This window comes from Chionomys nivalis, chromosome 1 (genome assembly GCF_950005125.1).
Source record: "Chionomys nivalis chromosome 1, mChiNiv1.1, whole genome shotgun sequence".
Lineage (NCBI taxonomy): Eukaryota > Metazoa > Chordata > Mammalia > Rodentia > Cricetidae > Chionomys > Chionomys nivalis.
The window spans coordinates 48,653,580-48,725,668 of NC_080086.1; positions in this window are offsets into that span (position 1 = coordinate 48,653,580).

A 72,089-nucleotide genomic window follows, 5' to 3' on the forward strand; every position below is an offset into this window, starting at 1 on the left:
TAGGCCACGTGTTCTGGTGCATACCTCTAACCCTGGAAAAGACAGGTGGATCTCTGTGAGTCTGAGGCTAGTCTACACAGAGAGTTTTAGGACAGTCAAAACTTCATAGGAGAGAGACCCTGCCTCAAAATAAAAAAAAATAAATAAACAAACAAATAAGATTTCTTATCTACCTACTTAATTATTTTGTGTATGTGAATGTGTACATACATATGCAGGAATACCATGGTACTTGTGGACGTCAAAGAATACCTTTCAGAAATTATTTCTCTGCTTCCACCAGGTAGGCTCTTGAACTAGAACTCAGGTCATCAGGCGTGGTGATAAGTATCTTGATTCACTGAGGCATCTCACTAGGACTCATACTTTTTAAAATAAATGACTTATTTGATGATTTTTTAATACTTTAATTGATGCTATGTATTTCAGGCCTTTTGAGAGTTAGAGTTATGTAAACTACAAAAATCACTTATCAGTGTAAAGTGAGAAATGTCTCTACCCGTGGGAGAAACTGCCTAAGAGTTGAATAGCTGCAGTGCGGATTATTTATTTATAAGCAGACTATGAGCCGGGTGGTGGTGGCACACACCTTTAATCCCAGCACTGGGGAGGCAGAGGCAGGCAGATCTCTGTGAGTTCGAGGCCAGCCTGGTCTACAAGAGCTAGTTCCAGGAAAGGAACCAAAAGCTACAGAGAAACCCTGTCTCGAAAATCCAAAAATAAATAAATAAATAAATAAATAAATATGCAGACTATGATTTTCTGTATGCACTAGGATACCATTCTTAAACTGAAGGAAATAGTTGGGAAGTACGCCCCTCGGTATCCTGATATTATGGCACCATCAGAAATGTCTGATGAGGGTGGCATATTATAATTCAATAGCTTTTAATTTTGCTAGCCTAGACACTGTTGTTGAATGGGCATCTGCACACACTCTGAGTCCTCTGAAGAGCGTATACATGCCTCAGAACAGTGGGCTGATGGAACTGAAGACAACTGAACTAGCAGATTCAGTGTGCTTGTGGTTTATTTGCTCTGTGGCATTGAGTATTGATTAATGACATAATAAATCTTTTTGAGTCTTACTTTTCATTGCCAACATAGCATCCTGACATGAGAGCTGCAAGCATGAGTAGAGATGAAGAGATGCATGTCAAATAAGATAAGTTGGTTTGAGCTCATGACTGATGAAGAAATGCATTGGGGGGAGTTACCTGCTAGCTTTTCCTCATCCTTAACCTGTAAAATTGCTTTTCAAAGCCTTCCCCAGAAACTTTCATTAGTCTGGATTGCATTCATTTGGATTTAAATTTTTCCACTATGCCAATATGTTGTGAGGAAGAAATTCAGAAGGTTGAAACTGTAATAAATGGTTCTATTTATTCTAGGAATATTAATGTTAACTCCATGTTATTTATGGGTATGTATAGGGATGTTATTAAAAGCATGGAAAGAGCTTAGAGAAACACACTCAGATCCTGTCTCTGATTGTTGTATGCCTGCACTAAATCCCACTTTCCTCTTTTATAGAATGAGATTTTTGTCACCACTGAGCATTGTTGCAGAATATCTGGTACAGTATTTTGTATACAGTAAAGAGATTCAGTACATTGGGACACACACCATATTACCCTTTCTAATAAAGAATACAGTTTCTGCTTCCAGATTTAATTGATCTTTACTATTCCTGAAAGATCACTAACATGACAAGCTATAAGCTAGGGGATAGATTATTACTTAGCAAAACAAATTATAAAATATAGTATTTATACAAGGGCATAAAGAAATATAATTAGCACTTAACAATAAAGTGTTTGACAACATCCCCTAGCCCTAAAAGAACATAAATGCCAGAGCAGTGGATTTTACACAAAATTTGCTTAGAACAATCACAGTTAATATTATACTAGGATCCATTTCATCTCCCTGGCATATAGTCACTAGAGATCCTCTTACAGTTCAAAGAATTAAGACTCAAAAACCAAAACTTATACATCCAATGCCATTCATGCCTACACTGAGAATTCTTGAGCTGCATGAAGGCAGGAAATTTAATACAGGATCAGTACACAGTATGAATTTTATAGGAGATTCTGAAAAAGGGATCATTTTGAGTTGTTATCATCATGGCCATCAATGTAATTGAATCCAATTATATGCAAAAATCCTTAATCCTATGAATCCTCTTCAGAGCATCATGATATGGGGTGTGATTACAAATGTGTTCTATAAATGAGAAAGCTGGGTCCCAAGGTCGTTGTATTAAGTGCTGAGGCGACAACAATGCAAGGGTTTGAACCTGAGAAACTGTTGTCAAAATTTAGTATCTTTACTGTTATTCCAACTTTGCAAAGAATGCTAGGCACTCTACTAACAGGAAGGGAAAGTTTTGTGAGAAGAAGAATCTAAAGATCTGCAGTATGGTTTTACTATGGCTATAATGTCAAAGAGCTACTATTTCTAACAAGGTAAAATTTGGGGGTTACAATTGCACAGCAATTTGTATGTGACCATTTCTCTTTAAATTGACATTATTATTTTACTAAGCATATGTTATTATTCTTTTAAGAGGCTATCTTTCTAAAACCATTTGACTAACTCTTTGAGAATTTCCTAAAATGTGTGTCATGTTTTAACCATATTCAGCCCCTCCCCCAACTCTTCGCAGCCCCAGCCCTCTTTCTCCATCCACCTAACTTTGTGTCCTTTTATCCATCAAGACTTATTGGTACTACCTAAGAATTCTTGAATGTGTGTCTTCCACTGGAACATGGTCAATTTTCCAGGGGCTACATCCTCAGGAAAAACTGATCATCTATCTCCCAACAGCTAACAATTGCCAAAAGCTCCATGATATGATCTTGTTTTGAAAAGGAAAAAAAAAAAAAAAAGGAAAATGCTATGGGAAAATGCTCTTGTAAACTCTAAAGATTTGCCAATCAAGTTGGTTTGATAAAATGCTAATTGTTCAGTAAACAGGCAGAAAGTTTAGGTGGGGCAACCAGACTAGGAGAATTCTGGGAAGAATAAAAGGCAGAGATGCATTCACAAGCCGGATGCAGAGGAAGCAAGATGAGATTGCCTCACTAAGAAAAGGTACCAAGCCACATGGCTAAACGTAGACAAGAATTATGTTTTAATTTAAGTTGTAAGAGCTAGTTAATAAAAATTGTAATTAATATAGTTTCTGTGTGATAATTTGGGGCTAGGCAACTGGGCAAAGAAAGTGCAGTCTCCATCAAGAGATTGTGTGTCAAATTCCTTTCTCCATGTTTGGAATTTGTTTGGTGTAACCTTACACAGATATTAAGCACACTCTTACAATGTCTATAAGTTTATGTGTGCAACTGTCATCCTCTGTTCAGAAGATACTATTGACTTGTAGTCCACTACCATTGACTTTTACACTCCTTGTGCCTTCTTCCACAATGATTCTTGAGCCTCAGGAGTGGGAGTTGGTGAAGTATATGTTTCACTTAGGTCTGTGATTTCTGCAATTTCTCTCTTTCAAAGCTAAGAATTAAACTTATGATCCCATGCAAGTTAGATAAGCATTCTAATTCAGAGCTAAATTTCTAGTCCAACAGATATTATCTTTAATAAACTTTTATAGACTAAAATGATATAAGCAGTCCCTAAATGTTTGGGAAGCTTGGAAGAGATATATTTCTGTGTTAAAAAATTAGCCGGGCAGTGGTGGCGCACGCCTTTAATCCCAGCACTTGGGAGGCAGAGGCAGGCGGATCTCTGTGAGTTAGAGACCAGCCTGGTCTACAGAGCTAGTTCCAGGACAGGCTCCAAAACCACAGAGAAACCCTGTCTTGAAAAACCAAAAAAAAAAAAAAAAAAAAAAAAAACCTATAAAAAATTAATAGGGGCTCTCTTGGTGCAGACTCAGAGCCTAGGTTCCCTTTAGTTCTTCCCTGCTATTCTCCTAAACATTATTTTCACCCCATCTTCATTCCTACTAACCCACAGAACAGCACTTTACCAGGGATTCACAACTACATACTTGACTGCGAGTATTTTTTCTTATTGAAAATAGATCTTTCTCTCATACATAGATCCAGACCATAGTTTTCCCCAACCTCTATTTCTCCCAATTCCTTCTGACCTCCTCTTTCTCCCAAATTGACTTCCCCTTCCTCTCACTTTCCCTTCAGAAAAGATCAGTCCTCCAATAGACACGAGCCAAACACAACTAAATGAGATAAAATAAGACAAGGCAAAAGTCCTCATATTGATGCTGGAAAAGGCAACCCAGTAGGAGGAAAATAGACTCAAGAACAGGCAAGAGTAAGAGACACACCCACTCCCACTGCTAAGCACCAAGGAATACAACCACAGCATGATTGCAGAGAGCCTAGAGCAGTCCCATGAAGGCTCTGTGATGACAACTTCAGCCTCTGTGAGCCCCTATGATCCCTGCTAAGTTGACACAGTGCCAGTGTTCTCTAGGCATCCTCTGTCCTCTCTGACTCCTACAACCTTTCCTCCCCTCCTCTGCAAAGATCCACAGCCAGACATGGAAATAAAATCTAAATTGGGACTCTTTTTAGTGCATTGCTCAACCCTCATGAGGGAATTTTATTCTTGTGGTAGTTAGTAATTGACAGAGAGATCCACAGCTGGACAATGTACAGAGATTGAGAGACTTTGGAGTACTTAACACTAAATGAATGTCTTTAGCAAAACCAACTACATAAGGCTAAAAGATCTCCATGGAAGAGGAACCAAAATATTATAAGAGGCAGAAGAGATAGATGACTTCAAGAAAACAGCATGTTCCACACACAGCATGACTGATATATTCAGAGAATGCACAAGACATGTATAAAGTCAATCCAGACAAAAACTCAGAATAAAAAAGGGGAACCTCTCAAATTCCTGACTCTAACCAAGAAGCTATTAGCAAGTGATACTCAAGGAAAGGGAAAATCAGTTTTCTCCAATGCAGTGTTTTGGGTACATCAACCATACACACTCTAGGGCTCTAGGGCAAGCCCAGAAGAAGTTGGACAATGCAAATCATGTTTGTGTGTGTGTGTGTGTCCTTTTTGTTCTGTTTTGCTATTGTCTACCTTATTGGGTTTGTTTATTTTGATTTTTTGCATGGTTTTTTTTTTGGATTTGAGAGAGAAAAAGAGAAAGACATGAAGTTGACTGGCTATAGTAGTGGGGAAGATCACAGATAAATTGGGAGAGAATATGCTTTGTGAAAAATAGTAAATTGTTATTTCTTAAGTTTATTTTAAAATTGTTTTTATGGAGCTATGTTTTTTCCACTTTTCTCCCTTCCCCTCTACCCTACCTTCTCCCATGGTCCCCATGTTCCAAATTTACTCAGAAGATCTTATCTTTTTCTATTTCCCATGGACATTGATCCATGGATGTCTCTTTTAGGGTCCTCTTTGTTGTCTAGGTTCTCTGGGATTGTGAATTTTAGGCTGTTCATTTTTTTTTTTGCTTTATGTCTAAAAGCCACTTATGAGTGAGTGCATATGATATTTCTTTTTCTGGGTCTGGGTTACCTCACTCAAAATGTCAATATGTTGTTTTCTAGGTCCATCCATTTGCCTGCAAAATTCAAGATGTCATTATTTTTTTTTCTGCTGTGTAGTACTATATTGTGTAATTGTGCCACATTTTCCTTACCCATTTTTTCAGTTAAGGGGCATTTAGATTATTTCCAGGTTCTGGCTATGACAAATAATGCTCTATATGAACATAGTTGAGCACAGGTATACACCCAAAAGTGGTATTGCTGAGTCTTCCAGTAGCAATTTTCTGAGAAATTACCACACTGAGATCCAAAGCAACTGTATCAGTTTGCATTCCCACTAGCAATGGAAAAGTGTTCCCATTACCCCATATCCTCTTCAACATGAGTTGCCATCAGTGTTTTGACCTTGGCCATTCTTGTGGGTGTAAGATGAAATCTCGGAGTTGTTTTGATTTGTAATTCTCTGATGGCTAAGAACATTGAGCATTTCCTTAAGTGTCCTTTAGCCATTTTAGATTCCTCTATTGAGAGTTTTCTGTTTAGGTCTGTACCCTACTTTTTTATTGTATTATTTGTTCTTTTGATAACCACTTTCTTGAGTTTTTTATATGTTTTGGAGATCAGCCCTCTTCCCGATGTGGGATTGGTGAAGATCTTTTCCCATTTTGTAGGCTGCTGTTTTGTCTTACTGACTGTGTCCTTTGCTTTACAGAAGCTTCTCAGTTTCAGAATGTCCCATTTATTAATTTTTTCTCCCAGTGTCTGTGCTAATAGGGTTCTATTTCAGAAGTGGTCTCCTGTACCAATGCATTTAAGTGTACTTCCCACTTTCTCTTTTATGAGGTTCAGTGTGGTTGACTTTATGCTGAGGTCTTTGGTCCATTTGGACTTGAGTTTTGTGCAAGCTGATAGATATAAATCTATTTTCATTGTTCTCCATGTTGATATCCAGTTATACCAGCACCATTTGTTAAATATGCTTTCTTTTTTCCATTTTATATTTTTTTCTTCTTTGTCAAAAATCAGGTGTTCACAGGTGCATGGATTGATATCCGGGTCTTTGATTTAGTTCCATTGGTCCTCCTGTCCGTTTTTATGCCAATACCAGGCTGTTTTCAATACTATAGCTCTGTAGTAGAGTTTGAAGTCAAGGATTGTGATGCCTCCAAAAGTTCCTTTATTGTAAAGGATTGTTTTGGCTATCCTGGGTTTTGTTTTTCCATATGAAGTTAAGTATTACTCTTTTGAGATCTGTGGAGAATTTTAGTGGGATTTTGATTGGCATTGCATCAAATTGGTAGATTGCTTTTAGTAAGATTGCCATTTTTACTATGTTAATTTTGACTACCCAGGAGCATGAGAGATCTTTCCATTTTCTGATGTCTTATTTAATTTCATTGTACAAAGATGTAAAGATCTTGTCATACAGGTCTTCCACTTGTTTGGTTAGAATTATTCCAAGATATTTTATGTTATTTGTGGCTATTTTGAAGGGTGATATTTCTCTGATTTCTTTCTCAGCCCGTTTATTATCTGTGTAAAGGAGGGCTACTGATTTTTTTGAGTTAATCTTGTATCTTGCTACATTGCTGAAGGTGTTTATGAGTTGAAGAAGTTCCTTGATAGAATTTTTGAGGTCATTTAAGTAAACTATCATTTTATCAGCAAATAGTGAGTGTTTGACTTTTTATCTTCTGATTTGATTTGTATCTCCTTGAACTCTTGTTGTCTTATTGCTCTAGCTAGAACCTCAAGTACTAGACTGAATAGATATGGAGAGAGTGGACAAACTTTGTCTTGTTCCTGATTTCAGTGGAATCATTTTGAGTTTTTCTCCATTTAGTTTGATGTTGACTGTTGGCTTGCTGTATATTGCCTTTATTATGTTTAGTTATGTTCCTTGTATCTTTGCTCTCTCCAAGACCTTTATCATGAAGAGATGCTGTATTTCATTGAATGCTTTTTCAGCATCTAATGAGATGATCATGTGGCTTTTTTTTCTTCAGTTTGTTAGTATGATGGATTACATCGACAGATTTTCATATGTTGAACCATTACTGAATCTCTGGGATGAAGTTAATCTATTCATGGTTGATAATTTTTCTAATGTGTTCTTGGATTCAATTTGCCAGTATTTTATTGAGTATATCTGTATCAATATTCATGAGTGAGATTGGTCTACAATTCTCTTTTTTTAGTAGTATCTTTACGTGGTTTGTGTATCAGGGTAATTGTAGCCTCATAAAAAGAGTTTGGCAATGTTCCTTCTGTTTCTATTACATGGAACAATTTGAGGAGTATTGGTATTAGTTCTTCTTTGAAAATCTTGTAGCACTGAAACCATCTGACCTTGGGGTTTTTTTTTTTTTTTTGGTTGGAAGACTTTTGATTACTTTTTTTGATTACTTTAGCAGTTATAAGTCTATTTAATTTGTTTATTTGGTCTTAATTTAATTTTGGCAAGTGATATTCATCCAGAAAGTTATTTATTTACTTTATATCGTCCAATTTTGTGGAGTACAGGTTTTCAAAATATGACCTAATGATTCTGTGGATTTCCTCCGTGGCTGTTGTTATGTCCCCCCTTTCATTCCTAATCATGTTAAGTTGGATATTTTTGCTCTATCCTTTTTTAATTTGGATAAAAATTTGTCTAATTTGTTGATTTTCTTGAAGAAGCAACCTTTTGTTTCATTGATTCTTTGTATTGTTTTCTTTGTTTCTGTTATGTTGATTTCAGCTCTCAATTTGATTATTTCCTGCCATCTAGTCCTCCTCAGTGGGTTTACTTTTTTTTGTTGTTGTTGTTCTAGAGATTTCAGATGTTCAAAAATTAGAAAATATTTTATAAAAAAATTGAACATATGTCACATAATATACTATACTGAATTATAGTTGATATTTTGTATAAGATGAGTGGTGCTATGACATATATTATATATTATCAATTATAGAGTTTTGATGAAAATAATATAACACAGTCCATAAATCCAATAATATAAGAAGGTTCCATGGACAGATATTAACTTAATGATAAGAAACTGTAAAACTAAAATAAATTTACCATTTCAGAGTTAATGAATAAACAATTTACTAAAGTAAAAATTTTATTTATTCATCATAACCTTATGTTACAATTAAATAATAGCATTCTGATAAAAACAAAATGAGCCTAAGAATGGTAGGCTATTTTTATAATTCAAAATTTCAAAATTATTCTATATCTCATTGACCTAACCATCATATTTTATTTCTTAGTGGGCTTCATTTTACGATTCAATTACTAAGAATTATCTGAAATGAATCTATAGAGAAAGGAAGAAGATTGGTGATTGTTAATGGCTGTTCAGCTCTTTATTTAGACCAATGAAGTGTTTTAGACAGGCACAGTAAAAACTGCATCACAGAGTTAAACAAATGCAACATAAAAGAATGCAGCACATCTTTGCATCATTAAAACAAATGTAACACATCTTAAAATAATATTTCACAGCATTGACTAAGGTGAAAATACTGTGAAATTTTATGTACTCTAGTTTATCTCTGAAAATGCCTTTTATTTCCTACACAGGAAGGCATACTATACTAACATACTTACAATATATACTTTTATGCAATAAGGATGTTGCAACAAGATACTTCAAACTAGGCTTTGGCAGGATAACGCCTCCCCTGAAATCACTAGGAAATGACCGTGATTTGTTCCTAGTGTGTCCCCCATCTCTGTTCTTCTAAACTTTACTGTTGCCCAGGCCAATATTTACATTTGTGTTTACTTGTCCTTCCCTGTGTACCTCTGTTTTTCCTCACATCTTAAAGGAATTCCAGTTATTGAATTTGGGGCTTGTTCTACTCTATTCTGGCCTCATCTTAAATAATTATATCTCCAGTAACTGTATTCCCAAATATGGGCATACTATGAGATTCCTGGCAGACACTGTTTGGGGAACAATCACTAATATCAAATATGAAATGAGACTGTTACATGTGGGTTGTACACACCGAAAAGAATGGTTTTGCAAAACTGTATTTTGCAACATTGGCATCTTTAGACACTAGAATCAGAAATGGTATAATAAAAGACTAAACTATCTTCTGACAGACTTGAGCCTATTCACATTAAAATACCTGTCTCATACATGATAAGAAAAAAAGGGCGAAAAATGCCAGCATTATTTGCCCTCTCTTTTCTGCTCTCATAATTAATTCTCTTTAGCTAAAATGACATTTGACGCATTTCCAAAGGAAAAAATATGATGAATCATTATAATTATTCTACCTTTTTGTGAATTTTACCTGCGCATCTGAATGCTCCCATTAAGTGGAGTATTATAATTTTAGCTCGATTAGAATGTTTTAACCTTTGTTTTGCAAATTTTGAAGGTTTTTTCTCCTACTGTTTCTCATTATGAGGTTTCTTCTGCAAATTTAAGATTATCAGTGAAAACTACTACATTTAACAGATACTCTATCTGAGCCTTATAAAAATATCAAGATATTCACGCAAATAATTATTGTACACATTAACATTATGAACCTTGTGGGTATGAGGGGTTTAGAATAATCTGCATAGAAAAGCCATTGGCTAGACAATGAAGGAAGCCAACACACAAGCTGAAAGGTAAGCAAGGTGAGACATTTTTGAGGTGCATGGCAGTGATCTCCAAAATCTGCTTTTGTCCACAACAAGAATATTCACGAACAGGAAAATTTAACTTTCTCTGGCCTCGCAAAATCAATCAAAGTCAATACTAATAGATGACCCTAGATACTAAAAGCCAAAAGTTAATGGCTTTATTTTCTTGTTATTTGTGGTGCTGGTGCTCAAAACTACATGGCAGACATAGGATTTGCAACCAAATTACTTTCCCAACCCCCTTTGTGAATTTTGCACATGCCCTGTTATGTTGTCCTCCCACCTCTGGTAGCCTTTGAATCACCTGATTTGTGTTCACCATACATTGAAAAAAGCTCGGTACCATTTGCAGGAGCAGAATTAGTTTGGAGCACACTATTCTCCAAATTCACAAGACCAGAGAACTCAGTCCTTTATTTGCCTACGCTCATGGCAAAATCAAGACAAACTGTAAAATTTTGTACCTGCCTGAAACAGGGTTGATAGGTTACCACTAGATGCTGGTCAAAAAGTTTAAACACACAAGCAGACAAATAAAAGAACACTCAAATGAATACCATGTTCCATAAGGGTTTGAACGAACTCTGTCATATTTTAGGTGATTTAGTAAAACCTCTCACATATACAGAATTGAACAAATGTCTGGGAAAGATGCAAGAAGATGTTGTTTCATCACCAGGAGACCATGAAGAGCTGCATAAGAAGGAAGAGAAAGCAAGATAATATATTGAACATCCAAGCTTTAGAGGATGGGTGTGTCCCACCACTTTGTCCTTTGACAAAGATCAAGAGATTTGTTCATCCACAGCAGTCAACAAAATACTTAACCACTATTTAGCTGACTGTGAAAGTATCATAACTGATGCTTCAGTGCTATATAAAAAAGGCATGAAAAAGAAGACAAACTATATAATTAGTGCGGGCAAATCATTAAATAAAAAATATATCACATGACTGAAGAGATGGCATAGCAGTTAAACTCCAGCTCCAGGGGTATCCATTATCCTCTTCTGGCCCCTCCTACCACTATAGGAGAGTTCACATATTCAACACACACACACACACACACACACACACACTCAAGCATGCTTGCATGTACATACACACAAATATACATTTTTTAAAAAATACAAACTTACAATAAGAACCACAGCAAAAACAAACCTTGAAGATGAGGCATGGTTTCCACTATAAGTTACTTGAAATATCCTTAGTGTAAAAAAGTTGCAAACCACAAAAGGAAATAGGAAAGTACATACCAGAAAAAGTATATCAGGAAAAGAGCCACAAGAAGTCAGGCCATTCTCAGCTCTCTTAGCTGATAATTTATTGGAGTGTATCTTTAATATGAATGAAAAAGAGGAAATAGTCTCAGAGACAAAAGAATATTTTGAGTCCAAGAATGAAGAAACAATGCAAGCCATTAACTAAGGAGATGCTCCAGAGAACTGAAAATCTTCAGTGGATTAGTTTGACACACAAGAGAGAACAATAACCTTCAATTGATACATACATAGTCAGCCATAGTCTTACTTCTGAGGTTGTCTTATCAATGTGAAACCTTTCTAATCAGTCTAGATCTAGGTATCAAAATTTACCATTACTTAGGTTCTTAGGTTTCTCCTATAGATTCTTGTCAAGTTTAATTTTGTAATCTGATTCTATCGCATCTTGTTTTCCTTTTTTCCTCAGGTACACATTCCATTCCAATTAGTCAACCAATGTCCACTCATAAATTTGAAGGTAGACTCATCATTTCATCACTTGTAAAGCAGAATAAAAATCTCTTATCCCTTAAAGCTATTTAAAGGATTAAGTAATTTAGTGTCCAGAAGTGCCTGGAATATCAGTTCATTCTCAGACATGGAGGAAGGTCTCTCTTAGGGATGTATTAGTTAATAATGATCCTCATCCTGGGGAAGCTTACACTCTGATACTGGTCAGAACTATTGACATTAGCTTTGTATGTCAACTTTCCAGTAAATCAGATAAAACAAAAACCAGTCTTTTTAAAAGTTTGACTCACAAACACTTAGGAAAAGGTAGTGGCTTATGCTAAAAGTGCTTGTAGGTAGATGCAACTAAGAATTTCACATTGAACTTAGCTTACTGTTTTTGACACCAGTAAACACTAAAAATGACAATATAATAACTTCCCCTTGAGTCTAAATTGTCCAGCTGTGCAGTATTACAAGAATGGCACAGTGCCTTTTGTGCACCCTGTGTGGGAAGCCTGGATGAATTTAACTGACCACAAGATCAATACAAGGAAATAGCATGACATGGGCACATTAAAAACAGAAGCATTTGCTTTGCAGTTTTAAGTCAGGGGTGGGAATGTGTATTCCAGAACAAGTGCAGTGAGACTCTGGGTCCATATTGTGCCGGATAGAGCATGTCTGTCACCACACTGGCTGAAAAGCCTGTTAGTGAACCAGCGTGTTTCTAGAGAACAGCCACCAGAGAATCAACCTGTAAAAACAGAATGTTAGATGGTAAAAGAGGAATCCTTTTAAAAAAATAGTTCCAATTAAAAAAATTACAATTTTTATTTTTGAGATTATAATATAGTTACAACATCTCTCCCTTCCTTTTTCTTCCTCCAAACTCACTCACAAACCTCTCCCTACTCTCAAATTTACGGCATGAAAGAGGAATTCTAGAAAAAAGAGAGAGAGAGAGAGAAGACAAAGAGAAAGCCTAGAGGTAAATATAAGCTGAAAATGGAATAATGAAGAGCGATATTTATGCAACTTTACTCAGAATCCTAAACCAAGGTATCAACATAGATAAAGACAGGTTTACCTTGGATGTAAGTAAAGGAGTTTGACTTGTGTACTGGAAGTTTCTGCCCTGATCTAGATGAAGGTAAGTCCTGATGACTTGATATGTTTTCCTTTGGGAAGTCTGACACTTCTCACTTTGGTCACAAGTTCAAGATTTAATGGTAATTTTTTTAGCAAGTTCACATAGACTTGATATATGTAAGTGTAGGCAAATCAAAATAAACAGAGTTCATCTCTAGAAGTAGTTTTATTACTGGGGTTGCTGGCGGGAACTATTACCTCCTCTTGGGAAAACTATGAAGAATGCTGTTGTAAGTTGACTGACAAACCTTGAAATCCACTGTTGCCTTTCAAAAACAATTTGTAGAGTTATGATGAATTTTCTTCCAAGTCACCAGAAGTCTCCATAGACTTGAGGATTGAAACTGAGGGGCCAGAACTCTGGTTCACTTTGTGGCATATAAAGTTTGACTCTCAGAAGTCTGAAAACAGAAAATAAACTACAAATAAGTCAAAACTAGTGAAGATGACTGCTTCCTTGAAAGCTGTGTTGGCACTAAAGCTGGAAAAGAGGTCTCTTGTTTAGGTCAGTGGTACCTGATTTGAGGCAATTTATTGACCATCTGCATTTAGAAGGATTCTGAAGCAGTATTTTTCATCATTGGGGAAATTCAACGAATGTATTATTTACTCTGCATCATCAAATGTATTATTTACTCTTGGCAGAAGACCCCAGATGATCCTGCCAGAATCAAGAACATCACACATCTTAATAGTGTCTATTGAGTTCTCATAGGTTTCATTTTCTCCTTGACTTCACTTTGCATTAAGCTTCCTTGGAGAGACTGACCAACCTGACCTAGAGCCAGTGATATCCAGATTCAGTTGCAGAAGGCACAAACTTGAACTGGTCTTTCTATCTGCCCCACATTTACATCAACCCCTATCCCATGCCTGGATTACAGCAGTCCCACTCATATAAAACCCTACTGTTGTAATTTATAATGTATTTTCTGAATTTCTAACAGATATAGGTAACTGAGCAAATCTCACCTCTGCCTCTAATAGTCTCACCCATTCTCCTTCCTTCCATCTCTCCCTACTTCCTTCTCTTCCACAGTAACAGAGGGTAAAATACCCTGCAATTAGCAAACTAAGGACACTCTCCACTTGCCAGGATAGAAATTTTTATTAATGCAGTTTTCTTCCTTCACCCAATAATGTGCAGTTTACAAAATAGAAATTATAAATTTCACCTGAAGCCACTGTCAAAAATTTCCTAAGAAACAGCAGTATTTCAGCTTACATGTCTGAAGCTCAATTTCTACAGCTAGTTCGAAAAAGATGCCAAAACCCATATCTGAGAAGAGATAGATAATAGTTTTCCTATTCCTGAAATGTGTGCATAACTCAAACTCAATTTTGACCGAGGCATGGAGATGGAATTCTCAGCTCACAGTGAATTTATTTCACGAAGACAGCAACTTTTCCACATTTTCAACTGTATGCTTAATTCCTTCCTTTAAAAATATCCTAAACCGTAGCAAGATGAACCCCTGCTGACTAGTGACAAGTTCAACATGAAGAGTACCCATAAACACCCCTGGTTTTTCTTCAGGAGTGTTTCTAATTAAAAACTAGTTTGTTCCTTAAAGTAGCTTGAATTGTTCTCTATAAAGAGCAGCATGAATTCTAATCTGCTATAGGTGTGCTGAAGGGAGGAAAAGACAACTACACAGAAGAAAACACGAAGCTATCTTGAGTACACAAGTACAAAGGGAATTATTTAAAGGTAAGAGGTTTTGTGTTCTTTTGCTGTGCTGCTTTAGAATTTAGTTTTACCCTGATCTCTCCATTCCTGATGGTCTGTAGGACTTCAGGATGCTTCAGAATTAGCTGTGAAACTTGGTAAGCACACAAATGTTTCTTAGGCTTCTAACAGGGGAACTGAATCTAAACTAAATCCTAGGAATTTGACTTGCATGAAGAGTTTCAGACATGATGGTAGATAGTACAGTTTGAGCATGGTGATTGACAGCTCCCAAACTAGAAAGTAAAAGGTGAAAACTATACCAGGAAGCAGTTAGCAGAGAACTATCCCACTGGTTGGTTTACAGAAGAGGTTCTCAAACTCTCAGCAGTATTAGGAATCTATTAGGAAAGAGGGGTCTTCAAAAATTGAAAAGTATTTGAGCCTGAATCGAATGCCTGGGCCTCAGGTTTCTCCTTACAGATGTTAGTCAGTACGCTTGGCCTGGGACCTAGGAATGTTGGCCACTGGTTCTAAATTCAGACTGTGCTTTGTTTTACAGCCACCCAGACCCAAATAATCACACAGAAACTATATTAATTACAACACTGTTTGACTAATAGTTCAGGCGAACTTCTAACTAGCCCTTACATCTTAAATCAACCCATTTCTATCCATCTGTGTATTGCCACTAGGCTATGGCTTACTGGTGCAGCATGTTACTTCTTTGGCAGCTACATGGTGTCTCCTGACTCAGTCTTCTTTCTCCTTGCATTCAGTTTAGTTTTCCCTGCCACGCTCTATTCTGTCCTCCATAGGCCAAAGCAGCTTCTTTATTAACCAATGATAATAAAACATATTCACAGCATACAAAGGGGAATGCCACATCAGTTGGCCTATGGCCTTCTGCTATAGATAGTGTTTTATACACAGGGCAGGAGTGGGTAGAAAGTTTCTACTGAGGAGTGATTTAATCACAGTATTGATTCAAAATTGCTATCTGACTGCTCAGTGTGGTGTCTGATTTGATAACCTCCTTAATCCTAAGGGAAAGGCTCTTTGCCTGAAATGTTATATGATAAAATTTTACATACTTTTGTAAATGGAAAAAAAATGAACCTACAAGAGTTTACTAACTTTGTTTCTTATAAAGTATGTGAGCACTGTGAATTTCTGTTAGGAACCCCCTCAAAAGATAACTTCAGTTGTTCTGTAAGTTCTCTCTCTCTCTCTCTCTCTCTCTCTCTCTCTCTCTCTCTCTCTCTCTCTCTCTCTCTCATATTATCTAAGATTTCAGAGATCAGAAGACTTCACCCAGACAGTTCTGCCTTGTTCTTTGCCTATCTTTTCAGCATGCTCCCCTCCTCCACTAATATCAGTCTTCTGACTTCAGTAGCAAAGGTAATGATTACAGAAATCTCTCTTTACAGTAATCTAAGTTCAGTTTCAGTGCAAATCCCATCAGTTAGTTCCTGTGGAACCCTGGGAGTTACTCTAATTGTGCAAACTTAGGTCAGATTGTCAGTGAATCATTGCAGAATGATTGACTTAGCCTTGGTGTGTGCTGGGGAGAAGTAACTGTTCTGTGGCTACAAATACTAAGTGAGAAAAAGAGATACATGGGCGTGGTTGAACTAGTTGGTTGCTATGGATTCTTATTACCAATTAGCTGAGGGTTGGATCTGAGGAGAGAGTTTCAACCCCAGAAATATCCACCAGGATACCAAGTGTATGAAGACACAACTTGAAATCATGTTTAAGCTTTCTGCTTCCAGTGTTACTAGGGGGCTAGTTTGAAGGAACTATCATGCTATTTGGACAGTCTTTCTAGCAAACACTGTAGAACAGAACCTAGGGATATCAGTATTTGGAATTCTATGTTTTTAATGTTGGGTTAATAATTATCTTTGTGGGATGTCTGATTTGTACTTGGACTCTCACCCACTTCAATGGCACATGCACACCTTGCTCTCTAAGGCATGTGTGGTAGTTAGTTTCCTGTCACTGTAACTAACACTGGAAATAATCAAAGCTTAAGAAGGAAATTTTATTCCTTTATTGCTCATGCTTTCAGAGGTCTCAGTCTATAGTTTTTTGGCCATATTGTCTTTGGCTTTGTGGTTAGGCAATACATAATGACAAGGAGATAATTGTAGAATATGCTGTTTACTTCATTCATAGTGGCTGAGAAGCAAAGAGAAAAGAAAAGGAGAAGTCAGGGTCCCAAAAAACCCTTTAAAATATTTCTCCAGTGACACAATTGCCCTCCACTGTCCTAGAGGTTGCACAACAGGTAGGAGACCCAGCCTTTAATGCATAGGCATTTGTGGAAACAATGACCCAAACCTTAGAGTATATATATATATATATATATATATATATATATATATATATATATGTGTGTGTGTGTGTGTGTGTGTGTGTGTGTGGTGTGTGTGTGTGTGTGTGTGTGTGTGTGTGTAATCCTTCCTTAAAGACTTTAACCTTTTCTAGTACCATAGATTCTTCTGAGCCGCTGAAGAGGCCCATCATCCCCTCATCAGAGTAATACTTTTAAGATCATAAATTTAAACCCATTGTATTACAAAGTCAATATTTTTAATGTTATCATCAATGTATCATAAATAAATTGTCATATGTAAACACATGTTCCTTCAATAACACACTGAATTGTTCAGTAAAAATGAGTGTTTTTTCCTTTCCTTTCTGCTAGTCTACTTTACAGACTGCTGGAATTATGGAGGGTGCCCAGGGACTACAGGAAGAATTCTTTTCATGTAGTTCCTGGTAGCATTTTCATAAAGATGCCCATGTAATTCCCTACCTTTAGTAAAAATGCCCATATACTTGTCCACCTTAACTCCGGTCACAATTTCCCTTCGGATAAAGTCAAAATTTTTAACCTATCACACAGGTCTTGGGACAATTTGTCTGGACTTTGTGTCTTGAACTCCCACTCTTTCACTTTAAACTCAGACCATACTGAGCAACCTGTAAATTCAGGCATTAACCGTGCCTGTTCATCATAGCTCACATGCGTAGAATAATTACCTATCTACATAAGCTTGGCCCCATTGTTTATTATTTTACCTGGAAAAAAACACTTGCCATCATCTTTTAGGATTCAAATTTACTTGCATACAGACTTACTCCTATGCAGTACTTCTATTCTGGAAAAGTTGTTAACCCAAACAAAACATATAGGGGAAAAAACAAACGGAAAAACTCTTGGAACCTAAACTGCCTCAGGTACTCCTAGCAAGAGACAAGCCTTTCTGTGATGATTAAGTTTAAATATCAAATTGCCACCTCCATAAATCACCTGGCAGGAAAGAACCTTCTTTGAGGAATTAGCTTGTATAGATCAGGATTTCCTGGGGCATATTTATGGAAGATAGTCTTATTAATTGACCCTCCCCATTGTGAGTGCCATGGTCCCCTAGGCTTGGCATTATATTGCACAATAGTGAAAAAAAGCTAGTTGAGCATTAGCAGCAGTGAGCAAGAAGTATGGATGCCTTGATATTTTTCTGTTTTTGATTGTGGATGTGGTCTGACTCTGACTTTCCTGAGTGACAAGAAGTGACAAACTGTTACCTGGAATTATAAAGCACTCTTTGCCTTCCAAAGATGCTTTTTGTCAGTGTATTTTTATAGCATCTGAAATTAAAGTAAGAAATGGTCCGTTATAAAGTCAGTGCCTGTATTACTAAAACTGTTGAATATGTATTTTAATTCTGTATCAAATATGAATGTAAAATTATGTGATTTAAACAGATGAATTACTGCATCAGTAAAAAGTAAAACCTCTGTGTATTTGTTTTAAAAGACATGGATATCAGTAGTAAGTCCTTTTACTATTTCCTATTTATCTTGACCCAGGAATAGTTTTTTACATTTTTTTTTTTTTGCTATGGGATAATGATCATATACTCTATAAAGATTTGTCACTTGTATTGGTTTAATAAAGTGCTGATTGACCATAGCCAGGCAGGAAGCATAGACCAAGTGACCAGAACAGAAGAATTCTGGGAGCAGGAAATGTTCAGTCTGTAATCATCACCCAGACCAAGAGGAAGCAAGATGAGAATGCCTCACTGATAAAAAGTACCAAGCCACATGGCTAACACAGACAAGAATTATGGGTTAAGATGTAAAGGTTAATTAATAAGATGCCTGAGCAAATAGGCCAACCAATTTATAACTAATGTAGGCCTCTGTTTGTTTCTTTGGGATTGAATGACTGAGGGACTGGGCAGGACAGAAACCTCTGTTAATATTTTTTCATAATAGCCTGTTTAATATAGCAACTCTGTAAGATAGCTAGAATCATAGTTTTTGTGTTCTGACACCAGAGTTAAAAAAGGATGAAAAATTTTCTCACAGTCACAGAGATGGTAAAATATTTCAGTTCAGGAATACAGTAATAATTCTCATGTTTTGCTGCTGTTGCTCAATAAGTTTGATTCTTATCAGTAAATTCTCATTTCAAAATTATGTATAATGGCAAGATGTACATGCCCAGAGATGTATATATACACATATGCAGTTTGTATGGATTGTTTTAACCTTCTGGTGCAAACTCTTGACTACTTTGTAGATCTGGTATTACTCATCTATAGGACTTGGACAACTTTTAACCAGGAATGATTAGGGAGCAAATGTTGTGTCTCAATCGTTGGCCATTTCCCTGCCCATTGAAATCTCAGATTATCAGTTTTGCTGAAGTGTAACATGAGGGCCTGCTTAGTTGGAGTTTCTGTCCTGCCTGGTTCCCACAGTCATTAGGTTCCAAAGAAAATCAAACAGAGGTCTACATAAGTTATAAACTGATTGGCCCATTAGCTCAGGCTTCTTATTAACTCTCATAACTTATATTAACCCATTATTCTTATCTATGTTAACAACATGGCTCAGTACCTTTTTCAGAAGAATAAGTCACATCCTGCTTCTTCCGTGGTCTGAGCAGGCTTGCTCTGGAGCTCTCCTGTTCTTACCTTCTAGGCTACACTCAAAGGTGGACTGCTCAGCCTACCTAGCATTTTCCTGGATTTCTGAGGATCCTAACTGAAAACTTTAACCCACTGAGTCATCACCCCATTCTCTTTACTTCCTTCCTCTTTCAATTTAAAATTTTAAAATTGTAGCCTGTGAAATGGGTGCTTTCTTTAGTTTGAAATATGCTTAATCTCATCTAGATTTTATCAATATTTTCTTGTCTATTCTAAGAATAAAAGAGTCTTGTACATCTTTCAGTGCTAACTGAATCATTAACAGAATACCCCAAAAAATCAGTTTATGAAGATAAAGACTTGCTTTGGCACACAGTTTTGGATGTTCCCATACATGATGGTGCCATTACTTTGGGTCTTTGATGAGGCCACATTTCTTTTTTTTTTTTTTTTTTTGGTTTTTCGAGACAGGGTTTCTCTGTGGTTTTGGAGCCTGTCCTGGAACTAGCTCTTGTAGACCAGGCTGGTCTCGAACTCACAGAGATCCACCTGCCTCTGCCTCCCAAGTGCTGGGATTAAAGGCGTGCGCCACCACCGCCCGGCGATGAGGCCACATTTCATGGAAAAGGCACAGACACAAAAACCCCCACACAATTTATCAGCCAGAAAAGAGAAGTGAACAGGGAGGAATGGAAGTGCCCCAAATCCACAGCCAAATGTTAGTCAGAACATGGAAGCCCCATAAAAGAGATAGAGGAAGGATTGTAGAAGGCAGAGAGGTTAAAGACAGAGGAGAACATGCACACAGAATCAACTAAGAAAGGCTCATAGAGGCTCACAGAAAATGAAGCAGTAGCTACTGAGTCTCAGTGGGTCTGCTCAAGGCCTTCTGCAAACATACTGTATTTTTTTAGCTTGGTGTTTTTGTGGGACTCCTAACAGTGGGAGTAGAAGTTTTTCTAATTCTTTCCCCTTCTTATGGGACCCTTTTCCTCTTACTGGGTTGCCTCATCCAGCTTTGATATGAAGGTTAGTGCCCAGTCTTATTGCATTTTGTTACGCCATATTCAGTCATGTCCCTGAGAGCTTGACTCCTTTCTGAAAAGAAATGGAGGAACAGTGGATCTGGGAGAGGAGGAGGTGGTGAGAGACTGAGAGGAGCAATAGAGGAGATGTTGTTATAGGGATGTATTATATGAGAGAAAAATAAGGAAAAACAATGTCCCCCAAAAGAAAATGCCACAAACCCCCTAGGTGGCATGCCCACATTTACTTAATAACCTCTTACAAGACCTAGTCTCTCAAAGATTCAGCTGCCTTCCAGGCAATTCATCATGGGGACCAATTCATTAGTAAATGAGCGAGGGTTGGTATGAGGTGGTTTGTATATATCCAGTATAGCACAAACAAATGACTTCATTTTCTAAGCTTTGTCATTCCCATCTTACCTTTATAAATTTTATCAGATGTCTGTATGAATTACACAGAATATTATTCCTTACTTCTGAGTTAACTCTGTTTCTCTTATGTATTAAATTAAATGGTAATTGTACAATGTCTGTCAACTCTCTGGGTCAATATATCTTTGTTTGTCCACATTAAGATAAATGAAATATACAAAGATTTGACTAGCGATGGGTGCACACACTCTCTTGAGGAAATACACTGCTCAAGGCTCCACAGGCATAGCCATCTGTCAGCCATGTCCTATCTAATGTGTGGCATGAAAAGGGGTGCTCTACAATCTGGCGCTTATGGGTTATACACACAGGTTTCACCCGTGGCATTATGTGCTTGCATGTGTCAGCCTTAGTTATTGTCATGTTCTGAGGGGAGGTGAGCCCTAGGCAAAATTGTGCAATAAAAGTTACCATTGTGCCATCACTCTGCCTCTCGCTTCTCTGTTTTTCTTACCTCTCTAGAATTGTAGCCATCCACGCTCAGCTTGCTCAACACTCACCAAATTCCCAATTATAGCTTGTCCTGTATAAGCAGAAATATTTCCTGTGAAAGACCATCTTTTCCTGCTATATTCCTTCATTAACCTTTGTTTTGCTTCAAAACTTTATAACATAACTTTCCTGGCTAATATTATCTCAGATATGTAGTTGGTAGCCATCTGATTTAATAGTTTGATTCTTGATGAATTTTCTAATTGGGGAAAATATGACCAAATATTGTTGGCTTTGCATATTAATGCCACGAGTGGCCTCAAGCTATGTTCTCGTTCTCTAATAATGTGTGTTTGCAAGAGTCTGACACTTTTACTCTGTAGCTACTTCTTGGGCAGAAACTCATTCAATAGTCCTTAAATTGCAATACAGAGTCTAGAAAGTCTAAATCATTTGGCAGCAAAATCCTATTAATTTTTTTATGGAAGAATTTGGGATCCTTAAAAGTAAAATAAATGAAAGCATGCAAAAATTTCCTTTAAAAGTTAAAAAAATCTGTTAGACTTTTCAGTTTTGAATATTTTTGCAAATATACCTAGAAATTAACTAGAAGGAAACTGCATTGCACTCAATAAGATATAACACATTCCTGGTACTGGAAGATTCATTTGGGCACAAGAGAAGTACATTAGGGGGTCTGTCTCGCTGATACTTGGTGAGACATTTAGATTGTCTTCATATATGCATGCAGTTTATGAAGCTTCTAATGTGTTAGGTTTCCATACTACCCCTCAAATTTTCCAGAATTTTGACTGTCTTATCCCATATTCCCCTTTTTCCTCCCTCTCTCTACTTGCTCTAGTTCCCTCTCTATTTATATATAATATATAAATATAAATATATATATATATATATATATATATATATATATTCTCCATTCCTATGGAGATCATCTGCTGTTGTAATATGAGCGGCAGGGCCGCGTCCCCGGCACCCGGCCGCCCGCATGGCTTATGCCCCAAAATAATTACACGGAAACTGTATTCTTTTAATCACTGCCTGGCCCATTAGCTCCAGCCTCTTATTGGCTAGCTCTTACATATTGATCTAACCCATTTCTAATATTCTGTGTAGTACCACGAGCTGGCTTACCAGGAAAGATCTTAACCTGCGTCTGTCTGGAGTGGGAGAATCATGGCGACTCCCTTACTTGGCTTCTTTCTCCCAGCATTCTCTCTGTTTACTCCACCCACCTAAGGGCTGGCCTATAAATGGGCCAAGGCAGTTTCTTTATTAAATGAAAGTAACTCCTCCATCAATCTGCCCCAGCTAGTACCTTTCTATACCTAATGTCTATGCTTTTAGAGATTGTAGTGTGACTATTATTGACTTAACAGCTAATATCCATATACACATTATTACATATTTGTATTTGTCTTTCTGAGTCTGTGTTATCTCATTCAGGATGATTTTTTTTCCAGTTCTGCCCATTTGCCTTTGAATTTCATGACTTCATTTTTCAATGACTGAGTAGTTAGTATTCCATTGAGTAAATATACCACATTTTCTTTGTACTTCTATATGTTGAGATACAGTGCAGTTCTTTTTAACTTTTGGCTATTAACATTAGAGCATCAGTAAACAAGGCTAAGCAAATTTCTCTGTGGTAGGAATTCTCAAAAGTAATATAGCTAGATCTTGAAGGAAATCTAGTCTCATCTTTCTGAAGGATCACCACAATGATTTCCATAGTGGCTGTACAAGTTTATACTCCCACCAGCAATTGATGACTGATCAAAGGGAGTCAAATTGAAGTCCAGACATAAATCCACATTCCCCTGGACACATGATTTTTAAAAAGGAAATCATAAACCCACACTGGACAAAAAACAGTGTCTTCAACAATGGTGCTTGTCAAACTTGATGGCTTCACGTAGAAGAAACCAAATAGGTCCATACTTAACACCCTGCATAAAACTCAACTCCTAATGGATCAAAAACTCCAGCATTAAACCAGATACATTGAACCTGAATGACAAGAAAGTGGGGAATAGCCTTGAGCTCATTGGCACAGGAAAAGAGTTTCTGAAAAGAACACTGTTAGCAAGGCACTAAGATCAACAATTTATAAATTAGATCTCTTGATACTAAAATGCTTCAGCACGACAAAGGAAACCATAATTTGAGCAAAGGGGCACCCTACAGGAATGGAAATGACTTTTACCAACTGCACATCTGATAGAACCTAAATCCAAAATAAATAAAGGGATCAGAATACTAGATATCAAGAGACAATTGACCCAATTTAAAAATGGGGTACATAATGAAATAGAAAATTCTCAAAAGAGACATCTCAAATGGTTACAAGCACTTAAGGAAATGTTTAACACACTTAGTCATCAAGGTAATGCAAATAAAAACTACTTTGAGGTTTCATCTTATACCTGTCAGAATGGCTAAAATCAATAACACAAGGGACAACTCATGATAGAGAGGATATGGGGCAAGATGAATGATTTCCATGCTATCCTTATTGCCAGTTTCCTTGCCATCTTGGAAAAGAATGCAATGTCAGATTTTTATGAAAATATTTATAAAATATTATAACTTTCCTTTGGTTATGTAAGGTGTATATTATTTTTCAGCTTTAAAATATTCAGAGTTGGTAATAACTTTTCATTCAAAATTAGTGTCTCCTTTTAGATTTGTATTTAAATTGGTAATTTTATATGATACTTGATGGTAAACCTTTAAATTGGACAAGGTTTAAGTCACACAATTTGACTTCCAAACACAAGCTATTCAGCTATTGCCTCTTTCCCGTTTGAAGCCAGGAAAATGCCTCAGTTGCCATTTTTTCCTTAAAATACCAGTTCTTGAGCTAATTTTTTTTTTCAAAAAGTTCCTTTCTGACTACATGCTTGTCATAGGCTGAGGGAAATTCCCCATGTTATTTACAACTTTCACCAACAGCCACTTCAGTAAGACTGTCTCCTGCGGTGCCACTAACTTGTTTTCCATTTTTCTCCCAGGAACTTTTGTCTCATTGCATTTATCCTTGGAGAGCGTCTTTTAAACTAGCTCCCTCGATACTCAGTTTCTCTTTCTTATGCTTTGGTCCATATTCCCAAAGCTGTATGATTTATGTTGGTGAAGCAGTTCTCTGCTATTGCACGTGTGTGTAAACAGGAACTTTTTATTTGTTTTGGGTACTTAAATACTTTTCTACTCAAAACCAGTGTGCTGATTTTCATATCTATGACTGCCTATGTGTATGCTCATAAATGCTTCATCAGGATATATATGTCATTGTATATTTTAATGTCAGTTTCATTGTTGGAAAAAAAATAGCTCTACTTTTCAATTTCAACTTTTATTATTCCTTGGGCTATAGATTTAAAACATCTGTTTTAATAATTTTACGATGTGGGATTTCCCTCTGTATGCTATGAATATGTTTTATTACTATTGGTTATTAAAGAAGTTGTATCAGCCAATGGTTTAGTAGAGTAAAGCTGGGTTGGAAATCCAAACCGATATAGATAGAAAGTAGGTGGAGTAGAGGAGATGCCATGTAGCTACCAAATGAGACAGATGGCAGACCCTTACCAGAAAGCCACAGCCTTGTGCTAATACACAGATGAATAGAAGTGGGTTAATTTAAGATGTAAGAGTTACCTAGGAATACTCTACTGTCATTGGATGTAGTGAGTGGAGCGGTGGGCTGCATTCTGGCCCACCTCCTGCACAGCTAGCTTTACCCGAAATAATTACACAGAAATTGTATTCTTTTAAACACTGTCTGGCCCATTAGTTTTAGCCTCTTATTGGCTAATTCTCACATCTTGATTAACCCATTTTTAATAATCTGTGTAACACCACAAGGTGGTTTACCAGGAAAGATCTGTCTGGAATGGGAGAATCATGGCGACTGACTGACTTGGCTTTTTTCTCCCAGCATTCTCTTCTGTTTACTCTGCCTACCTAATTTTCTGTCCTATTAAAGACCAAGCAGTTTCTTTATTTAACCAATGAAATCAACACAAAACAGAAGACTCCCACATCAATTGGAGAAGCAGTGTTGCAATTAATATAGCTTCTGTGTGATTATTCAGGTCAAGGTGACTGGGAACAAAAGAGCAGTCTCCATCTATAGTTTTATGAACTATCAGTTTCCCTAAACTTTCAAGATGTCCCAAAGTTGGTTGTATACTTGGTGTTTTATGAGTTCCTCTTCAGCATTCATTCACATTGGCAAAGTAAAGCTCTGTTAATTTATGGATATTAAATGATTTGTTCAAGAGTGTCTATACTCTTATTTTTGTTCATGCTTCCACCTCTTGTTAACTCTTACCGGTGGCCTTAAACAATGGTCAGAGTGGATATTATCCAACTATTTTGTATCTTTGCCTCTGAAATAAATCTCAAAAAATAGATTTTCAATGAAAATAGATTAGTTTAGCTCAATCAAATTTAACCTGAACTTTCAATCCAAAATTTGTTGACAAAAGTGATTTTAAGATTATATTTGTCTATCTCAATTTGTTATCATGGCATCTTTGACATGATTTAATTAAATCTAATTTAGTGTTTGAGCATTTTATTGCATGTCTGGTCATTGTTCTGATCAATTCTAATGGTAAACCATTTACAGGAACTGTAAATGTCAAAAGGACAAGGTCCAGTACTCAATAACTCCAGAATTAAATTGGAAAAGTTTTGGAGTCAGATAAATCCTATTCTTCATTTCAATTTTTCTAGTAAATTGAATAGACTTAAGAATACTATTGATTATTAAAGCTGTGGGTAGCAGTTAGAACTTGAATTTCAATGACCAAGTTTGCCAGAAAACAGATTAACTGTCTTAACTAAATGGGTTTAGTATAGGTTTCACTGTGTACCCTTTAAGAAAGAGGTGATAGGAGGTTACAGTAAGTGGAAATGGCCATATTGGTTTTCACTAGGCAAGGTCACAGCTTGGATCACAGCTGCTAGACTGGCTTCACTCTCCAAGCATCACAACTTTAAAGTAATGACCTGAGTGCTTTACATTCAGGTGGTACTTTTGTGTTTACATCTGTCATTTGAATTTATTCCCACTGTGTCACAGTGTGAGGCTCGGGCATGCTATATTCCTTTTCCACAAGGATAAAAATAAATGTTTATCTAAGTTAATACCTACATGGGAAAATAATTATTCTCAAAGGTAATTCCATCTATTGCTTCAAATGATACATTGGGCTCAGGAGCAATTGCTTTATGGATAAGAGCACTTGTTGCTCTTGACAGCACCCAGTACCCAGCACCCACATGGTGGCTCACAACTGTCAATGATTCCAGTTTTAAGAGATAAGATTCCTTCTTCTGGACTGTACAGTTACCACACACACACACATACACACACACACACAGAGAGAGAGAGAGAGAGAGAGAGAGAGAGAGAGAGAGAGAGAGAGAGAGAGAGAGAGGGCACATAAACACACATGCATAACATTTGTGAACATAAAAATAAATAAATTCCTTTTCAAATGGTACATTGCATAGATTTGTGCATCACTCAAGTTTTCAAAAGGTTCATGAAGGAAAATGAACTGTCCCCTGACCATTATCTCTCCAAGATATCTTTGCTGCTAGGGTCTCATGGGGCTTTGCCAAGATTTAAATGATGCCTTCCATATCTTGCCTTTACCAGTTCTCAGTTCTTGATGGCTGCCTTTGAGTTACAAGTTTTGTATTGAATTGTTTCAACTGAAGCTCTCTGCCCTACAGAGTCCTAAGTATTCATATGTGTTTGTATAGAAAACACTTGCTAAAACCTGATCTTTACTAATATATGTGTATATCAGTGCAAGAACCAAGTTTGATATATTCAGTGTCACATGGGAACCAGTTGAAGCTTAGAAGTACGTATGCATGTACACACATTTATGCATATGTACACATACTTATTTCCCAGGGAATGTATCAAAACATATTGTTTTATATATTTTAGGTAAGAAAATATTTAAAGACTGAGAGTATCACTTTCATATAGTAATTGACAAGAATGTCCTTACTTAAATCCCTTGTTAAAATAAATAAATAAACAAACAGTTAATCATTTCATATCACTGCAAGTAAGTGTCTTCACTGTTGACTTTTACAATTGCTTCACTGATTGCATTTTGGAGAATTTTATGTAACTGCTTATTTAAATTCTCACAAGATCTTGTTTTATACAGGCAAATAATAAAGCTCAAAATTATATGACTTCAGGTCAATTACCAAATGGGAACAGAAAGAAAGAAAGAAAGAAAGAAAGAAAGAAAGAAAGAAAGAAAGGAAGGAAGGAAGGAAGGAAGGAAGGAAGGAAGAAAGAAAGAAAGAAAGAAAGAAAGAAAGAAAGAAAGAAAGAAAGAAAAAGAAGTGTGAATTCTTATGACTCTCACTTCAGAGTCTAGATACTGGTCATCCGTAATCATTTGCTATTCATAGAGCATTTATAAAATTGGATAATGGTATTCATTTTGATTTATGTGCCTCTTTCACATAGCGTTGAATATGACTTGTTTTGTAGGGAAAGTGGAAGAATCTTAATCACCATGTATTACAAGCATGTTCAGAGGATGATTTGACACTTTTCAGCATTGGCATTTAGAGCTTTCAGGCTCCCAGCCATCCTTCCTGGGACGTATTGCAGAAGATCTTGAAGTGGCTTACATAAACCATCTTGTCTACAGAGAGTAAATGATGACATGGATGTGGATTTTATTGTAATCTTTACATGATTTTTAAGTTAATTTTAAGTTGCTGAGACCATAACAATAATGGAAACAATTTAAATGAAGAGAAGTTTATTTTCATTTGTGATTCAAGGGATATAATCTTCCAAGGTGGGGAAGGCACAAACAACTAAAGCAGCTTAGTCAGTGGTAGTGGGAGTTTCCCACACAGCTAATTAACATCTCAGTGGATTGGGAAGCACACAGTTTGGACTGGCAATATCTACCACCTCCAAGGCCCATCCCCAGCAACCCATCTTACAGTCTGAAAGATTTTACAACCTTCTAAGACAACACTACCACCTGGAGACCAACTGTTACAACCCATGAATTTATATGGGACATGGTACATCCCAATAACTTTCCAGTACCATAACACATGGTATCAATGAAAACTTTCAGAATTTGGAATTCTGAACTGAAATGAAAATTGTGCTTATGAAAATAATCTGAATAATCCATATATGGACTCTACACATCTCATGAAGTGTAGCCACCAATCTCACGGTTCCTCAGGAAGGCAAGCCGAAGTTTTCTGTGAAGATGTTTGCAGAGTTCAAAAGATGAAGGTCGCAGCAAATATTTAGAAAATGTATTGCATATAAGTAGGTGTTAAGTAGTTTGGCTCTCCACCTACTCGAGAATTCTCTACATAACATGCCACTTTGCAACAGACTCTTTCCTATCAACAAATATTTTCTAGGTAATCTTGGCCATTTTATAGCTTTCCCTAGACAGGCAGAACAGGTCTTTTTTGGAACATTACAAAATATAAACAGGCCTGTACAATGCTCCATGAGTAAATCACTTAACATGCAGAGTGGACTACCCAAGTTTTATCACTGGGACCCACCTAGAGGTGGAAAGAGAGAATCAAGACCGTATGAGTGTTACAGAATGCACACACAGTAATAATGAAAAATAAATAAAATGAATAAGAGATCAAAACCTACGAAAAAGTGTCTTACTACATAGGAGAACATGACTATAGTCTTCAGGTAACATTTAAATTAAAGAATTTTGAGGCCATCATATGATTATTGATACTCATCTTGTATTTGAAAGAAATGAGAAAAATGTGTTACATAAAGGCACTGTATCATACCATTTAATAACATTTGGTTAAAATTATTTCACAGTCAAAATGCTTATAATGATTTCATCTGGGCATATGATTAAAACATTTTCTCCGCAGCTGCTGATGGAGAATTGGTATAAAATCACCTCTTCTCTACTCACACACATGAGTAATGGGTTGTATTTATCACAATGAAAAGCACTTAACATGTGAGATCATCATAAGTGTTTCAAAGCTCCCCTGGGTGCATCTTCCCTAATCAAAATCAGCAGACTTGGAACAATCTGTTTGCTTTGCAAAAATAGTAATTTTCCTATAAAACACTTGAATTGTCAGTGATAAACAAAAGATCCACATTATTACAAACTATGATTTTTGTCACAATGTCATTAGAAATTACCTTTAATGTATTGCTTGTCACTGATTTGAAGTCATGAGAAAATTGAAAGAATAGTTTCTTTAACATTTTATTTTAATGTAATTTTTAATCTTTTTTATTTTTGATGTGTGTATGTGTGCATGTGTGATATAGATATGAATAATTTACATTGGTATAAATTTTGCTTTATTGGTATAAAACTAAGGTTGACTTTGTTATATGTATCTGTGTTTCTGATCTTGATTAAGGTATTGTGATTGTGTAGTTCATTTAAAAATGTAATGTATATAGGTTGTTAATGGATAGTCATCTATAATAGTTAAGTTTGTAGTCATGTTAGATTTTCTAGATGTACACAGATAAATTTTAGATAGACATTCTTCATATCTTTCAAAGACTACAGATTATGACATTTAATGTTTTAATAACTTAGGATTTTTCATGACAATGAGACACGTCTGCTCCTGGTAACACCAATCTACTTCAAGAGGAAGATGGGCATCGAAGAGGCTCCTTAGGGAGTTGGTTAGCCATTTGGGCAAGAAACTGCTCTTGTCTGGACTGATGCATGAACTAGACACAAAGAACCCACAGAAAGAGGACTGCTGAACTTGCCTAATTCGGGGTTCCTGATTCATGAAAGAGTCTGAGAAACATTCTTTTTTTGTTTGTTTGTTTTTTGTTTGTTTGTTTGTTTTTGTTTTTAAATATATTTCTTTATTTGGCATATTTTAGGTATGTTTATAAATATTAACAAAATTAAGTAATTTTTGAAAATTTAATTAAAAAATCAATTTTCATTTAAAGGAAGTTACAGCATTGTAAAGTGGCAATTCAAGGCAGCAGTTTGAATGGAGAAATTTTCACATAAATACAGACAGTAATAAAATCATTGTAAAATTATTATATAATTAATTAGTATCTTATATTCAAATAAAGCAGAAGTGTAGTAGGAGATCTCTTGTTTGTTCCTGGATGCTCAGCCCTGAAATAATCACACAAGAACTGTATTAATTAAATCAATGCTTGGCCTATTAGCTCTATCTTCTTATTGGGTAGCTCTTACATCTTAATTTAACCCATTTCTATTAATCTGTGTATCATCACATGACTGTGGCTTATTGACAAGGTTCAAGCTGGTAGCTCACATCTTTCCCCTCCAGTAGCTACATGGCTTCTCCTTGTCTCCCAGCATTCATTATAGCTATATATAGATATAGATATAGATATAGATATAGATATAGATATAGATATAGATATAGATAGATATAGATATAGCTCTACTTAGCCATATCACAGGCCCCAAACAGCTTTTTTATTAACCAATGATATTCACATCATACAGAGGAGAACCCCACATCACAGAAGTACTAATCATTTGGCTTCAAGATATTACATGTAATTGATATTATACATCACCTCCAATGCAGCTCCTTATTTGCATATGTGAATGGAATACTTGTATATTTCAACCACACTGTTATAGTTTGATAATAAGTTAAATTATTAGAGAGAATAAGGAGAAAGGGTATGGTATAGGGTAAGCAGAGTGGAAAGGTTGATGAAAAAGAGAAAGTAGAGATGAAAAAAGAATTGGAGAGAAGGAAAATAAGTAATAAAGAAAAGTTTACTTTTCATATTTCTTTTGTGGTAGGTAAACTGTAAGTGGCTTCCATGATACTTGACTAAATGTTTATGTCCTCATAGAATCGCCTTGCTTAGGATATAGGTGAAACTAGCGACTTTCACTTAAGCAACAGAATACAGCAAATATCTTAAAGGTATCCTATTAAACCCCAAATTTCTACCACTTCTCAAAAGTATCAAGATGAGAAAAGAGCCTTTTACTTACAGGTCTTTGGGGAACATTTTAGATCTAAAACATAGTTAAGTGGCAGTGATCTTAAACATTGGGACATCTGAATTTTTTTCTATTCAGAAATGAAGGATCTTGGAAAATTTGCTCAAGAAACTTAGTGGTAGGGCAGAAAATAAGAACCTGTGTCTTTTCAGGAGTCTGGGGTTTTTTTTTTTGGTGTGGATTTTTTATTCCTAACATTTGTACTACTATTTGAGGAGAAATCCATACTCTATTCTCCATTGAAAGCAATATCATTTGTTTAGTATGTAAATAAATGTAGAATTACATTATCATACTATGTTTCTGGGTTTTCTTTTTATGTTACTAGAAATGATTTTCTATCACAGTAATAATTCAGAAAATTCACCTTGAGATCAAGCTATTTATGAGTCAAATTTGTAGAGCTCAGTCAAATTTTGCTTTTGCTTATTAAACACATGTGATTATTTTTGAAATGTAGAACAGAAAAGTTATATAGTGAAAATTTTCGCTGTGTCACTAAGCAATACACTTTCTGTAAGGGGCTCCTAAGCCATTGCGTCAATACTGAAATATTATAATTCACTACTGAAATATAATAATTCACTACTGTGGTTAACTTCAAATAATTCTATACTAATCTGTCATCTATCAAATACATCTCATATTATTTTCTATATAACAGGTTTAATTTGAATTAAGAAAAAAAATTAGTTCAATTTCTGAAACATTAATTTGCTATTCTGAACACTGCAATTCTAGAATCTCGTGAAACAATTAAAACAACAAATCTTTGATAGCCAAAATTCATTTAAATGAAATTATCTGAGTAGGTATCTTTGAAACCATAGAACTTTGATTATGGGTAGTTCTTTTTAAGATACCTCCACAAAGGAGTGAATAGTTAGGTATGTGTTTGAAAGCTCTTTCCAAAGACATGAATTCAATTCCCTGCACCCAGATAGTGTCTCATAACCTTCTGTAACTCCAGTTACAGAATACTCAATTCTTTTTCTTGCCTCCAGTGGGCACTGTTATGGTTTTCTGTCTCTTTAAGTGACAAGCCACTCCCACTTCCTTCCCCAATCACTGAGGCAGGCTGATCTCCAGCTTCCGGCCTGAGCTTGCTCTCTTTTCCATCTTCCTCTCAGAGAGGCAGCTTCGCTTCTGCCTCTCTCCCCACTTCTCTGCTTCCCCCCTTCTCTGTCTCTTTTGCCTTCTCTCTCTCTCTCTCTCTCTCTCTCTCTCTCTCTCTCTCTCTCTCTCTTTCTCTCTCTCTCTCTCTCTCTCTCTCTATCTATCTATCTATCTATCTATCTATCTATCTATCTATCTATCTCTATCTCTGAGAGACATTCTGCAGGACACAGCAGATAGTGACTGAACTGCCTTTGAAATTTCCTGCTTCACGGAAATGTCTCTGGATACCATGGGCCTGTCGGCTGAAGATGGATGCCCCAACGGTACAGAGGAATTTTGGGTGACTGTCCAGGCAGCAAGATGTCACTGTGATTTCTAGAGTTTTGTAAGTTGCTTAATTCTCATTTACTTAGGTAATATTATATTCTTCTCGAGTCTTTGATGGAGTTGAAGAATAGATAGATAGGTATAGTTGTTTTCCTTTGTTATGATAAAAGATAAATAGATATAAATATTGTAACTGTAATTCTTACTTGATAACTGTTTTGTTATATGTAATTTTGCTATGTTAAAGTTGAAGCCTTCTTTCTTTTTTGTTTAAACAGAAAAAGGGGAAATGATGTGGGAGTGTCATATATCAATCTGTTGCTTTCATTGGTTAATTAATAAAGAAACTGCTTGGCCTGATAGGTTAGAACATAGGTGGGTTGAGTAAACAGAACAGAATGCTGGGAAGAAGGGAAGTGAGCTCAGACACCATATCCCTCCTCTCCAGGGCAGATGCGATGAAGAAGCCGCCAGGTCAGACATGCTGAATTTTTCCTGGTAAGACTGGTGCTACACAGATTACTAAATATGGGTTAGGCAAGACGTGAGAATTAGCCATTAAGAGGCTAGAACTAATGGGCCAAACAGTGTTTAAAAAAATACAGTTTGTGTGTAATTATTTTGGTGCATAAGCTAGCCAGGTGGCCGGGAGCCAAGTGGCAGGAACGCAGCCCACAGCTCCTCAAAACACATGCGTGTGTTTGCCTGCATGTATGTTTATGCATCGTGTGCTGCATACAGTGCTCATAAGGACAGAAGAGGACATCCGGTCACCTGGAACTGGAGTTAAAGGTGGATTGTGAGCATTATGTGGGTGCTGGGAATCAACCCGTGTCCTCTGGAAGAGGAGACAGTACTCTTACCCACATGTCATTTCTCCAGCCCTTACAATGAACTCATCAGGGTCTTCTATCATCAAAATAATAAATGGGAAATGAGACAGTATCATTAATGCCACTAGTCTGTTGATTTCCGTTACTGTTTATAAAAACCACTGCAATGTTACAAGATAAATATAAGTAAAGTTCTATGTCTACTCTACGTGATTATTGTTCTATTACCCAAGAAACAGAATTTCTTCCCACAGAGAAAATTAATTGCTTAAAAAGAAATCTTAACAAATTATATCTGTTCTCACCCAGCAAACTTGAGATGACCCTGTTTGGGTCATGAATCATGTGCAGATTAGAAAATAAATTTTCTAAGCCAGAAATTCAAGCTCATAGTCACAAGAGTGAGAAAGCTATGACAATATCTTTCAGCACAAGTATGTCAGGATTTTGTTTTTATTTACAAGATAGCTCTGATAAACACAGTACTGAAAAGACACCAGCATTTTCCTTGGAGCTCATACAGAGCCTGCAGGAGCTTTGAAATCTATGAGAGTTTCAAAACACTCACTCTCTGGTAAGCTCACTATTGTTGTGAATTTAGCATGGAAGGTACTCACATGACAACCCTGGGTTCACCTGAATTTCTGAGTCTTTGTTATGGTCATACTGTTGCCATACTCTTACTTATACTGGGTTGATAATGCTCAGAAAAGTGTATGTGGATTTAAGACCATAGCAATTAAGTGAAGACAAGTCTCTGCCCCTCTTGCATATGTGTATATATTTATGAGTGTGTGTGAATTTATGTGCATGCAGGTAGGGGTTGAAGTTTGATGTTATGTGTTGTCCTAACTTGCTCTCCACCATATACATATATTCATATATGTGTGTATGTGTATATATGTGTATAAATGTATATATGTATGTGTATGCATATGTGTTTTGTGTGTGTTTGAATGTTATATATATATATATATATATATATATATATATATATATGGTGGCCACAAAGTCACAGAAATCTTCCTTCCTGTGTCTCTGCTTGCCCAGTTAGCACTGTGCCCAAATTTTTAGTTTTTGCCATTTCTATTTCTGTTAATATCCAATTTTAATCCATTGTGGTCACATAGAATCCAAGATATATTTCAATTTTCATGTTGAGACTTGCTTTATGTCCAAATAACTAATCAGTTTTGGAGGAAAGTTCATGGGATGCTGAAAAGATAGTATATTTTTTAGTTTGCGTAGAATGATCTTCAGATGTCTACTATGTCCATTTAATTTGTTATGCTTTCTAACTCCAGAGTCTATTCAGATTTTGTCTGCATGATCTATATATTGGTGAGCGTGTGGTATTGAAGTTATCTATCATCATTGTGCTGGGGTTATTAAGAGCCAATACTACAGCAGGCCCAGCACATTCTGTGCCCCTGCCTAGTCTGGTTAGCCCTCAGTCCTTATGCTCCCTGAGCCATTCAAACCTGAAGTCTGGGCCCAAGGTCTATGTCCTCTATGCTGGTGCAGTTACGAGTTCCCTAGACCCTAGCTTGCCTACATTATATATGGCCTCCAGGCCTAGCAAGATTCAGGCATTGAAAAATCAGGGCAGTCCTATGAGTCCCTGAAACCTTGCCATTCTGCACCACCCCAACCCTCAGGCCTATACATTGGCCTACTTCGGTAAGTTCCCAAGACCCTGGCCCTCTCACACCATCCTCACACTCCCAGTCCTAACCTAGGAAGCACAGTCACATGGCCCACATAGATTAAGCCTTTGTTTCTTCTGCATGATTTCTTGCTTACCACTAATGTTAAATTGCCCCATTCTTCCATAGCAAGATCAATACTGAGTACCTAAAGAACTGGCCTACCAATTGCTCACACTAGATTTAAAAACAACCAGGCTTGAGCAACAAGAAAAACAAAACAAAACAAACATCCACTCAGCAGAAGCAGCCTAGAATCTCACATCAAACTCAGAATCAAGAAAAGACATTCAAAAGCCTGGACTCATTGCAAGAACATACATATGAAGAGACAAGAGAGTCTTGTCTTGTGCCTTCCCCACAATCTACAACTCCAAACGAATTTTTCTCAATTGAAAATTACCTAGATGAACCCCATAGTAAAGAACAATCAAAGAGCTAGAATTACATCTTAGCAGTTAAGAGCATTGACTGCTCTTTTATAGGACTCAGGTTCAATTCCCAGCACCTACATCGTGGCTCACAACTATCTGTATTTCTAGTTTCAGAGGATATGATACCTCTTCTGACCTCCCTGGGCACAATACATGCACTTGGTCAAAAACAAAATGAAAAATCGTAAACTTCATCAGAAAATTCAAGGATTTAAAAAAATACAAGAACAATCAACTCCATCAACTTAAAGAAAATACCAATAAACACCTGAGTGATTGACAAGGAGACAGAAAAACCATAGCTGAGTGAAATGTCAAAAATAATTCAGGGCGTGAAAAGTCATATATTAAAGAGAGCTCAATCTGAAGTTGAAATGGAATTGAATGACTCAATTCAACTCAATTTGAAGCTACAGGTGAAAGTCTTGTAAGTAGAATGGATTGAGCTGAAGATAAAATATCAGGTCTCGAAAATAAAATAGAGGAGTTGGAACACTCCACCAAAGAATACAACAAATTAAAGCACATGTGTTTGTGTGCACACATTTGCATGCACACACACACACACACACACACATGCACACTGAAAATTCTGGAATTTGAGATATTGTATAAAGACAAAAATCTTCTTATTACAGGGAAAGAAGAATCTCAGGCCAAATCAGAGTGCAAATCTTCAATGGGATCATAGAAGAAAACTTCTTGAAATACCTGTATCCCAGTACCTGGGAGATAAAAGTCAAGAAGACCAGAAGTTTAAAAACTAACATCAGCTATATAGAGTATTTGAGGCCAGCCTGTGTTACAAGATACGTCACCAGAAAAACAAAACAACCACTAGCAACTAAAACGAAACAACCCAACTAAATTAAACTTTGAAAATACTCATCCAATGAATTTAGATTAAGGATTAGAAAAAAATTTTCAAATGGTTTCTGAAATGGTCCTAGAATTATTTCTGTAATTAACAGCTTAACCTTTATTTATTTGTTTGTTTTATATATTGGTGCATGGTGTCATACATAGTATATGGTCTTTGGAAGTCAGAGGACAGCTTGCAGGAGTCAATTCTTTCCTTTTAATGTAGCTCCCATGATTAAATGTAGTCTTGGTTCTAAGTGCATTTACCTGTTGAGCTATTTCATTGGCCCCAACTTTTACCACTTTTTATTACATGTTTATATGAAACAACAATCTTAGCACTGACATTTACAAAATCAAAATATTGATGTACTCTGAAAAACATTGAAGATGTCCTATTTCTTACATTATCAAAGAGTCAGCCAAAATTTAATTTAATGAAAAACAAAAACATAAAAAAAATTAAAGAAGAGTACAAGAGACAGTTTGGAGGGAGGGGAAGGAAGGGGAAAATGATGTAATTATATTATAATTTCAAAAATAAAAAGAAATAATGAACAAATACATTCATCTCAATGGTATGCTAAATTGCTTTCATCTTTACTGTTATAAAACAAAGAATTGTTTTAGAATAAATTTCTTTATAATTTATTATAGGAATAGGTTTTATTTTTATATCTACTTTATATTCCTATGTAACTTGGGTGCATAAAATGTTTCTTGTGGGTTGTGAGCTGAAAATGTTGAAGGAAATCTTATAAATCATGGACAAAGCAGTGACAGCATCCAGAGAGCTCAGGGTTCTTCAAGTGAATCATAGAGCTTTGGAAAGTCCTCGGGAACTATTTCCCTGATCCTAGCTTTCAAAAGTGACATTGCTTGGCAGACTCACATGCATTCAGCAGAATGTCACTGAGCATCTCCTATGTAATAAACACCATGGCAGAAATTGTGAATATATTTGTAAGTATATGTAACTCCCACTTTTCAGAAGTTTTATTCCACATTGGTGAAACAACAGAATAAAATTAGACTGGTTTTATTTTATGCTCATTATGTCTTTCCCTCTTGGTTGAAGTGGGAGACATGTCCACTTGCTAAATAGAACAACAATTAAAGGGTTCAATACATTTAAAAGACATTTTGCAAAGATTTGGTACCTGGTTTATTTTCTTTGAACATTATATCATAACTATATGAGTATGACTTATATGTGATTTTTATTTATTATTGTTTGTAAATTTGTATATTCACTTGTGTGGAGGAGAGAGGTCTACTGTGAACATATTCCTCAATAGCTTTTCACTTCTTATTTTTCTTTTTGACAGAATCTTTTACTGAACCTGGAGTTCACTAATTCAGCTAAAACAGTTGAACATAAAGCCTGAAACCCCATCTCTGCATCTCCAGTGCGGGATTACAGATGTGAGGGTCCTTTGAAAGGTGGGTACTGGAGATTGAATTCAGGTCCTCATGCTTGTAGGAAAACCACTTTTTAATAACTGAGCTATGTCCCCAGCTTGTCACCTGATTTTTAAACTCATAGCTTAAGAAGCAGGCCAGTTATTATATAGTTATGAAAGAAAAGGTGAGAATAATGCATGTCTATTTTCACAACTAAGTTTGCTAAAGTACTCCAAGGAGTCTGCTCCCACAACAAAATCAAAAATGGCTTATGTGCACTGTTTCTGGAAGCTCAGCTGCTACAAATTCTAAGAGCAAGCTTCAACAAGGAAAAGGAACCGGTGGCAGGAAACAAAACATACTAGGGATTGTGATTGAATTTTAAAGCAACTTCAACACTTTTTGAAATAATTAGGTCAAGTGTAATATTTTAAAATGTAAATGGGCATATCAAAAGGAATCAAACCATCAAGTCAAACCCATAGCATTGTTACCCTGTTGGAATGTTTTAAACTTGCAATGACATATTGAAATTTTAAATTGCTTGCTTGCTTCTGCAGTTTAGTGCACATTTTCCCCCTTGTTGCAAATTAGTCTCCAGTTTTTATTTTAGGATGTGCTTAAAACATATGAATCAGATTAAGCTGTCTTCTGTACAAATGTGACCAAATTTTCCTGCATTTTGTGTCAGCCTGCAAATACTTTCTCTTCTAACATCTACTTCTGCTGGGAGGTTAAAAACAAAACAAAACAAAAACTAGACATAATAGAAGTACCACCATGATCTAATTTCCTTCAATTACTTTGAATCTTACTGGAGCGTACAACTTATATTTTATGGTCGCTCATTCATCTCCTGTGTTTTGCTGGCTTTGTAATCTCATCCTTAACAATGTATGAGAAGAGTGGTCCCTCAGATTCAGGCATAACTGTGATTTGTTCACGGCTGCTGGCCCACTGGAGTGGGTTGACTTTTGTTATGAATCGTTTGTGCACATGATTTAATATATGTTTGAACCATAAGTCTACCTTTGATTTTTAAACATTTGACAGGTTGAGTCAATCTTGCATGAATATAAGAAAAATGCAATGTGCATTCAATATTATCTCCCTAAGCATGGTGTTTTCAGGCATGTAATCATCTGGGCTCTTGGCTGCTATGAATTCAGAATCTTTTTGAATTAGAGTTTAACCAGCAGCCTGTGCCAAAAATCTTGAACAAAAATAATCATTAAGAAAAATTGAAACAATAGCAAATTGAAAAGTGTTGGGACATATATTGTGTAAACACAACATGAATTTGCCATCTCAAAAAGTTCAGAGCACTGGATGCCTCATGTTATAGACTCTTAGCAAGGTAAACAATCTTCTAAAATTTATTTATGTTTGTACAATAAAATCAAATTCAGAATATGCTTCCTGATTTTTTTAGTATTAACTATTACTATCTTTGACATGTGATGATCTCAGTTGCTTAGTCAACGTCTAAAATGGAAATCTATTTTGTGCCGCTTACTATGTTTGCAGAAAATTGTATGAAATCTAAGTTCATAGATTAATAACTTTCAGTACAAACACAACACTTGATAAAGAATGCACTAGATGAAAAGAATGTGTATTATGTATGATATTTTTATTCCAGAAGTTAGGCCCACCCCACAACCAGAGATTCTTATTAACTTGACTCCATTAGCTTTGTTTGGCTTTTACTTTATCAATAGATGCTTCTAAATTTCATCTAGATACTATCATTGCCAACAATCACAACATATTTTTCTTTCCAACACCCCATTTTATCCTTCCTTTATTGATCTGTATAAAGATGCTAATAAAATGACTTTGTGTCATTTGGTATCAAATGTTTAGTAATTCATCATTTTGTATAATTTGCTAGATTTTATCCCAAGTTTTATTTGTATCCATGGACTTTCTTTTCTTTTTGTGAATAATGCTGCAAATGACAGTTTCTTTGAAGTTTTAACTAATTTTGTATTTACAAAATGTTGCGGGAGGTCCTTCCGCTCCTCCAGCCAATAGCCGCTGAGATACCGGCCCATTGGGGCGTGGTCTCTTTCCCTTTAAAAAAAGCGGCTACTTCCCTCCTCTCTCTCTTTACTTCCTGCTCCGGTTCCGGTGACTAGACTTCTTCCTAATTGCGTGCGCAGAGGGCTGTTGTCTGGGACGGTGATCTGTAAGTTTATTCCCCTTTAAATAAATACCACCCTATTAATCACAATTCCAAACTGGTGTGGGATTGTTTATGACTTGCGCCTTCAACAAAATAAATATCTTTTAATTGCAGTCTTTGCTATATGTTTTTAGATTTGACATTGCTTTTTCTGCCTGTGTAGTGCTTTATTTTAACCATTATTTATTTATTTATATTCTTTGACATTGGCATACACATGTGTAATGGATTTTAGTTCTTTTTATCCACTGTGACCCTGCCTCATTCCTGTTACTCCTCCCACTGAATCTCTGCTGAATGAGTCTTCTTTCCACTTCATGTCTTCTGTGTTTGTGACACCGCTGAACTGTAATGGTGCTGCCTGCGTGAGCACAGTGGAAGGTTATTTGCAGGAGTAAACACGTCTCAGCAGTGACCATGAAGGCGTCTCTGCATTTGTTTAGGCGGGAAAGAGAATCACAAAGAGATGAGAATGAAAACTCAGTTCAGATGACTCAGTCAACCTGGATCAAGACTTCAGAGAGTCTTATGTCAGGTAGTTCATGGTCAAGCATATTTAAAACACAGTATAATTTGGAGAAAAATTATAAGCTTTTAATAAAACAAAAGCTTTTCTGGTATAACACAATCCTCAGTGCATAAGAAAGTATAATTACATTAAAGCTTGACTCAGGGTAAATGCCATTTATTCCATGAAGATGGGTTCTAAAGATAGGCTACTGTATTAGCTTAAGGGCCTACAGAGGAGTCTGGCCTGGCCTCAGTCATACAGACAGCGAATAGGCTACTGGGCTATTAGCCACCTCTGGTCCTGGTTGTAGGAGCTTGATATAGCCTGTCCCAACAGAAAATGCAGACCACCAGGCTATTAACCACCCCCATCCCCAACTTTCTGAATGAAAGAACAGTTTTGTTTTGTTGTTGTTATTTGTTTGTTTGCTTTTCCATCGGAAAGTCAGTCCTGTGTACTTAACATTCCTGATTTTTCTGAAAAACTATGGGCATAAGGACCTTTATGCTATGCTTTAACAGAGGCTAAACTACTGAAGAAAGTGACCCCGCTTCTTCCAGCCATTATAAACTGTCCACAGTCATTCAGGAAACGTGAGGTCTCGTAAACTCTTTCCTCTTCCATAGTAAAATGTGATGGGATCACTCTTGCACAGGTACACAGCTGCAGTGAGCTCATAAGTGCTTTGGCCACGTTATCACATTAGAAGGTAGTTTCATAGCATCCATCCCCAACTATACTTCTTAAAAATCTTTCTACTCTTTCCTCTGTGTGTGTGTGTGTGTGTGTGTGGTTTGATATATATCCTATTTAGGACCAAGCACAACAGGATCAAGTACTGTTGTCACTTACTATTTGTATTTTGACAACTTTTGAATTTCTGTATTAACCACTGTCTTCTGTACAAAGAAGCTGCTCCAATGGGGGTTCATAGTTTTACTAACTCATGGAAATAAAGATATGACATACTTTGAAAAGGCAACGTGACACCAAAGTCTCTACCTAGCAAAACAAGAACAGTAGGTTATCTCTGAGGGTCTATAACCTCTCCAGCCATAGATTCTTGGCCAGTTTTTATAGTGCAAAGCCTGAGTTCCCACTTGTGGAGCAGTTCCAAGGATCTAATTAAATATTGGGTCATTACCAAGATAACATTCATGCCAATGTTGCAGCAATGAGCACATGTTGTCATACCCATCATTGTTCTAGCTCTCAGGGTCCACATCTAGTTACGTTTATGGGTGAATTTTCTCCCCAGCTGTTTATGTAACATTTTCTGATACTATGAAAGCTAGCCAGCAGACAAGAAATTTCCCGGTCTGTCTTAGTATTATTTGTCTCAGTCATGTCACCACAGCATTCTGTGTTTTCAGCAGTAGAGTTTTGCTATCAAGTGATAGTGGGTATCCAAGAGTAATGACAATTCCTATACTGATTCAAGGGCCTCTGGAAACTCTTTGACAAACATGTCATAGTGAAGAATTCTAGACCTGACTGATATTGTTGTTTAGTAACCTATGGTTGTGGTAGTTTTAATGTAATTGGCTCCCATAATCTTATAGGGAATGGCACTATTAGGAGGTATAACTTGATTGAAGTGAGTATGGCCCTATTGGAGGATGCGTGTCATTGTGGGAGCAGGCTTTGAGCTTTCCTATGCTCAGGATACTACCTAGTGTCTCAGTTGGCTTCCTTTTGTATGCAAGATATTGGACTCTCAGCTACCACTCCAGCACCATGTCTACCTCCACACATCCATGCTATCAACCATGAAGACAATAGACTGTGTCAGTTAAATGTTTCCATTTATAAGAGTTGACATGATCATGGTGCCTCGTCACAGAAACAAAAGCCCTAACTAACACACATGACTTGTGGGACCCCCTTAGATAAGTTATCTCCTCATTTTAAACTCATTGTTGAAATTATATTTTTGGTAAGCTTATAAAATGGTAGTTTCCTATTTATACATCCTTCGTGTTTGTAGTGGCATTTTATTGTATTTTAATAACTATAGCTTGCCAGAAGATCAGAAAAGCACAATAGCTACACTGGGCTTTAATCCCAGTAGCCCATTAGCTTTCCATAGAAACCAGGTGGTAGTGGTGCATGCCCTTAATCCCAGAACTAGAGATGATTATTAAAACGGGAGGAGACAGCTCTCAGTCTGAGTCTCTTTCTGAGATTTCCTGGAGTCGGAATCACCATTTTTGAACTGAGTTTGAAGTAAGAGCCAGTGACTGGCTGCTTTGCTTTTCTGGTCTTCGGGCTGAACTTCAGTATCTGTCTCTGAGTTTTTATTATTTGTGCTTCAAGTGTTGGTTATTCTTTCCCTTCCCCTGATGTGGTATTCCTCTCTGTATGCTGTAAATATCATAGGTTAAAAACGAAGCTGTTTTAATCCCATGATAGGGTAGAGTAGAGCTAGGCAGGGAAAATTAAACTGAATGCTGGCAGAAAGAAGGCAGAGTCAGTGAGATGCCATGTAATCCTGTCAGAGACAGATACCGGAACTTTACCAAGTAAGCCACAGTCTCGTGGAAATACACAGATTAATAGAGATGGGCTAGTTTAGGATGTAAGACCTAGCAGATAAGAAGCTAGAGCTAATAGACCAAGCAGTGATTTAATTGATACAGTTTCTGTGTGGTTATTTCAGTTATGGGCAGCCAGGAACAAACAAGCGGCCTTCTACAACATTCCCCCCTTCTCTGCCTTACCCTCCATATTTAAATTTCCCTCCATTATTCCCTTTACCACTTATATATACCCGTGTTTTATTATTTCCACTCCCTTACTGCCTTTGTTTTTCTTAATATGGCATATCTGGGGAAAAGAGAAAATTGTATTATACTCTTCCTTATAATGTCCTGTTTAGATTTTGTGTTCTTGGTTTACTGGTCCTATAAAATGAAGCAGGTCACATTTCTTCTCTTTCTGTTCCTCTGTATGAACCTGTCTTTTATTTTTTATAATTTATGTTTATTTTTCTAAGTATGAAAGAACATATTGTTGAAAACTTCAGATGTAGATGTTTGAATCAGGTTTGATAATGAGTAATTTTTAAGTATAGAATATCTCTTAATATTGTTATATTCGTCCTTAATCACATATTGTTTCATCTCCCTTCTTGAAATTATCTTAACACATTTTTTTCTGTTCTACAAAGTAGATTTATTTTTCTTTCTCAGCTTCTGTAATATTCTACTAGAAACATTCTGAGAATCTAATATTCGTTTATACATTGTATCAGCTACATTAGGGAGGAATTAATGTATTGGACTATTATTCCCAAAAGATATGGCTTCCCATCATGAGTTATTTCTTGGGCACATTTTAATATTTAATTTTCAAGAAGATGGTGGCATTTTAGTTATTTTATTATTAAGTAAATTTACAGCATAATTATAATACATCCCCAATTTGATTTAGATCTATATTATTTGATCCAGAAATTGTGTTTGTTTGTTTTTTGAGACAGGGTTTCTCTGTGTATCTCTGGCTGTCCTGGAATTTGCTTGGTAGACCAGGGTGGCCTCACACTCAGAGATCTGCTTGTTGTTGCCTCCCAGTGCTGGCATTAAAGGTGTGTGCTACCACAGCCTGGCTTGATCTAGAACATTTTTATAGTTTACTCATTTGAATGTGCATTATATACTTTGGTATATAGTTTGCATACATTCACAAAAATGTGCATTGTGTTTTTCAAAAAAAAAGTCTATGAAAATTGAGTATGTGAAGATGAGCAAATTTTTGTATGCTCCTTTGTGACATTATTGGTTTCAGTTGTTCTAAAAGGGAGTGCCTATGTAGTCACTAGTTTGCCTCACTTCTGGGTTAAAATGGTGTCCTCTACATTTTTGCTTATTATTATACTTAATTTTGGCAAGAATAAAATCTTCACAAACAAGTTGATGTTTGAATAATGAATTTTAATATCAAATTTTAAAATAACAGTCTCTAAAATTTGTGTTTAGAATGTTGTAGTTGATAAGCCACCTGGATTTTGTTTACTCAGTTTAACTTTTTAAGATAACATTTCTGTTTGTCATGAGTTATTTTCTTTCTGTATAATTAAAGATTAGTGAAAATTCCTTGCTAAATTTTATTTCATAGATTAATGAGTTAGTGTGTGATAATGAGAATGCATAATTATGCTGAAATTGGCACAGTAGAACAGACTAGTTTATGCCACAACAGAGCTTCATTAATTATAAAAAAACTAGACATTCTCTTTTCCTAAAGGGACCCTCAGAGATTCCTGAAATGGTAAATGAATGAGTGAGCTGTCAGTCCAGCATTTCCAAATGGCAATGGTTTTACATATTAGTAGGACAAATGCTTCAATCCAAACTTGTGCTGTGATCTAGGAACCGTTAAGGCATTTAATATGTGAATACTCTAACAAAAAAAATAGAACTCACATTCAAACATTTGATGAAATTCAAAAGATGGTGATTTATGAATGAATCAAATTGGACACTTTTCCAGTATCAGACTTTAAATGCCGAACTAGAAAATGTTTGGCTAGTAAATAGTCCTGCTGCCTGAGACCAGGCTGATGTCCATGAGCAGGGTGACAGCAGGAGACCATGTTGATGGTTGATATCTGTGATTCATGCTGCCTCTGAAGACTGTGCTGATGTCTGTCTGTATTCCATGCTTCTGCCTGAGAACCTGTGGATGTCTGTAGTTCATGCTGCTGCTGGAAACCATGTGGAGGTCCATGATCTGCGATGCTGATGACTGTTACAATCAGGAAAGCTTCTTTTACAGTGGTAATAATGATTGCTGACTCATAATTGGTAATGAGAGACACTGAAGGTTTCTGTGACAGCCCCTTCCCCCCAGAAGAAACCATTAAGACAGAATACTATTGAAGACAGTCCTTAAAAATTGGGACAAAGATGCTGAAATGTAGCTCTTCACAGGTGATAGCTGTGTGGGGCAAGGATTCAGTTACCTTTAAGGGGTTGGCCACTGGGAGTTTGACCATGCTCCAATGAGTATACAGGTAATACAATTTAGACTTGTGTATTTTTTTTTCTTTTGGGAGGGAGGATCTAAGGATAAAAGGGTGGACCTAGAAGGAATGGGAGAAAATGTGGTCAGAGTATGTGTATAAAATTCCTAAACAATTCAATAGGAATATTATGTTGGGAGAACTGGAAGTAAAGAGAACCAACATACACACACATGGGTGCAAATACACACACACCAAGTTGTATCTAATCTAACCTGGACATCCAGAGGCCTAACTATTGTTACTGTATGTAGATGTGGAAGGTTCTTGAAACACAACCCAAGTGGATTTTGTGAATATGCATGTATATGTACAGATATAAAGTTATGGAAAATTATTATAAATAATGTGAATTGCTTTTTAAAATATGATATACTCACATGTGGATTATTTAAATAATAAGTTAATTTGGTTTGGTCACTTGTAACAGAAAAGAAAGACATGTCTCTTCTCCTCATATCCATGAATAAATGTAAGGAAATAGTATAGTTGTCCTGTGGGTCAGAATTGAATTTAAATCTGTCTATTTAGTTTGTGTCTTTTGTAGACTCTCATTTGGGAATATTAAATCTGGTTTTATATTCCAGGACTAGTCATCTACTGAAGGAAAAGCAAGCCTGTCAGAATGTTATAATACTCTTTTCTCAGCCTTTCCGTCCTAGAATTTCCTGGTCCTTGACAGTCAAGAGTTAGAAGTAAGAAGCATATAAAATTTTAATACATATAAATATATGTAATACATACAAAATTTTAATCAAGCCATTCTGAGTAATTTCTGAGAAATATTAATCATCCCCAGAGCTTATGGCCCAGTATTCTTTAAAACAATAAGTCAGTCTAGGTTTTCTCTAAGTTCCAAAGTTAGAAACTAAAGTGATTATGTATTTTTTAATTTTCACAAAATGGTAAAATGAAAGTTTCATTTTTGCTTTTAACTCAGCTTGTGTAAGATTCTTTTTAAGCACTCTAAGGTTTTGAGAGATGTGAAAAGTCTCTCTCTCTGTGTGTGTGTGTGTGTGTGTGTGTAGCATTGCTGACAGACACTATTGACTCAGTTTTTCATTTCAGACCATTTCCATGCATATCAGCCTAAAGCAAGGTATTCATTGATATTCACAGACAAACTATAAGGGTTTCATGAAAGAAAGAAATTTAACTTTCAAAGTCACAGGAACACACTAACCATATTCCTAATCTTAAGAGTTATTTTAATTTCACATCATAGAATTGGTCACCCTCTGTATTTCAGGTTCTTTCATTCTGGAAATAATGACTGACACACTCTATATGTCTGAATAAAAATGAATTAAGCAGATGTTCTTTATAATCCCTTATAAAAGCTCCAATGCCAGAGTTCATTAGCTTGTGTTTTGTAACGTGGCAGAAGCTTATACTTGAGAATTACACAACTTTACTTTTTATCTTAGGTAAAGTAAAAATCATCAGGAGAAAACAGAATTGTCTTTCAAGTCTCTTAATTAATTTTGATTCTTAATTAGTAGAAAAGTCTCAAAATAAGTTATTTGATTTTTCTTTCTTAGCTTTTTGAAATTTGTTAATTTAATTTTATGTGTATGGGTATTTTGTGTACATGCATATCTGTGTACCTATTTGTATGCTTGGTGGCCACTGAGGCCAGAAGAAAGCATCAGATCCCCTGGAACTGGAGTTGCTTACAGTTGTGAGACCCCATGTGGGTGCTGGGAATTGGACCTGGGTCCTCTGGAAGAGAAGCCAGTACTTTTAACCACTGGGGCATCTCCCATTAACTTGACTTTATTTTTTAAACACAACTATATTGTTTCAAACTCCAAGGCTAAGACATGAAATCATCTTTGGTATGTGCACATCTTCTTTAATACTTTCCCTATAAAATTCTGGTAGTTAACAGGAATTGGTGGAGGAATAGTTTTACTGTGGGACAATGGTCTTGTATACTATAAAGATTTGTTATGTGTATTGGTTTAATAAAATGCTTACGGCCAGTAGCCAGGCAGGAAGTATAGGTGGGTCAACCAGAGTAGGATAATTCTGGGAAGAGGAAAGGTTCCGTCTGCAATTGTCACCGAGACACAGAGGAAGCAAAATGAGAATGCCTCGCTGATAAAAGGTACCAAGCCACATGTCTAACACAGACAAGAATAGTGGGTTAATTTAAGATATAAGAGTTAACTGATAAGAAGCCTGAGCTAATAGGCCAACCAGTTTATAATTAATTTAGGCCTCTGTGTATTTTGGGAGGACTGCGGTACTGGGCAGGACAGAAACTTTATCAACATGGTTTTACTTTAGGATTGAAACCTTCATCTACTAGTATGTAGTCTGCTTAAGTTTGTTTCAGGTGCATAATCTGTGCTTTCCCTCCCATGGCTTCCTCTTTTATATAAAAACATGCAAAGATAGATGCTTTGAGGTAAACATAAGGTGTAATTAATATTCTTTCTAAAATCACTTTTTCAAATTCTTGGTAACAACTTACTAACTTATTCTGATAACATTATGAGTCATCATCTAGTGGTTTTTTAAAGTATGCAATGTATGTTATCTGTTTAATTTCTTAATATTTGAAACTTATTTAAAATCGACCGCTCCCATGAATGTAATCACCTATGGAACATGTTTAAATGCAGTGATAAAATATGTAATATAACATTATTTTAATCAATTTAAATGTGCAGGTTAGTGGTACTGGTGTAAGCATCATGTTTGTTCTTTGTAGAAGTTTTTCATCAAAACAAAAAGAAATTTTGTATTCCTTTGTATTAGTAATTTTCATTATTGTAATCACCAAAGATTCATGGAAGCAACTGAAGTGAGGAAAGACTTATTTCACTTATGGTTTCATGGGATTCCAGCCATCATAATGGGCAATGAGAGGCTCAGCAGAGCAGTTCACATCACGGTAGTTTAGAAGTATGGGGGGGCTTGTGTTTAACCCCACTCGCCACTGCTGTGCAATGGTGCTAGACACATTCAGAGTTAGTCTCTGTTCTCACTTTTACACTCTTGGAATTTCTACAGAATTTCATTATCTTTATTTAAATTAGTAACTATGAATTTTATTATGTAGATTATATATCTATCAACTGTGACATATTTGCACTCACATATCCAGAAATGTGCTTAAGTAACCTCATAGTTGATTCTAAATCTAGTTATGGTGGCAATGGAAGTTAAAGTAGAGAAACTCCCCATATCTTTTCCCCACAACTCAAGGGGGAAATTAATCTACTTTCACATTTATGAGTGTGTCTATTTTTTGAGAGTCATTCCTAAGGATTAAACAGTTTGAATTGTGAGTTTGAGGTCAGCCTGGTCTACAGAGCAAGTCGCAGGATAGCCAGAGCTAGAAAGAGAAACCTTATCTTAAAAAACAAACAATCTTAAAAAACTCCCCAAATCCATATATTGGAATCACCCACCATTTATGTCTTGATATTAAAAGGAGAGTTTTTCTTAATGGGTAAGATGGTCATTGTAGTGAAATATCATGATTGAAGGTAATGCATTCATAAGAATGCTTTAGAGCTTTCTCCTTCTGTGTCTCTGTGTCATTTTGTGTCTGACTCTGATTCTCTCTCCTTTGCTATATGACAAGCAAGAAAGGTGGAGGCCTCTTCAGATACAGAATGTGCATGGGCTTTTATCTTATACTTCCAACTTCTAAAACTATGACAAAAAATTTGCTGTTTAAGCTTCCTAGGCTTAATGCATTTGCTATAACACCTCAAATTTACTAAGACACTCACAAAAGAAGGAACACACAGCCTTTGTCCTTTTATGACAATATTTCATGTTGTATAAATTACCAAGGTTTATTCTGGTAATATTATGTCATAGTTCAGAAATCCTTTATCTTTATTTAAATTGTTAATTGTGGATTTTATTATGTAGATTATGTAAATAGCTATTGTGACACACATTTATACAAGCCTTTTTTGCAGTGGTCTATGGTTAGGAAATAAATAAAAGGCCTAAGTGCTCCCTCAGGTTTTCATAATGAAGTTTAACAGTACAGGGTACTCACATGACCTTGATCATATTTCTTAAGCAAAAACAATTGTAAACACATTAAATATTGTTGTATCTTCAGACCTCTAAAGCATACTTATTAGGAGCACTAAGAGTCCTCACTGTAGACTACAGATATCGAAGGAAAAGCATCTGAAAGGCTGTGCAAGCCTAACTGTCAAGTTAAGAAAGTTAGTTTGCAGAAGCTGCCTTTACTATGATGGTAGGTGCTTATAATTCCAATGCCTTCACAATTTAAATAAACTACATTTGTTATACTTTATTTCTATAGACCTCGATGAAACTTGATAAAGAAGGAAGCCACACAGAATAAATTCTAACCTCTTGCTAAACTCACAATGAAATATCCTGAATGGAAGCTTGACCATATAAATAGCATGAGTTGAACAAAGGTTTAATCTTTAATCTAGTTAAACTGGATAAAATGGGATTGGTAATGGCTACTTTGAAACTTTGTTGAGGTTTCTCACTAGAGATGAAGGAAGCCAATCTTGGTAAGTGATATCATGGTAGATCCTATGGTAAATCCGCAGGAAGGTAACTTGACTGCTTTGGTGACTATGATAGTAACAATAAGATGGTATGAGGATCTCACTCTTTCATGCTATGGAATGCCTGGCTGTGTTCATATACCACCAAAGAGCCAAATGGTGAATTACTGATATAAAGGGAGATGACACTGATATTTAGGTAGCTATGTTTATCATCCTTCCACTGATATATCCTCATCTGGGCATGTAAGCCTACCAGTTACACTTGTGGTTGTAAGTTTCATTTCTTTAATTGAAGATCTACGAGTTAGGCTAGTAGTTGGTGCTATTGGCTGGGCATAAGCAGGGGCTATAGACTTTGTTTATGCTTTAATTGTAGCAAAACTACTTAAAGCTTCACAGTTTTTACCAACACATGCTGGGACAGCTGCCTCAATTCATCTGGCACTGGGAAGAATAGACTTGGTATCTGTGAACTGTTGCTGAAGTGGATGTGTTAAGAATACCCCATGCCCAAACAGTTCAAGTTTAAGTCATTGGAGGAATTCCAACTCGTGAATCAGGGGCCATAACTGTTGGTAGCTGGCATGAGAGATGGTGTTGTAGTGCCAGGTGGCATCATCCCACAATTGGCATCATTATGATTTTACTGCAAAATGCCTGGATATATTTTCTCTGCAGGTACAATCCAGGTATATCTGGTGGGATTACTGGCATAAATAGAGGACAATCTAGCATTGGCAGAGGTATATTCCTGGAACTCTTGAACTACCAGCTGTGCTATTGAGCTTATTGAACTTATTGGGTTGAACAGACTGTGGTTGAAATAAACTTGAGATTCTAGTCATCATATTCTTCAGAATCATGTTGTTGCTGCTCTTCCCCTCTGTCATGATTTTTAATCATCATCCCCTGACTCCTGCTTTTAACTTTGACTTCACCTTGTGTTTTCCATAGAAGACATTGCCATCTTTCATCTGTTTTCTAGAACTCCTCACTATTTGCTTGATATCTGTTTTGTATATGTAATTATATTATGTTAAAGTTAAAACCTTCCTTTTTATTTAGACATAAAAGGGGAAATGATGTAGGATTCCCCTCTGTATACTGTAAATATGTTTTATCACCACTGGTTAATACAGAAACTCTTTTGGCCAATGGCTTAGTAGAGCAAAGCCATGTGGGAAATCTGAACAGAGATATATAGAGAGAGTAGCCAAAATCAAGGACATGTCATGTAGATGCTGAAGGAGGAGACACCATGTAGCTGCCAGAGAAACAGACACCAAAACTTTACTGGTCAGCCACAGCCTCATGATGATACACAGATGACTAAAAATGGGTTGATTCAAGATGTAAGAGCTAGCTAGAAATACGACTGAGTCATTGACAAAGCAGTGTTGTAATTAATATAGTTTCTGTGTGATTATTTTGGGTCTGGGCGGCTGGGAAAAGAACAGGCAGTCTCCATTTACACATACCTTTCTACTGCCTTCTGTTAATGGTGTAATATTTACTGTCTTACTGGAAGCCTATGTGTAAATGAGGAATAGATAAGGTTCATTCCTTTGTAAGGGTTAAAATATCCTTGTGTATGTTAGTGTAATGATAGGTATAGAGATTTCCTTCATTTCCTTGATGGTATGAATAATACTATGGCTATTAGTGCATTAGTATTTGCATACATACATACAGACACCACACCACACAATACACAAGTACATCTGTATACATACCACACACATATGTACACACATGCAGAAAGAGAAAAAGAAAGGCATGATAAACTATAAGTTAGTTCTAATTAGTCATTTGGTGATTCATCTAGTGAGCTATGAAAAAAGCATTATTTTATGTTCTCAGTGAAAGCAAACACCAGCTCTAGTATTAAGTTTCTACTTTCTCACCAATATTTATTATTTTAATATTTTTAACAAGCTGTCTTCAGCACTGGAGAGGTGGCTTAGTAGTAGTTCCATATCCAGATCTCATTCAGACAGCTGCCAATGACTTGTATCTTGAATTCCTCTTTAGGCCTCCATGGGCATCACATGCTTATGGTGCACAGAAATCTTGCAGGCATACACATATACACACAAGTAAAACTGAATGAATAAATCTCTTTTTAAAAACTGCTGTTGATAGTGAACTTAGTTTGCTGTCTTAGTAATAATTATAGTTATTTCAGTTACTTCCCATGTTACAACAAACCACCTGAACAAAAAATCATGTGTTTATTTTGCCTTAAAGTCTAAGTGTGAGTCAGTTATGGATCTGTGGACATCTTGACAAGAGTAAAAGGCTACTGGAAATATGTGTGCAGTCAGGAATTGTAAGAGAATTAAACGCTAGTTCTTACTTTGCTTTCTCTTTTTAGGTAGCCTAGGACCACACCCATGGAAAGGTACTGCCCACATTTAGGGCATATCTCCTCATCTCAATTAATCTAATTTAGAAAATCTTTCACGGGCCTAGCAATTCACGATGATCGTCATGATTCGAGAGCCTATTGACAATCAATTTAAGCCACCCTGAGTCTACATCTTGTCTACTTGACTCATGCATAACAGGCTCAAGGCCATCTCATAATACACTGTGTGTTTAGTCCAACTTTGAAAGTCACCATAATTGTTAACACTGTTCAAAAGTATAAACATAGAAGGTCTTCTGACACGCAGGCATCTGTAAGTTCTGAAGCTTCACAGGGAATGCATTACATACTTCCATATATATGATGGCAAAGAATACACATTTTCATTCTAAGAGGCAGGAATGAAGGCACAGCAAAAATAGATGAAAAAAATAGTCTATTAAAAAACAGTCTCACTCAATTTATTTGAATATTGAGAGAATAACACTGTAATCTTCTAGAATAAAAGAATGGCCTCTTCAGTTACTAATAGAGCTGTCATTCATTTCTGAAGCCTTATGACTTGGCCCCTACTGTCTCCAAATCTCTCAGCATTCTAGTTTTCCAACATCACCAAAATAGCCCATTAAACTCTGTTTACAACACTGCAGGGCTTTTCCAACATTCCAAATCTTCCCCAACCCCTCCCCCTGACAAATCTGTTCCAGATGATGAAGACCCACATGGTCAGGTTGGTCAGGTATATGGCAGCAACAGCCCCACATTCGCAATTTTTGTTTGTTTTGTTTTGTTTTAGTAATTTTCCTTGTTGTTATGATAATATGACTGAACAAAGCAACTTAAGGATGTAAAATTTAGGCCGGGCGATGGTGGCGCATGCCTTTAATCCCAGCACTTGGGAGGCAGAGGCAGGTGGATCTCTGTGAGTTCGAGACCAGCCTGGTCTACAGAGCTAGTTCCAGGACAGGCTCCAAAGCCACAGAGAAACCCTGTCTCGAAAAACAAAAAAAAACAAAACAAAACAAAAAAAAAAAAAAAAAAAAAAAGGATGTAAAATTTATTTTGCCTTATGGAGTATGGAGAAGTCAATAACTTTAGGAAAGAAAAGACAGAAGGAACAAGAGATGGCTAGGCACATTTGTCTACAATCAACAAACAGAGAGAGAGAGGGAGAGAGAGAGAGAGAGAGAGAGAGAGAGAGAGATGAATGATGCTTCTCAGTTTTTTTCCTTTGTATCAGTCTAGGTACCTATCATATTGAATAGTGAGACTCATATTTATGGTAAGTCTTAATGTTTCAATTATTATAATCTGTGCATTTTAATACAGACTTATTAAAAATATATTTCCAAAGTGATTGTTGAACTTGTCAAACTGATAATGAGCATAAACCATCAGATTATTATAAAGCATCTTTCCATGTTCATCGCCCAACTATGTTGGTTAGAAAAAAAATGTCAGTTCTAGTCCTTTGCTGTTTGTTATTTGTGCTTTGAAAGGATAAACACAATATTACTGTGTGTATTATGTCAAATGATTTCTATCATTATATGGGTTATCTTTTACACTTCAATTTCTTTTGGTATAAAAAGTATGTTTTAATTTTAATGATCAGCTTACCTGATTTGAGAGGTAGTGTATGTAATATTGGTTTCAAAACCAAGGAACCATTTTTAATGCAATATAATCAAGATTTTCTCCATGTGTTTTCTAACAATTCTACAATTTAACCATCCCCTTTATTAGATCTTTGATTTCCTTTGAGTTCTTTTTGTATATTGCTTAAGATCACGAGCCAATGTTTGTTTATGTTCATATGTTGATACCCATTTTTCTGTGTGGGTAGTTCAAAAGAGTCTTGTCCCACAAGACTAAAATCTTGGCACCATTGCTGGGAATTATTTGCCTCTGTACAGAAAGTTTAATTCTTAGTTCTCCATTCAGTTTTACTGATCAGTAGTTCTATTTTTTTTTTTTTTTTTTTTTGTATTTTCGAGACAGGGTTTCTTCATAGCTTTTTTTGTTCCTGTCCTGGAACTAGCTCTTGTAGACCAGGCTGGCCTCGAACTCGCAGAGATCCGCCTGCCTCTGCCTCCCGAGCGCTGGGATTAAAGGCGTGCACCACCACCGACCGGCTAATAGTTCTATTTTTAATCCTAAATACCAGACTGTTTTGAATATTATAACTTTTTAATAAGTTCAGCATCCAAAAGTATTAGCTCTTCAACTATATTCCTTCTTAATATAGAATACTGAGAAATCTTTAAGATTACATATAGATTTTTGGATTATTTTCTGTTTAAAACACTTCATAGGAATTCTGATGTTGACTATATTGAACCTATAGATTGCACTGAATTCTACTGTCATTGTAACAATCATCTTTAGTCATCAATAACGAATACCATTCCATTGTTCTGTTTATGTCATTTATAAGTTCAGCAATGTCTTGTGGTTGACTATTTCAAGTACAGGACTTCAGTGATTAAATATATTTTTGAATATTTTCTTTCTCTGTTTGATGCTCTTGTAAAATTTTTATTTCTTTTAAAAGATAATTTATTCTTTGAAAATGTCATGTATTTATCTAATGTATTTTGATAATATCCATCAACCATCCCATCTTTCATGTGTTCTTTTTATTGCTAATAATAGCTCCAAGTTCAATTAGACCTACCTATATGCATATGGGTATGGAGCCATGAACTGGAACATAGTCAACTTTCTTTCTTTTCCCCCAACGAAAATAACTCTTTCCCCTTTAACAGCTATCAACTGCCTGTAATTCATAAGCCAATCAAGTAGAGGTCTTCACTAGCCCTCAACCATCTGTGCTAGAACTATGACTGACTTTATCTTGTGCATGTAACCACAGCTGCTGTAAGCTGATGCGAACAATAGCCATGTTGAGTTCAGAAGTCAGCATTTTACAGCTCTCCTCCCCATCTACTATCTCTTAAATACTGTCTATCCCTATGTCCACAATGTTCCCAGAAATTTAGGTAGGCAGAAGCTGATATATATTTTTCCATCTATAGATGAGAACTCATGATTATGTGTTGTCAGATTTTTGACCGTTTAGGAGTCTCTGCAAAAACCACTACCCACTGCACAAAGATAATTCTCTCACAAGAGTTGAAAGTAGCACAGATCTACGGTCATAAATATAAATATTAGAAGGCAGTTTCATAGCATGACCATTTAATAGAATAGTAGCAGTCAGCTCTTCCCTAGGGCCTATGATCTCCATAGTCACAGACTTTTGACCAGGCATGAAATCCCTCCTGAGAGGACTCCTCATATCCTATCAGAATGCAGTTAGTCACTCCTATAACCACCATAAGACTGTTGCATCAGTGGGTATATCTTGCCTTAAAGGTCAGCACAGCAGTGTGTTTTTATAATTGGTGTATAATATGAGATTATTTCTGTGTGAATTATATGATTTTTTATTTTGTCAAGAATTCTCCTTCTTTCTCTCTTTTTTCATTCAATATTATTGATAAAACACTGATATAGTCTTTAAAAGGACTTTCTGTTTTCTTCCAAGAGGTCTATTTAAAGTAGTAATGTTTACCATCTCCTATTTCCTCTTATTTTAATTCATTTCTCTTTGGTGATATGAATGGAGAGCGGTGATAAGCAGCATTCAGCACTCAAAGAATCTTTCTAATCTCAACACATCATTTCCAGCACTCTCAGTTAGAAATCAAAAGCATTCTAAGAAAACAATACTTAGCTGAAGTGTGATACTTTAAGCCTTCAAGTAAGAGAGATTTAAGCAAGAACACCAATCAGTACGAAGTGTAGGCTGAAGTTGGTTTCACCAATTGGCTCTCTTGAGTTGAGATTTTGGCATATAGATTTTTTTATTTGAGCAACAAAATGCACCTAATTGTGTAATTTGCATATCTTTACTAATGCATGAGAAAAACAACAGTAAATAGAGAATGTTCTACTCCTTGAAATGAAGGATAGTAGTGGCTCCTTTAGGCACTCTTTCCTAAGAGGCTGCATAGTTTTTACTACATTAATAAAATTGTTAAAAGATAAGAAATTGGGTTAGCTTAATAATAAATAATGTAAGAGAGAGGACTTAGAAGTACTTATGCCTTATTAATTATGTATATATATATTATAAAGATGTGAATTTCTTAAATTAAGTACCAAATTACTTTTTATTACTTTGATCCTTTAATCTGAAATTATTATATATTATATATTATATACATAGCTTTCTCTTTAGTTAGACAAACAAAATATCTGTATTGAAAGGATAAAATTCTGTTACTTTTGCTATCTTTAAGATATGATGAAAAATGCTTTCTATAACATTTTTCTTGAAGAATCTCAAGAGACTCATTTAGGGTTAATGAAGACAACCCAGTAGGTATAATGCTTACTTCAAAAGTATGTCAGCCTGAGTTCATATTCCACAACCTACATGTAGACAAACATGGTAGTAGTTTATGTCTGTTATCCCAGCGTTATTATGGCAAAATGGAAAACAGAGACTGGAATTCACAGAATCTCATGCACCATCTAGTCAGGCATGTTTAGCAGCTGGCAAGGACCCTGTCTCAAGCAAGGTAGAACATGAGGATTAGAATCAGAGACTGTTCTCTGTCCACCACATATATGCCTTGGCATGTACATGCTTTGAGTACCCACTGTGCTGGTCTGAAAGACAATAGCCACCAAATGGAGTGGCAATATTAGGAGGTGTGGCCTTGCTCGAGTAGGTGTAGTCTTGTTGGAGGAAATGTGTCACTGTGGGGACAGGCTTTGAGGTCTCTTTTGCTCAAACTTCTTTCAGTGTGACTTTCAGTAGACTTCCTGTTGCTTGCAAGATGTAAGACTCTCAGCTATTCCTCCAGCACCACATCTGCCTGCATTCTGCCTAGTTTCGCATCGTAGTGATAATGGACTGAACCTCTGAAACTGTTAGTGAGCCACCCCAGTTAATTTTTTTCTTTATAAGAGTTGCTGTGGTCATGGTGTCTCTTCATAGCAGCAAAACCCCTAAGACACCCATCCAGACCCACCCACAGAATATGGGAAGAATCTCATTTAAACACACTGAGTCATACAAGTTATTACGTAAATAAATACCACATTTGTGCTTGTTATAAGTCATAGGTATGCATGTGTTTAAGATGGTGGTTTCTGCACTTTTCTATGATAAAGCACAATATTCAAGACTATCTGGGTGCCTTCACAGTAGCCATGTCACCATTCATAGCTGAAAAAAACAATGTGTCCTTAAAAATTACATTGCTTAGCCCTTGTTGTACATCCAACTGACTGTACAGCTAGGTTTCTGTTAATGAATAGAATTTACTGAATGGAACTTGCAGGAAGGATGTTTATAAAGAGAGAACAAATTCAGAAAGTAGGAGGTTGGTCTATGCGGTCTGTATTGCTATCAGTGTTCGTTAACATGGTGAAGAGAACTCTGCCCACAGGAGTAGAACATGTCAAGTCCACATTCCTTTGATGTATAAGTGCACATTTTAGCTTCCATATCTGTACTACACACATTGCAGGAAAATAAAGCCAAGTCTAGTAAGTCGTTCTTTGGGGAATATCCTGACACTCTTTAAATGACATTTGGAATCCTGTATTTCTAATTTTGTTTTGTAAACAAATTGTACAAGTCTTTTCATTTTTCTGAATTCACCATGGAATATGTGCTATTAAGAAAATGCTCTGCATATGACAAGCTCATAGCCAACATCATGTTTAATGATGAAGGACTAATGGTTTTTCCCACCATTCTAAAATCACAAAGATTTTGATTTTGCCATTTCTACTGCACATATTATTGGGAATTATCCTAAGATTATTTAAGTAATAACAAGTACTAAGAGACTGCAGATTAGAATAAGAAAACTTATCTCTGTTCATCAATGATTAAATATGTAGAGACCATAGCAATATGCATAGACACTAATATTGCTTATTATATTCAAATAATTCTTAATATATTTACTATATATGTTTCTCTTCATCTAACATGTACCCATGTTAATATATCTCTTTATCTAACATGTGTCTATGAAGGAACATCATTAATTAACATATAAACTTTTTAAATTGCAATTTGTTGTCATATAGGCAATTTAAATTGGAATCTATTTTCTATCACTCTAAAAAAGACAATATTTTTCTCTTTTGACAACTCAGTGTTGTTTGACAGCTCAAAATGTTGGTTATTTATTGAAGATGAATTGTTTAAAACATGAAATGGTGCTGGTCAGGAATATTTTAGCACAGACTGAGTCTACATGTGTTTGTCTACATTCTTTGTAATTAAAAACATTTCTCTGAATAAATAAAACAATAAGTCTAATCAGAACAAGCTGACTATCTATAATAGTAGAATCAGGAGCCTCTGGATTCAACTGAAAGACCCTGACTGGCTAGTATGCAGAGTAATGGTAGGAAGATTCCCCATATTGACCTGGGGCATGCATACCCAAACATGCACCTAACTGTCCATGAATGTGCAACAGGCCCCAAATGCACATCCATGAGAAAAACAATAAGATTTAATTATGCTGCAAGATATTTCTCTGCAGGTAGGCAGTAATGATACATGCCTCTAATCCCAGCACTTAAGAGGCAGAGGCAGGGGAATCTCTGTGAGTTCAAGCCCAGCCTGGTCTACAACAGCTAATTCCAGGACAGGCTCCAAAGCAACACAGAAAAACCTGTCTCAAAAACCAAAGCCAAAAGAAAAAGATATTTCACTGCAAAGTCATTTCTATTTTAAGTGTCTCTGTTTTCATAGAATCCACCTGGCTTATTAACCCATCTAGAGACAGATATCTGTGCCCACTTGAAATGATACCATACTTTTGTGTTGTCATTCCTGATCTACAGAATAAAAAAGTACATAAAAATTAAAGTCAAAGGAATGCTTTCAGAAACTGGAAATTTGCTAAGATAACTTACAAGAAACTAAAGTAATTGAAATACTCACAGGTTGTAAGAAATTACCATGAGAGATGGATGATAAATTTTCATATTTTATTGTCTTGTCTTTTTGCAGTACCATAGAGCAGACAGTGCTTTGCACATGGTATTCAAACATTCTACCAATGTATCACCAAGCCTGGGTGGTACATTTTTACATAAAAAACACAGCTTGTGGGCCTGATATCTTGTTATATTGACCATCTAAAATGAGTTCCTCTCAATGGTAATTTGGTCATATTTTAATGAAAGCAAAGGAAACATGACTTAAGGCAGTAGGAATTCTAAATTTCAGAAAATTTTCTGTATTATGTAAGTGAACACAAGCTTGCCGAGAAGTAACGTGACTGGCTGTTAAAAGTCAACCCTCACACTGGGCTTTGCCATTCTCAAGTTGGGAAACCAAAGACCTCACCATGGAGTTCCTTATTGTCCTACAGATCATAACTAATTATTCAATATTACTAACAGTAATAATCCTCTTTCTAATGAGCAGTCCCCTTTCAAAGAACAACATTTTTAATTTACTTGTCTAAATTTTATTTACTTATGTCCAAAGGCATCCTACAATAGAAATGCAGTTATTATAAAATTAAAATATCAGAGACAAAAGTAGTCCACTTAATAAAAGTCTTTGATCATTTATTCATTCATTTAAGATTCCACTTTCTTATTCAGTGGGCAATGCCAGGCACTGAAAGGAGTTTTTATGAGAAAAGTGTATTTTTCAACTTTGTAGAGCTTAATAATTCTACACAGCAATTACAAGTGTTACAAAATGGGATATGACCTACAAAGAGGTGCAGACAGTGATGTTTTTAACAAAGAAACCCCTGCAATTGGACAGGTACTATTTTCTGAAAAGTGATATTTAGGATGAGACCTAAGAATAGGAAAACATTTTCTCTATGAAATAGAGGAGGAGGGCCCAGTGTTCTCTGGGATCTGAAGTGGGGAATAAAAGGACCCCCAGGTGGAGGGAGCCTGCTGAGCAGAGGTGACATCAGGTTGCTTTAAGAGGAGCACCCACAGATCTGATTCTCTGATGTCCAGAGGCTGAGTTCCAGGCTTGAGATTTTCTTCCATTCTGATTAAGAAACTGTTGAAAAATATTAATCTTCGAAGAAGCCAAAAAGAGTTTGCATTTAAGAAATGAAGTCTGCTTATTCTGTGGGGACTATATTGTAGGAGTAAGGATAGAAGCCATCAGGAGGCCATGACAGCTGCAAGATAAAAGATGATGAGACCGTGGGTGAATGACATGAGGTAAATGCCGTGAAGATGGAGCTGGGACAGTTTGGAGGCACAATTGACATGAGTCGTAGGTATAAACAGATGTACAATGCACTGTTGTCTGCAGCCCCACAAGTGTGTCTGTTTCCAAGCTGTTCTGCCTGCTTCCTTTCCTCATTTCTTTGAAATACAGTGTTGGCATCACATGGTCTTGCCTTTGTATTGCAACAGTAACTTCTAAAGTTTTCACTGCACTAGAGGGATTATCAGAAAACCCTGTTTCTGGAGAGCAGTGGTTCTCAACCTTCCTATTGCTCTGACCCTTTAATAAAGTCCCTCATGTTATGGTGACCCCCAACCATAAAATTATTCTGTTACTACTTCATAACTGTACTTTTGCTACTGTTATGAATCATAATGTAAATATCTGATATGCATGATATCTGATATGTGACTCAACTGGGGGGGGGACACAAGCCACAGCCTAAGAACCATTGCTGTAGAATCTGTTGTCCATTTAAAGGAGCCTGACTCCTGAGTTCTTTCCTTTCTGCAATATCTCAGCATTGGTATGTTATGGTGTGCAAAGGACTGAACAGGCATATTGGCCTGTCTCTGAGAGATGGTCTAGGTACTTCAAATGCTCCCCTCTATCTTGGGCACACAACACAGAGCTTTGCTACTTGATATTCAGTGACTATTGCTTGATATTGACTTTTGCTTAAAGTAAGAATAAGAATGTTTGTGGCACAGAGATAGATGCTGTATTTTGGAGGATCTTAGGAATTTTTAACCTAACAGCATTATAGCAAGCTGAGTTTAGGAAAGGGACCACTATGTATTTGACTGGTATTCTCCATGGCTCATTTACTTTTTAAATCTTATCAGTCATGGGCACTGTTTAAAAGTCTCACAGTGCAAGTAGTACTGACTATATCAGTACTTAATATCCTAGTGTACTTTCCCTTGCATTTGTTAGTTCTGTGACTACCAATAAGACTGTTTTCTGAGTGCCGGGCGGTGGTGGCGCACGCCTTTAATCCCAGCACTCGGGAGGCAGAGGCAGGCGGATCTCTGTGAGTTCGAGACCAGCCTGGTCTACAAGAGCTAGTTCCAGGACAGGCTCCAAAGCCACAGAGAAACCCTGTCTCGAAAAACCAAAAAAAAAAAAAAAAGACTGTTTTCTGCCTGTGTGTAAAACTCTATGTATGTGTGTACATGTGTACGTGTGTGTGTGTGTAATGAAGAAGCCTTCTTGGGCATCATTCCTCACGGGCTGTTCATCTTGAGATTTGTGATAAGGTGAGAGATGAATCTCTTACTGGCACTGGGGCTCAACTGGTTCACCTTTAAACCCCAGCTTCCCCCGTTCTGGAATTAAAAGTTCATGTCACCTTTTTTTTTTTTTTTTTTTTTTTTTTTTTTTTTTTTTTTAGCATCCCAACTATTTTTTATTGATTTAATTGAGCTCTACATTTTTCTTTGCTCCCCTTCCTGACTCTCCCCTCCCCTTCAACCCTTTCCCAAGGTCCCCATGCTCCCAATTTACTCTGGAGATCTTGTCTTTTCTACTTCCCAATGTGGATTAGATCCATGTACGTCTCTCTTATGGTACTCATTGTTATCTAGATTCTCTGGGATTGTGATTTATAGACTGGTTTTCTTTGCTTTATGTTTAAAAACCACCTTCGAGTGAGTACATGTGATAATTGTCTTTCTGGGTCTGGTTTACCTCACTAAATATGATGTTTTCTAGCTCCATCCATTTGCCCACAAAGTTCAAGCTGTCGTTATTTTTTTTCCTGCTGTGTAGTACTCCATTGTGTAGATGTACCACATTTTCCTTAGCCATTCTTTAGCTGAGGGGCATTTAGGTTGTTTTCAGGTTCTGGCTGTGACAAACAATGCTGCTATGAACATAGTCATGTCACCTTTTAAACAGATACTGGGATGAATTCAAGTATTTCTTCTTGTGTTGTAATTATTTTGGCAACTGAGCTGTCTTCCCAACCCAGTACTATAGCTTTTAAATAAGGGGTAGGGGAGAGTTTCCTTCATATCTTCCAATGGAATTTTTACTGTTTATTGGGGTTTTTTCCCTTCCACTCAAGCGTTTTCTAGGTCTCCATCCTACATCGAATTTGGTACCTTTACATTTTCATTCTACTCCATCAATTGTCTGTGCATCTGTTGCCTATTGATGAACACCTCCTGCCACTCCCCGTGGTTAATTTCTGCACAGAGTCTTTGTTCCATCTCTAGAAGGTCAACACCCCTGCTTTTGTGGATCCTTGTATTTCACATCTTAACTGTCTCAGTGTGATACAGTTCTCAACATATGCATGTAATTTTGTGGCTCAGTGATCCAGAAATAAGGATAATGGAGAATATCAAATTGTCAATTGATGTAAAATTCACATTTTCACCTAGGTTAATGCTTGTGGTAGAAACTTCTGTCTGCTTAACAGTTTCATACTGGCCTCTATAAATAATATAAGCCCCAAAACATATGACTTCTCCACTAAAAACTCTACTTGCTAGGCTCTTGAAAACAGACACATACATGTATATTCTGCTAAGAAGAAGAAATCAGGGGAATTTCTAAGTCATGATATTCAAAGACAGTAGAAGGACTGGTTCTTCGTTACTTAGTGAAAAGTAAACACAGCATTGAAAATTGGAGTTAATTTTTTCAGACTGTGACAAGGAAGCCATCAGTTGAGGATTACAGTACACAAAGACCAGAACTAATCTGATTTCCAACTGGGAAGCAAGCCTATATTACTCCAATCTAGATACCTCATGGATTCAGTTATTTTGTTTGGGACAGAATAACCAACTTGAATCCCTATACTCTAGCTCAGTGTTGCTTTGAGTTATTTCTGCAGAGGCTCCTACTTTTCATTACGTTGTGATAGTTTTTTCCCATAGTAATCCAGAGAGATTGATAATTCTCAGTCTGCTTTTATATCTGATCATTCTAAAACATCTAGCTATAGCAGTAGAGCTTGTAATTATGTTTGTATGTTTGTTTGGAGGATAAGGTACTGTGTGGCCCAAACTGGCCTCAAAACTTGTGATCTAGCATCAGATGATCTTAAACTACTGATCCCCCTGCCTCTCCCTCTCAAATGATGAGATGCAGCACCTGGTTTTATTAACATATTGGGCTAGAGTTAAAGCTCATAGCCTCTTGCATCATAGGCTAGTTCTCTACCAACTGGGCTATATACTCAATCAATGCATCCTCCTTTATCCATTTACACTGAATGATTAACCTAAGGGGGTTAGCATTCTTTCCAAAAATGAGTTCTCTTACATAAATGAATAAAAGCTCAGGCATACTCATTTATCCAATATTCAAACTCATGACTATTATAAGCCACTAATATTATTGTTTCAAACTACATAGAAGTTTTAAAGACATTCAAGATGTTCATCTCAGCATATGCTTTCATAATACCTGTGTGACTCATAAGTGAACTAGATACATGCATTAATTTTCTGCAGCAACCCAGGTAGTCCCATAAGAGATCTTGTTAGCATGTGGCTCAAACAAACTACTATTTATATATCTCTCTTAGTGAAAAGTGAAACATAAATCCACTCATGTATCCAGGGGAAATCTTGCTTTTCTCTGGGTTTGTAGTTCAGTTACTTATTTTTTCCAGTAAAATGCCAGAAATTAAAAATTCTAGCTCTGAGGATTGTTTAAGCTTTTGATGTCCAATTCATTTACTGGATTCAATGCTATTATCAAAATAAGAAGGTTTCATATATAATGATAATATATAGGAAACTATGCTTTTGAATGAACTTTTATTTGAAAATATGGGTAACAGGCTGGCATGGCACATGGCCTTTGTTTTCTGGCTTTTGTTTTAGAGTATTGTTCTATGTAGTTAAAGCTGGTTTTCTACCCCAAATTATTTTATTCCTCTGAAAGAAATAAGAAAACTAGGTGTCAAGGTGGTATTGATTAAAGATGAGGAATAGCATGATACGCAGGCTATATTGAATATTTTAACCATGCTAAATAAAGGATATAGTAACACAGTCTTGTGCTATGAACCTAAACCATGAAGAGCAAAGACCAGGTTTAAATGTCAAATGGAAGTAAAGGGTGTAGAACTAAACCATGTGCTAAAGTAGATTTGTCCCTGAATATCTTGTAGTTGGCCAAGTGTTAAGAGTCAACTAAGTATCTATCACACATGGCTTTTTAATCACATTAATATATGTACATACGTTTACAAGGCCCGGTCAAGACCTTGATTTATGTTTGTAGAGTGAAACAGAAAAATCAAAGTAGAGCAAACAGGTCTCTGAAAGCTAGCTAGATGGACATTCCTCAAGAAGACACCGGGTGGAAAGCAATTCCTTACAGAGAGAACTGCAGAACTGCCTTAGGATAGACAAGTTAAGCTACCAAACTGCTACAAAAGACCAGTGACCAAAAACTTGTTTCTTGTGCCTGACAAAGGCTAGTATTAGTATTATAATGGTTTGATTTCTGTTTCTTTGAGTAAAATACCATTACCAAAAGCAGTTTGAGGAGGATGTTTCCCTTGCCTTATAACTTGTAGGTTATCATCAAGGGGATCCAAAGCAGGAGCTCAATCCAGGAGATAGAAGCAGACACAACAGAGGAAATCTGCTGACTGGCTGTAGGAATGGGCAGCTACATTTCTCTTATAGGCCAAACCCATTTGCCCAGATGTGGCAGCACTCACAGTCAAATACCAATCAATAAAATACCCCGAGAGACAGTCCTACAGACCAATCTGATGGAAAAATTCTTCAGTTGTGATTCCCTCTTTCTAGGCATATCAAGTTGACAACCAAGATTAACCATCCATATGCAGCTTTGCAAAAGTTCAGCATGCCTGAAGCTATCAGAGTGTCTGCCATACAAATCAGAACCAATCCCTGCTGAGAAAAGAGGCTTTGAGGCATCCACGCATCCCAAAGGCTTTTCACATGAGTTATATAAAATAATGTTTGTTCATATTTTCTTATTCAAAATAAGTCTCCTGGGTACAACTTTACTCAAGAAGGCAAGGAAGTGTGGGCTTAACAAGTATCTCAGAGAGATGAAGTGAATGATGGTGAAGCCACAGTTATTAAAAACTCTGACAAGTATGCAGGAAAATGCAGGAACTTCTAGACAATGAAGAGCGAAGAAGTTCTGTTGTAACTGAGCTACCAAATGCACTTAAAGAGGCAGCATCCACTTGAATGACAGTGGTTATAATACTTGGAAGAATGGACTAGAACATGGAGAGATGGGAAACAGGTAGTATATATAAAGCCTTGTAAGTATTAGAAATGTTTTAAAAATAAAATATATGCTTATGTTAAAGATATATCTCAGAGGTTGAAAACCTGCATAGCATGCAGAAAGGCCTAGGTTTGATACTTAGAAATACACACACACACACACACACACACACACACACACACACACACACAGAGTGACAGAGAGAGAGAGAGAGAGAGAGAGAGAGAAAGAGTACAAATGGTTGCTGCCAGTTGCTAATAATAAATTGGAAAACCAGCAGTGTCTTTTCACTTAGGAAAAAAATAATATATTTGGTCTACTATCAATTTTGTTTTGTATTCTGATTTTTTTAAAAAAATATTATATTAACACATTTGTCTTGGTTCTTGATGGCATAGGTGTCCCTTTAAAATTTCTGGTTAAAGCAAGTGTTTCACCTCCTATATCCTGAGCATGAGATTAGTGGCTCTATGTGGTTTAATAATGAAGAAAAGCTATTTATAGGTAAATCACAAATACTGCAAGAAATGAAGATGTGCTTCTAGAAGTGTGCACTACTCTATACCTGAAGATCAGATTGGTCCTCTGTGTTATCTAGAAAGAAAAAAAGAAACTTCCTGTCTGGTAAAATCTGTTTTTTTTTTCCCCTAGGAATGGCAAAGTGCTTTTCTCTTGAGAATTTTATATATAATTCTTTGACTTAAAACTTTACTTAGGAAATGAGTGTGTACATCTTGCATACACTAAAATTCAAATTTTAAATACTTCCAAAATAATTTGGTTTTGACCTTACTTTATGAAATCCTGGGCTTCTGATTAATTTCTTTTCTTTTCATTTTAAGCTAACAAACACCTGCTACTTTCTCTTAAACTTGTCATTAGGCTTCAGATTTACTGCTGATTTTCCAGTGTTAGTCTAAAGTTAATGAGTTAGTAAAGTCCAAAATACATCTCCATATGAATACCTTACATTTGGACAAGAAAATTTCAGTTCTTATAAATTAATAATTAGAAGTTATATTGTATATACAGCTGAATTTGGTCTGAAAGAGAAGATATACTCAAATTATTTTTCACATTTTTCAATTTTTTTCTCTTTTAAATTGAAGACGGAAATTGATTGAAGGTTGTATTAATTTATCATGCACAACTTTTGTAAGAAAGAATTCAGAAAACTTCTTTGAAGATATATTAGATTGTGGTCCCATGTCAAATGCCAGAAGATTATACTATGGTGTAGGAGGGTCTTCTTTCTATATATTGTTTTCATTGGTTAAATAAAGAGACTGCTTTGGCCTTTTGATAGGACAGCAGCTTAGATAAGTGGAGTAGAAAGAACAGAATTCTGGGAGAAAGGAGGCAGAGACAGAGAGCCACCTGTCATAAGGCAGCCAGGTCAGACATGCTGAATCTTTCCCAGTAAGCCACGAACTCGTGTTGACATACAGATTATTAGAAATGGGTTGAATCAAGATGTGAGAGTTAGCCAATAAAAAGCTAGAACTAATGGGCCAGACAGTGTTTAAATGAATACAGTTTTCATGTAATTATTTCAGGTAAAGCTAGCCAGGTGGCCAGAAGCGGCCCACCTGCACTATTACAACAATATTATTCTTAGTTGAATATCCTAGGGACCATTGCAGTTACTGTTTTTAAAATATTTATGTGTTTATTTTTATTTGTCTGTTTGTCTATGTGTATGGCATGTATATAGAGGTGCTTGCAGAGCAGAAGTGGAAATCAGATTTTCTAGTACTGAGATACAGATACTTGAAGTTACTCTTGACAATTGAGTCATATCTCCAACTCTCAGTGTAGTTATCACTACATTTATATATAAGAATCTGATTTCCAACCAGCTACTTTTGTCATTATTCAGGTCTAGAGCAGTTCACTATTTCATTTTTATAAAAGATAAAGCCAACTTGCTACTTTTCTTACTGAGAATATATGAAAATATTTAAGAGAAGTCTAATTTGGAATTCCAAAGGACCAAAGTTTATTAAAGTGGCCAGAGTATAAAATAGTAAGTGTGAACTCTATGCAAATATGTATACTATTTTGATAACAATATTGATTACTTGTATCACAACTTGTAAGACCCTATTTGCCTTTTAGTTTATTAAAATTTCTATTCATTTTAATGAATAGATGTGGGATTTCCCTCTGTATGCTATGATTACCATTGATTAATAAAGAAATTGCTTTGGACCTATAGCAAGGCAGAACTTAGCTAGGCAGGGAAAATTAAACTCAATGCCGGGAAGAAAAAAGGTGGAGTCAGTGAGAAATCATGTAGCCCCACCAGAGACAGATGCTGGAACTATACCCAGTAAGCCACAGCCTTGTGGGATTACACAGATTAATAGAAATGCATAAATTAAGAAATAAGAGTTAGCCAATAAGAAGTTTGAGCTAGTGAACCAAGCAGTGATTTAATTAATACAGTTTCTGTGTGGTTATTTTGGGGTTGAGCAGCCAGGAACAAACAAGCAGCCTCATACTACAGGATACTGTATTGAACTGTATTGAACCAAAAAATAGTTAAAAATTGATTTTGAAGATTAAAACTCAAAATAAAATATAAAAAACTTATAGAATTAAAATAGTCAAGTTGGATAAAAGGAAGCAGAGATGTACTTCAATAGATTTTAGAACACTGTGAAGAGTTCTACAGAGCAGAAAAACTACTTGTGTAACTTTATCCCCTGCACAAAAGCTCAGATTAAAATTACCTTAAGTTCAGTTAAATTGGAAAAACAAATAAATTTCTTGCTTGAATAAAATCAGTGAATTATATATTTGATTTCACTTTTTCTAGAGAATTACAGAGTTACTTGTTTACGACAGTTTACATCTAGGTCTATACAAAGACTTATCCATGGTTAGAAATACTGAAATCACCTTAAGAACTCTGAGTTTACTAAAATAAGAGATTCAATCTCGAAGTGTTTGAACTAAAGTGTAACTGCATCTATCTCAAAAGAAAATGAAACAAAATATAGAAAATACCATCCTATACATTTTCCTTAATTGTCTGCAATGACTGAAATGATTAAAAAGAAAAAAAAACAGAAAATAATATCCTAAGTAATGATATTTTAATCTCATTAGGAACAATTCTTTGCTTCAGTTTGAAAAATTGAACACTCTGATACCAGTTTTGAAACACATTACTATCTCTAAAGATATCTCTATGTTTTAAATTTTTTCCTAAGACAAAAGAAAAATATTGTTACCACACCTTCACCTTTAGTGGTATTATGTTGGTTCCTTACCTTGGAATATATGAATATTCCAAGCTTCTTTGAAATATTCAGAATTTTGAGCAGTTGATGTTGTTAGAGATATACTTTCCCCATTCCTCTGTGCTTCAAAGGGCACCCTGTTTATGGCTGCCTAAAGTTCAAGGGATCCCATACTCACATAAGAGATTTGACAAAGTGACATTGTAATGAAAATGTTTGTGTCTCCCCCAGATCTTACAGACTCCCCAGGGTTTTCTTGAACAGAGCATGACTCTTGGATTTGTCATAGCAAAGTTCACTGATCTGACAGTGTGGGTGTGCTCATTACATTCTGGGTGGTTCTTTTTTATAATGTTGCTAATCTAGACTTAAATTGAGCTTCTCATGCTGGAATGAATGTGTCCTGCTCCTGAATCCCTTCTATTCTTGTTGCTATAGTGATCAGCAGAAAGCCAAGGCATCTTCCTTCAATGGCCAGGCCTATCGGCGCTCCCTGTAAGCAGCGGTTTTCTTCACTTGATACCTTTGAAGGCTCATATAATGAAGAATGTTGTCCCATTTTGAAGGTTCAGCTTTTACTCTCAGAACTTAAAAAAAATGCCACCATATTTTTTGCTGAATTCCAAAGTAATTTCCAGAATTTACAGGTCACAAAATATATTCTGAATTACTAAGTTATTATTTTCTTAAGAAACTGTTGTGTATTTGCACAATCACCATTTTTGTGTTTAAAGCAGTAGCTATCCATGGGGAACAAATGTGTATCTCGGGGAATATTTCACAAGGTCTGAGATGCATTTGATTGTCAGAAGAATGAGTACTTCCCCAGGCATGTAGTAGGTTGAAGCCAGGGAGGTTGCTAAACATAGTGTAAGGAATAATGAATTATCTGACTCAGTGTTAACAGGGCTGAGCTTGTGAAGTCCCACTTGAGAACAACTGCAGCTCATGGTTATAAATAACACTACACTGTGAATCTTTTAGCCTGCCAAGATCACAAGTTTGAGTAAGGCCAGTTTTCTAATGATCAGAGTAAGGATGGCAAGAGAAAAAAGATGTTTAGATGTCTATGTGATAGACTGGTCTGGATGTCAATTAACTACTGAAAGAAATGGTTTCTTCATGAAAATCTTCAAGGGGTTCTAAATATTTCTTTGATCCACCCTTTTTTTATTATCTACTCATGCAAATATTTCCTTATCTCACTTGTCTTTAACAAAATGAGATATAAGAGAACAAAGAAAATGTCAGTTTCAGACATAACGACTTCTTTCTTGGGGTCAACCCTGGATCCCAAGGACCTGGCATATATGATAATAATGAACACAAAGGATCTGTTGAGCTTGCTCATTCGTTTTCTGTATGCTTTACATTTTGGAAAAATAGGAATATTTCTTCATAGAAAGTTGAGTGTCCATGTTTGGATGATTTAACAGTAACATTGGTCCTCCTCATGTCAATGATAAAGACAGAGTCTAAGCAATGCATTATTTCAGGATCATAATCAAAAAAGATATTGCTCAATAAAGCAAACTTACAATGAGATGGGGAACTCAGTACCATTCATGACCACAGTGACCCTGATTTCACTGATGGTCCCTCTTCCTGGATTATGTTGCCTCGGGTATTCATGCAGCCAAATGTCATATACATTGTCTTATTTAGGGTGAAAATGACATAATACATTTGTGCTTTAGATCCCTTGCCAGCACATAAAGCAAGGATGAATAGAATAAGTTTATTGGGAGGACCTTCTGGCCTGCCAGGCGGGCAGACACTCACCCCTATGCTACATTCATAGCAGCACTATTTGTAATAGCCAGAACCTGGAAACAACCTAGGTGTCCCTCAATAGAAGAATGGATAAAGAAGGTGTGGCACATATATACTTTAGAGTTTTACTCAGTGGTAAAAAACAATGACATCTTGAATTTTGCATGCAAATGGATGGGAATAGAAAACACTTTACTGAGTGAGATAACCCAGACCCAAAAAGATGAATATGGTATGTACTCACTCATAAGTGGATTCTAGCCATAAATAAAGGACATTGAGCTTATAATTCGGGATCTTAGAAAAGCTAAATAAGAAGGGGTATCCAAAGAAAAAGAAAAACATATATTTATCCTCCTGGATATTGGAAGTAGACAAAATTGCCAGGCAAAAGTTGGGAGCACGTGGGTGGGGGTGGGGTGGGAGGAAGGGGAGAGAGAAGGAAGAAGGGGAGGATTGGGAGAGCTTGGGGAAATGGGATGGTTGAGATGGAGGAAGGGTGTATATGGGAGCAGGGAAGTAGATATCTTAATTAAGGGAGCCATTTTAGGGTTGGCAAGAGACTTGACTCTAGAGGGGTTCCCAGGTGTCCAAGGAGATGTCCCCAGCTTGTTCCTTGGGCAGCAGAGGAGAGGGTGCCTGAACTGGCCTTCTCCCATAGCCACACTGATAAAT